General features: G+C 35.4%; 4 protein-coding genes and 1 long non-coding RNA gene across 7 annotated transcripts in view; 4 read left to right on the forward strand and 1 right to left on the reverse strand.

Moving 5' to 3' along the window:
- Window positions 1–3,122: 3,122 nt before the first annotated feature.
- LOC120073084 (receptor-like protein EIX1) lies at window positions 3,123–3,771 on the forward strand. Its single transcript, XM_039025693.2, has one exon. The coding sequence runs from the start codon at window positions 3,169–3,171 to the stop codon at window positions 3,769–3,771; it is 603 nt and encodes a 200-aa protein (XP_038881621.2). The 5' UTR covers window positions 3,123–3,168.
- A 32,309-nt stretch (window positions 3,772–36,080) lies between these two features.
- On the forward strand, window positions 36,081–46,776 carry LOC120073286 (Haloacid dehalogenase-like hydrolase (HAD) superfamily protein). 2 transcript variants are annotated; one of them, XR_005480714.2, is made up of 14 exons: window positions 36,081–36,531; window positions 38,167–38,216; window positions 38,307–38,370; window positions 39,439–39,487; window positions 39,602–39,670; window positions 40,665–40,726; window positions 41,468–41,548; window positions 41,767–41,921; window positions 42,022–42,106; window positions 43,376–43,519; window positions 44,046–44,149; window positions 45,154–45,429; window positions 45,499–45,559; window positions 46,274–46,776. XR_005480714.2 is itself a non-coding variant. In XM_039026034.2 (12 exons), the coding sequence occupies exons 1-11, from the start codon at window positions 36,269–36,271 to the stop codon at window positions 44,146–44,148; spliced, it is 1,125 nt and encodes a 374-aa protein (XP_038881962.1). In that variant the 5' UTR covers window positions 36,081–36,268; the 3' UTR covers window position 44,149; window positions 45,154–45,690. The 2 variants fall into 2 exon arrangements, 1 of the variants encoding a protein (XP_038881962.1); XM_039026034.2 differs by lacking the exon at window positions 46,274–46,776 and having other exon boundaries at window positions 45,154–45,690.
- Window positions 46,777–51,102: 4,326 nt separating this feature from the next.
- Window positions 51,103–54,001, forward strand: LOC120072727 (uncharacterized). Its single transcript, XR_005480570.2, has 4 exons — window positions 51,103–52,835; window positions 52,917–53,263; window positions 53,346–53,441; window positions 53,520–54,001. It is a non-coding gene; the product is annotated as an uncharacterized LOC120072727 (long non-coding RNA).
- Window positions 54,002–68,887: 14,886 nt separating this feature from the next.
- Window positions 68,888–70,474, forward strand: LOC120073082 (uncharacterized). Its single transcript, XM_090312387.1, has 3 exons — window positions 68,888–69,472; window positions 69,799–69,947; window positions 70,041–70,474. The coding sequence occupies exons 1-3, from the start codon at window positions 69,389–69,391 to the stop codon at window positions 70,237–70,239; spliced, it is 432 nt and encodes a 143-aa protein (XP_090168513.1). The 5' UTR covers window positions 68,888–69,388; the 3' UTR covers window positions 70,240–70,474.
- A 669-nt stretch (window positions 70,475–71,143) lies between these two features.
- LOC120074674 (GTP-binding family protein) overlaps window positions 71,144–72,089 on the reverse strand; it is a 5,662-nt gene continuing 4,716 nt past the window's right edge. Inside the window, exons 8-9 of one of the 2 annotated variants that reach the window (XR_005481039.1) lie at window positions 71,425–71,743; window positions 71,144–71,260 (exon numbers count right to left, since the gene is read on the reverse strand). Coding sequence is in view for 1 of the 2 variants with exons in the window: in XM_039027883.2 (XP_038883811.1) it covers window positions 71,659–71,743 (85 nt within the window). In the remaining variant the exon portion in view is untranslated. Of the gene's footprint in view, window positions 71,744–72,089 lie in introns of both variants that reach the window. The other variant, XM_039027883.2, reaches the window with a different exon arrangement.

A 72,089-nucleotide genomic window follows, 5' to 3' on the forward strand; every position in this document is an offset into this window, starting at 1 on the left:
TGAGCTACTTAGGTGATGGATAATGGAAAAATCTATTTTTCCATTTTGTGTTTTTGTTTTCCAATTTTTCAATTTTATCTAAAATTCAAAATTTGATTTTATAAATCTATTTTGATTTTAAAAATGAAAATTTAATTAATTTCATAAATTAATTATTAAATAAAACTTAATTAATTTAATATCAAATATTAAATTAATTTTAACACATATCCATCTTTATATATTTAAATCATATTTAAATATATAAATTCTCCTATTTCGTTTAATTCTAAAATGAAACATAATTATATCTTATATAATTACCAATTCCCTTAATTTTAATTTGAATGTTTCAAATTAACTTATCACGCTATTTTAGAGCTAGTCCGTTACGAGCTAGTAGGGGAACCTCACGAACCTATAGATCATTGGCTCTAACAATCCGAGATTAATTGGCTAAACTCATTAGATCAAATTAATTCTCATTCGTTAACTAATGGGTCACTCCACTAAAGCCTATAGTTGCACTCCCTTCACTGTAGATATATTATGTCCACATGATTTAACCATAATAAAAAAGTCGACCCTTCACAGGTTGTTCATAATAACGACTGAGTCAAATATCTGTTTAACCCTAAGATTACGTCTTATTCCTCAAGTCCCTATTAATTCTTTAATGAACAATTGGTTTGTGATCCAATCACCAAACCAAACTCTCTCAGCCCAGTGAGAGAGTGGGGCCCCTTGTTCAAGACCTGGATTCAGTACTTGAGATAACAACCTTTCTCCTATCCCTAAATCGGGTAGGCATGAACTCCGTCTTACACCCTATGTCCCCGGCTATATATCTGATTTTACCCCTGAAATTGGAGTCTTATTGAGCCGGCGCTGTTGAGCCATCCCTCAACTATACAAATCTAAGGGCAATCCCGAATAAACAGGATTTCAGAGTTAGCTCAGGATTAAGATCGAGTTACCTAGGTCATCTAGGTGAAATAGTCAGTTTTAAACACTAAACAACATTATAAAGTAAGAGTGACTTATTTCTTGGTCCTGAACTTATGCAAACTCATTGCATAGGACGCCCCCACTCCTCATGTCATAACATGTATGAATTAGGATCACATTGTATGTAGCACTTTACAACTCTTTGTAACAACTACAGAGTAGGCTGCATCCAATGGTGTTACAAGAATAAGGTACCCAACCTCATTCATGTACCATAGATCATTTTGACTATTTACTCGAACCTGATCCACTTATTGGATTTAGACTTTCATACAATTTATGAGATCAATAACAAGTATATTGATAATAGAAAAATTTTATCATTTTACAAACTGCGAGTTTTAGGACATAAAATCCAACACTAACAACGAGAGTAATTCTAGGATTTTCAACAAGTATGGGACTCAAACAATTATAGTGATCCATAGCCCTTTATCTGGGTGGTCTACTTCGATAGACTTGATGGTCCATAGCCCTTTATCTGGGTGGTCTACTGCAATAGACTTGATGGTCCATAACCCTTTATTTGAGTGGTACTAGTACGGACTTGATGGACATAATTAAAACCTTTAAAAATTCCATAGCCCTTTCTTTGGGTGGTCTTTGTTGGGATTGGTGTCCTCAATCTCTCTTGTATTCTCGTAGTTTGTAAACATTTTATAAACAAATTTTTATTAATACAATAATTATTATATTATGAGTATACACTCGCTCCAATAAATAAAGATCCTAGGTTATTTTATGTAATTTAAACATGTACGTAGAGACATATAAGTGGATCATGTTTAAATGATAACCTAAACGATGTGTAGTAGATTGATAAGGTTTGGTACCTTATCCTAGTGACACTATAGATGTGGCCTACTTTGTACATGTTACAAGTGTTGTAAAGTTCTACAAACGTTATGATGCTGATCACTCATGTGGAGACATGTGAGCGAGGGTATCCTATACAAAGAGTTTGTATAATACCTTAACACCAAATGAATAGCCTCATTATATAACAGTAGAGACTTACATTTCACCAGGATAACCATAGGAGACATGACCTAAATCCTGAGTGAGTTGTAGACTCCTGCCTATAAAGACGGTCATTTTATTTGTATGGGTAAGAGTGGCCAGATTGCCAACTTAATATGGTTAACATTTTTTGGATTTGTCTGATTGTAAATCTCGAAATGTTTGATTTTTCTAAGAATCCTCTTAGAAGTGTTATTACAGAAATTCACTTTGCTAATCTCTCACAGTTGAAGCAGGTATTTATGAATGGAAATCACCTTCTTTCTTTTGAAATAAAACATGATTGGGTACCTCCTTTCCAATTGGAGAATTTTTCTGTGAGATCAACTAAAGGTTTTGGATCAATTGGATTTCCTCGATGGTTGTCAACACAAAAAGGACCAGATTTATATTTAGATTTTTCGAACACCAGTATTTCAGGGCCTATACCAACATGGCTAACCTTTCCAAATTTCATTTATTTAGACATTTCTAACAATCAAATAAGTGGACCACTCCCAAAAAGCATTGGCGACCAAATTCCCAATATATATGCATTATATGCTTCCAACATGCATATCAATGGTTCTTTGCCACGATCTGTTTGTAGATGGAGGAATCTAATATATTTGGGACTTTCAAATAATGAATTATCAGGGACAATTCCTAGTTGTTTGTTGACACCAAACTTGGCACATTTTGTTTTATCGTTGAACAAGTTTTCAGGGGATTTTCCCAATTCATTGAAGAATCTTTCGAACTAATGCACTTGGCAAACAATAAGCTTGAGGGAGAGCTATTAATTGCCTTGAGAAGTTGCAAATCCTTACCTATTTTGAATCTGGAAGGAAACAAATTCTCTGGTAGTATTCCTTCACGGATGGGTACAAGCCTTCAAAGTTTACAAATTTTGAATTTGCAAGGAAATTGTTCAATGGCTTTATTCCTTCATCTTTGTTGCTACTACCTCAATTAAAACTTCTGATTCTTGCAGATAACAAACTAGAAGGAAAAATCCCACCAATTTGGGAAAATTTCAGTGAAATCATGAGTGACCAACTAACGAAGTCCGGTTTGGTATGTGACAATTTAGAGTATCGATATGCAATTTGTTACGTAAGCTATGTTAGACAAGTCACAAAATCAAGTAGTCGAAACTACTCGTATTTACAGTTATATTCAATGGTGAATGTAGACCTCTCAAATAACAACTTATATGGACGTATTCCAAGTGAAATAGCCACAATAGCAAACTTGTTCAACTTAAATTTGTCGCATAATCATCTGTCGGGGACAATTCCTATGGAGTTTGGAAGATCGCTAGCATTGGAATCTCTTGACCTCTCTTTCAATCAACTCTCTGGGTCAATTCCAAATAGCATGTCAAGCTTAAGTTCACTAGGCGTGTTGAAGTTGTCCAACAACAATTTCTCTAGATGCATTCTTCGAGAAGGTCATCTTTCAACCTTCAATGATCCATCCAGTTATGAAGGTAATCCATATCTTTGTGGAGATCCACTCTCTGTGGTATGCTCAAATACAAATTCCGACAAGCCTTCAATTGAAATCGACAATTTTAATAATGATAGTCATGAAGAAGATAAGTTGGAGAAAATGTGGTTTAGGATTATTGTGATGCTTGGATTTGCTTTGAGATTTTGGGGAGTTGTTGGACCTTTAATATTAAAGAGAAGTTGGAGGCGTGCTTATTTCCAATTTATGGATGAGACCAAAGACAAGATCTATGTTGCAATATTGGTCAATATGAAGAGGTTGAAAAAATGAATAGGAAGAAACAACATGTTGTAATTAATTTATGTTCATGTAATAATTTTGTTCTACTTTGATCCATTGAGTCCATCCATTGGATCAAAGAACTGTCTTTTTCCTTTTTACGACACGTTTTAATAATTTTGTGGTCAATTGAAATATGTTTTGCCTAATAGTTTATGCAAAACTCCTTCCCTTCCAATGTTGTAGTTTTGGAAAGTTCTTTTTTTTTTTTTTTTTTTTTTTTTTATCTATTTCTGTTCTCTATATTTTAGAAATGTTTTAAACATCGGAGTGAAAACTTTAAAAAAATGGTTTTAAAAAAATTTGTCTTTGTATTTGAAAACCTGCTAAGAACTCAAACACACATATGAAAAATTTGAAAACCTGCTAAGAACTCAAACACACATATGAAATAATAAATTATGAGAAAACAAACACTATTAAAATATCAAATAAGTACATCTCTTAAGGTCTATCAGCATACTACAGATTTTGGTTGTCTCGTTGACCTCAAATTACCAAGTTGACTACATATAAAGGCAAAAAATAAGTTTATCATAAACACAAGCTCAAATAAATAAAGTATCAAATAAGTATATCAGTGATAGACTTCTGTCACTATCTATTAGATCTATGATAGATATTAGATCTATGATAGATAGTAAGAGAAATATATCACTATTTATCATTAATCTCATAAGAAGGATAAAAATCTATCACTAAAATTGGAAACTTGAGGCCTTTGATATTTTTTGTGCATTCAATGAAATTTTTAGACATTTTCTACGGGCTAAAGGTAAATTTTGATATATTTGTCATTAGTTCTAAATTTTTTCTTTTTTGAAATATTTTAGCCTCATTTTGCAATATATGCAAGGAGCCTTATATTAAAAGAACAAATAAAATCTAGCTAAAATTTCAAATGTTTTTTCACTAGAAAAATAAAAATAATAGCAAATAAATTGTTTCCCTAGAACTCTAGCATCTATATTATTTTACCGTTTGCTTCTACTCCAAGTCTTTTAACACGTCTTTGTACTAAAATATGTAAATTCTTTTCCTTGTTGGAAGATATTGTTTAGTAAATGATCGATTCGTTGAAGTCAAGTTTCTCGATCTCAATAATCTCTAGAATTAGTTAACTTTGTTGTGAAGTTGAGAGCAAGACGGGAACACGATATGGAGAATATAATATAATCATAATAATTAATATAATATAATATAAAATTAAAAAATCTCAAATTATAAAATAATTAAAATTATAAAATTTGATAATAGAAAATTTAGTGGAATTTGATGTGGATTTCTTACAAATAGGTGTGTGATTTTAAGATCCACCAAATGCCACTGTTTATAGGCAAAGTGGCAAGTAGGATGTGGACTTACATGGACACCAAACATGAATAACTACAAGGCACAGGGACAGTATGAAAGGTGACACATGGATTTTGGGACACTAAGCAATGTGCATTTATTTATTATTATTATATTCATAATACTCCCCCTTATATGTCCATATATATATAAAATATGTCTCGTTAAAACCATATTATGAAAAAACTCAATGGGAAGAAACCCTTGTGAAGAAAAAAAAGTACATATTTCATATAATATATACTCCTAAAAGAATACGATATATTTACTCCCCTTATGAAAACATCACTTACGATCTCTGAATCGCTGCATTCCAATGTTGTGAACTAATTTTTCAAAAGTTGTGGTTGGTAATACCTTTGTAAATAAGTCTACCAGGTTATCCTTTGAACAAATTTGTTGTGCAGTGATGTCGTCATTTTCTTTATGATCACGAATGTAGAAAAGCTTCGGTGAAATATGTTTTGTTCTATTTTCTATAATATATCCTCTTTTGATTTAGGTTATGCAAGCTGTGTTGTCTTGGTATAATATTGTTGGAGGGTTTTTATTTGAAGACAACATGTTTCACGAATGTGTTGAGTCATTGATCTTAGGCATACACATTCTCAACTAGCCTCATGAATTGCAAGAATTTTAACATGATTTGAGGAAATGACCGTTATGGTCTGTTTCACCGCTCGCCATGATATAGTAGTTCTTCCACATGTGAACAAATAACCTGTTTGAGCCCTAACTTTATGTGAATCAGATAAATATCTAAAATCTGTATAACCAATTAGATCAAAATTTTATTTATTTGAATAAAACAAACTCATATTGATTATTCCTCGGAGGTAACATAGTATATGCTCAATTTCGTTCCAATGTTTTTTTTTATTGAAAAAGAACTATATCTTGCTAATAAATTTACTGAAAATGCAATATCTGGTCTTGTATTATTAGCAATATACATAAATGCCCCAATTGTACTAAGATATGATACTTCAAAACCAGAAGATCTTCATTATCTTCTTGAGGTCGAAATATATCTTTCTTTATATCCAATGAACGGACTTCCATTGGAATATTTAATGGATGTGCTTTGTCCATATAATTTTTTTTTCAAAATTTTTCCTGTATAAGTTGATTGATGAAAAAGTATTTCATCTGCTAAATTCTCAATTTGTAAACCAAGGTAAAATTTTGTTTTTTCGAGATCTTTCATCTCAAATTCTTTATTAAGATATTCTATTGCCTTTGAAAGCTCTTCAAGAATTTCATTTATATTCAAGACATCAACATATACAATTATAATAGCAAATCTTAATTGTGATTTCTTTATAAAAACACAAGAACATATTAGATTATTTTGATATGCTTCTTTCAATAAATATCTACTCAGGCGATCATACCACATCCATCCTGATTGTTTCAATCCGTATAGTGATCTCTATAACTTTATTGAATACCATTCCCAAGAATTTGATTTATATCTTTCAGATACCTTAAATCCTTCTGGAATTCTCATATAAATATCATTATCAAGAGAACCATATAAATATGTTGTGATTACATTCAGAAGATGCATATCCAGATTTTTATACATAGTGAAGCCAATTAAATATCTTAATGTAATATCATCTACCGCTGGAGAATACGTCTCCTCAGAATCAATACCAGGTCTTTGTGAAAAATCATGTGCAACTAGTATTGCTTTATATCTTGTGATCTCATTATTTTCATTTCTTTTCCACACAAATACCCATTTATCCCATAGGTTTAACTCCTTCTGGTGTTCAGGCTACTGGTCCAAAAACCTGACGTTTTGAAAGTGAGTTTAATTTTGCCTAAATTGCTTCTTTCCACTAAGCCAATCTTTACTATGTCGAATTCTTCAAGAGATTTTGGTTCAGGATCCTCATTTTCAGATATAATATCAAAAGCAACATTATACGAAAAAAATTTACAAATAATTGTTTTAGTTCGATACCATCTTTTTCCTATCATGACATAATTTATTGAAATCTCATTATTATCTTTAGGTATTTCACCTTTCTCCTTGTTCATGTCATGGACTTCTTTAAGGGTATTTACATCCTCAACCAAGTACTTTTCACTATTAATTATTTTTTATTTTTGAGGATTTTTATCTTTGGAACCTACTAGTTTACCATGCTTCTAGCATGTTTCAGACTCATTAGCGATAACTTGTTGTGTTAGGATATCAATTTTTTATAGAACATCTGCAGTTGGTATATATGACTTAGTTGAAGGAAATCAAGCATGAGGATTTCCATGAGCAGTGGAAGGATCATTCAAAATTTCACTCGAAATTGAACATATACAATTACAGTACAAGAAGGGAAACAAATAGATCATGCACAACAAGAAATTATAGCAAGCTTACAAACAATATCATGGGATAGAGTATGCGTACCTTTGAAGAAACATTTTTCAAACTCCCTCGATCAATCTCCAAGCATCCAAGAATAGCAATCCAGCTCTTGAACGCAACGACAAGTGCAAAGCCCAAACACAACGATCAACATGAATAGCCAAGAGTTCCTCGAACACAATCGAGTTGAGTGAGGACACCACCGCAATGGTTACCTTGTTATTCTCGGTGTGAGAATCCAAGAGTTGTGGGATTTATATGACCTTGGCTTGAGGAAGAGACAGGAGGACAACGATCATGTAGACGACAGTTTAAGTGGGAGATAGGAAGATGTTTGTCATATAGACGATATGCCCAATTGTGTAGTAAATGGCAACCTATCGAATAGACAAAACCACGCGATCGTTTAGCTACGATAAGTTGAATGACTATCATATAGTCAATGTTTCATGATTGTTTAGGCTCTCTATAGCTATCGCTAAGTGACACATTTTCACTTGATAGCTTTCACCGTGGGTAACTTTCCGAATCAAGTAACTCTCTAATTTTAAGAAAACATTTTTCCTCTCATGTCACGATTACTGTAAAACTACTAATAACCTCTCATTCAATTGGTTAATAGAGAAAAAGACTCAATTATCAAATAATAATTATTATTATAGATAAATATTATAACCAACTTACCATATTATATTTATAACCTATAGTTTTAATATTTCATCTCATGAAACGTACAAACTATAGTTCTTTTTCTATTTTATGGTGTGTAAATCATATTGATTGTTCCTCCAACGGTACATGAATAACTGACTAAATTGTTTAGTCACAAGATCCACCATCTGTTAACTACCGAGCACTCCACTAAAAATCGACAGCTGCACTCTCCTCACTACATATATATTTATGTGTCCATATCAACCAATCAACAGCGCGATAACCCTTCACAGATCACTCGTAAGTACAGCTAGGCTAATTTATCATTTTGCCTCTGTAGTTACATCTAACTCTTTAAGTACCATTGATTCCTCTAATGAACATAAGTCATAGTCCTACTATAACTCGGTCTTCTCTTCCAAAGAAAGAATGTAGCCACTATGTTCAAGACCCAGAATCAATCCTTAAGGGAGTAATCTATCTATTTACCCCTACTTCGGGGACGGAGTGAATTTCGTCTTGTGTAACTGAGTTTCTAGCTCCCTAATCAGACAAATCTAAAAAAAGGTAGGCTTATTGAGTTGGCAATCTGGCCACTCTCACCCATACTAATCAAAGGACCGCCTTCAAAGGCAGAAGTTCCCAAAACACTCAAGATTAATGTCATGTCACCTATGGTCGTTTAGGTGAGATGTAAGTCTTAATTATCAACGGCGTTCTATATAGAGACAAATCATCTCGTGGTTCGGTCTTATACAAACTCTTTGGGACACCCCCGCTCGCATGTCTCCACGTGAATGGTCAGGATTATACCATCTGTAGTAGTTCACAACACTTGTAAATCTCTACAAAGTGGGTCGCATCCATAGTGTCACCAGGATACGGTATTTCTCATTTATCCTTATACAATGACCTTTTAGGTTATTACTTAAGGCATGATCCACTTGTATATTTCATATATATGCTTAAGTTTACATACAATAACCACAAATTTTTCTTTATTGGATATGAGTAAATGCAAAATAAAATAACTCTTATTTTATTCATAACAATGTGTATAAAGTTTACAAACTACGAGTTTCCAGGAGAATTAGGACACCAATACCAACAATCTCTCATTTATCCTAATGCCTCGGAAGACTAATGTACAATACAAGAGAAAATAAGTACAATATACAATTAACTAGGGCGTACTCTATACCCCAATATCATTTCACACTTGCCCTGGACAAGATGCCTCATGTTCCATAGACCCAGACTCTCCAGATGACCCTCAAATACTTTAGCTGTGAGAGCCTTTATAAATGGATCAGCAACATTGTGTTCCGATGCGATCTTCGTGACTATCACATCACCGCGATGCACAATCTCCCTGATCAAATGATATTTCTGTTCTATATGCTTGCCTCTATGATGACTCCGAGGTTCCTTTGAATTTTCCACAACCCCGCTGTTATCACAATAAAAAGTGATCGGCAACGACATATTTGGAACAAATTCAAAATCTGTAAGGAATTTCCTCAGCGAAACAGCCTCCTTAGCTGCATCACAAATGGCTACATATTCGACTTCCATAGTGGAGCCCACGATGCATCCTTGCTTAATGCTTCTCCAAACTACAACCCCTCCATTCAGAGTGAACATTGACCCTGATGTCCATTTACGAGAATCTCTATCAGTCTGAAAGTAAGAGTCTGTATCCTGTAAGGATCAAATCTTTATCTCCACACACAAGCATGTAGTCCCTCGTTCTCCGAAGACACTTGAGGATTGTCTTGACTGGTGTTCAATGATCTAATCCTGGATTGGACTGATAGCAACTGACAATCCTTAACGCATAAGAAATGTCAGGTCCGGTACATAAGATTTCATACATTAAGCTTCCAACAGCCGAAGCATAGGGAATCCGTCTCATCTCCTCAACCTCTTGAGGTGACTTAGAACATTGATCCTTAGACAAAAAAATTCCATGCCTGAAGGGTAATAAACCCCTCTTTAAATCCTGCATCCTGTACCTGATCAACATTTGATCAATGTACAATGCTTGAGATAAGACTAACCTCTTGTTCTTACGATCCCAAATGATCTGGATCCCTAGAGCATACTGCACCTCTCCTAAATCTTTCATTTGGAATTGGGCGGCTAGCCACTTTTTAATGTCAATCAGAAAGCCTACATCATTCCCAATGAGTAGGATATCATCCATATACTGTTCCAGGAAAGCTACTGAGTTGTTGATAGTTTTCTTGTAAATATAAGGCTCATCAACGTTCTGATCAAAGCCAAACGATTTAATCGCACTGTCGAATTTAAATGGATCTATTAAGCTTGCAAACTTTTTGCTCTTGAACTTGAATTATGAACCCCTTTAGTTGAACCATGTAGATGGTCTCCTCAAGATTACCGTTAAGAAAGACAGTCTTGACGTCCATTTTCTATATCTCATAATCATAAAATGTGGTTATGGATAGAAGTATCCTGATAGACTTCAAGATGACAACAGGTGAGAAAGTTTCCTCATAGTCCGCTCCCTCGATCTGGGTATAACTCTTTGCCATGAGTCTATACTTAAAGGTTTGCACCTTTTCATCTACACCTCGTTTTCGCTTGTAGATCCACTTACACCCTATAGGGTTTACCCCATCAGGCTGATTCATGAGTTCCCAAACATTATTGAAATACATAGACTCTATTTTCTGGTTCATGGCTTTAATCCACTCATCTTTGTCAACATCTTCCATTGCTTGCTTAAAAAACAATGGATCCTCGACTCCATCATTAGAAATGATGTTCTGGGCTTCAGTCAAACCCATGTAGCATTCCGGTGGGTTGATAACCCTCCTACTACGTCGAGGAGGTCTCAACTCTTCAGATGGTTGACTAGATGAACTGATATCAATAACTCTTGTTGATCTATCAGCATGTTCACCAACTCTTGTTGAACCCTCAGTAGTCTCACTAGAAGTCTCACGTAAAACAAGCTTACTTTGTGATTTATGATCTCTGATGTGGTCTTCTTTCAAGAAGATAGCGTTTGTCGACACAAACACTTTGTTATCACTCGGATCATAGAAGTATCCACCCCTTGTTTCCTTGAGGTAGCCTACAAAGAAGCTAACTTTCGAACACGGTTCCAACTTCTTTGGGTTAGCCACTAGTACATGGGCCGGACATCCCCAAGTCTTGAAGTGGTGTAAACTACCTTTACGGCCTCTCTACAGCTCAAAAGGTGTTTCAGAAACACTTCTCGAGGGAACGTTGTTCAAAATGTAACATGCAGTCTGTCACACTCCGCCCCAGACCACCCTCTTAGCCTAGAGAAGGGCGTGACTGCAGTAGTTATTAACCCTTAACAGCTCGATACTGAAGGACGTTTGAGAAGGTATCTGAGCAGAAATACCTAAGGATACTGAAGGACAATGAGAAGGTATCCTAGTCAGGTATATAAGGTACGACGGTACCCAGTTATAACTATGTGCACGTAGGTAATACGACGTCGAGAGATTGAGCAAAAGAGTTCTCCCCGATTAAGGTTGAGATTGAGGGTTAGATTAAATAGTTCAATCTCAACTAGGGATAAAGGTAGTCATATTTCCTTCTAGGCTAGAAGGATAGTTTGAAGTTGATAATGCTTGTGAATGTTTATCAACGCTTAATATTTAATAATGTATGAGGTTTCCAAGTATGTTGTTCATGTCTAATGCATGTCAGTGGTTTCACAAGCTAGTTAAATATGTTTTAATTTAACTTATTTCATAAAATATGAAGCATGCGTTAGGGGTAAAGCTAAGGTTGAAGGAAGCTTGACGTACTATGTTTTAAATACCTAGACTTTCCAAGGTTCATGTGTTGGTATTTCTAAATTAATGAGTAGGGATACTGGTAAGGAAAGTATCTGAATAGATGTACCTAAGATGTTGTCGGTACATAGCAAACTCTATATGTATGTAGGCAGGTATGGATGCAAGACCGAGATATGGGTCTCTTGGCCGATAATAAACGTTGAGAGCTAGAGCGGTGTATGCTCGTTCTCAACTAAAATGTATCAAGTATTGACGTATAAGAGTTGTTATAAACGTTTATGTCTTAAGGATGTTGTTGACATGCCATCGGATTGTTTTAAGAAATCGATGTGGGGATCTCTTCTAGCCATAGTTTAATGTGAGCAGGTCAAGGTAGAGGTCGTATCTGGCCATGGCTTGACGTTAGAAATTAGAGCAGTGAGTGTTCATTCTCAATTATGATTCAGGTTCCAAATACGATGGTTTTATGTACACGTTTGCTTGGTATATTCTAGTTCAGTATTATGGTTTCAAGCTTATGGTTCTTAGACATGAGATTCTTATATGACCTTTAAATATTTTGATGAATATTTTGATATGACTAAAATACTTGAAATAGTTACTATAAAGCCTTAATAACATTTGTATGATACATCACATGGATGTAAAAAAGTCATTTACTCAAGTTGTTTGAGTTGAGTATATGAATATTTGTTAATATCCTTTGATACATATGTTTACACAAACTTATTTGAGCTGATTATGTGATTATTTGTTTGTATGTTAATGATATACTGATCTTTGGTACAAATATAGATGTAATTAACAATATTAAGTTATTTATGTCCTTACAATTTGAAATGAAAGATTTAGGTGAGGGTGATGTGATACTTGGTATTAAGATAAGAAAAACTAAAAATGGTTATTTCTTTATGACAATCAGATTTGATTGTTTTGATGATATTCCTGTAAGAACACCTTATGATGCTAGTATGAATCTTAAGAAAAATAAGGAAGATAGTGTTCACAATTTGAATATGCAAAGATTATAGAAAATGTTATGTTTTTAAGGCTAGTTGCATAAATAGAATTCAAGCCCAAAATAATAGAATATGTAGTACAAGGATAAAATAATTGCATATATAAATCAAAAAATGGTAAAAGACTAAAAAAACCCATGCCTAGTCACCATTTTGTTCGCTTATTCCCGATTTTCTCAAATTAAAAGCTATCGATGATAGTTGCTATCGCTTTCAATTTGAGAAAAATTAATACAATCTTGAAATATTAGCTTTTAATTTGCTATCAATTATTAGTAGCTATCATTGATTCACTTTCATCAATTGGAATCAACGTTGAAATATTACTACTTAAGGCTATCAGTAGCTATCAATGATAGATTTATAAATAGTGATCAACTTTGAAAGAAGACTAATAACTTTGATTACCATAGTAGTTATCACTAATAAATTTTTATCATGGTTATCACCGATAGCAGCTATCAGTCGTTATCACTGATAGACTTTCATCAATTAGAATCAAACTTGAAATAATAACACTTAAGGCTATCAATGATAGACTTCTATAACTGGTTATCACCTTTGAAAGAAACTTGATATATAGATATCACCTAAGTTTTATCACCGATATCGCTAACATTACTCATATTTTGGTTATCAGTGATAGCTTCTTTCACTAACAACATCACTAATAAGATGCTATCAATGATCTCACTGATATCATGCTATCAGTGATAGTTCTCTATCACCGATAACGTGCTATCAGTGGTAGCTTCTATCACCGATAACGTGCTATCGGATAGCTTCTATCATCAATAACATGTTATTAGTATTAGCTTCTATCATTGGTAAAATGTTATCAGTAGTAGCTTCTATTAATCATAGCTACCGAACACCTTTTTGCCCCTTTCTTGTCCTTCCCAAACATTTATAAGTCCCTTTTCTTTTCGATGATAGTTTCTATCACAAATAAACATGCTATTAGTGATAACTTCTAGGCATTCCACTTATATTTTAGTTCGAGATTCAATTTTATTAGTTAAATTCACTAAGTTGGATATCAATAATAGATTTCTATAAGTGGCTATTAACATGAAAATATAATCAAAGTTTAAGCTATCAATGATAGAAAATATTAGTGGCTATCACTCATAGACTTTCATTTGCTATATATATTTATTGTTTGTTATAATAATCAAACTTGATCATTAGCTTGTTGGTGTTAAGTCACTTATGACTTGAGTACTTTCAAGTCATGTGTATGGAACTCGACCTCATAATTCTTGTGAAAAAAAAAGGAAGAAGAAAAAATTCAAACAAAGGAAAGAAAAATTTTAAAAATAAGAGAAAGAGAGGAAGCAAAAACTGAAAAAAAAATTAAATAGAAAAAAAGAAGCAAAAACCGGAAAAATGAAAGAAAAACTAAAAAGAAAAAGAAAGGGAAGAAGCAAAAAATCAGAGAAAGAAAAGAAAACAAAATAATAAAAAAAGATAAGGGAAGAAGCAAAAATCGGAGAAAGGGAAGAAAATAAAAATAAGAAAAAGGAATAAGCAAGAATTGAAGAAATAAAATAAAAATAAAAAAAGGAATAAGCAAGAACCGAATAAATAAAAGAAAATTAAAAAAATTAAAAAAAAAAGGAAAGAAAAAGAAAGGGAAAAAGAAGAAAATTGAAGAAAATAAAAAAATAAAGGAAAGAAGCAAAAATCGGATAAAGGAAATAACAAAATAAAATAAAATAAAATAAAGAAGAAGAAGCAAAAACTGAGAAAGAAAATAAAATGAAAAAAGTGAGGAAAGAAGCAAAAATCGAAGAAAAGAAAGAAAATAAAAAGACTCAAAAAAAGGTGTACAACAAGATAAGACAAGGAGGACGTAATTGGAAATTTTTTTAAAAAAATCAAAGATTGACTAGTCAAATCATCCATATTTGCAAATATTTTAAAGATGTAATATATTTTTAGATTTTTCCTCTTATTCTATTGTGTATTACAAATATCCTATATATTTAGTAGATCTAACATGTTAATTTTTTAGTAGTTGTTGAATTCAATAATATTTACATATTGATGTTAGTAATTTTTTCTCTATATATTTTACTAATCTTATTTATATTATGTTAGACCTACCATGTTAATGGTTTTTTTTTTTCTGCATTTTAAATAATATTAAATTTTGTTAATATTAGTGTTATGCTTTTAGTATTAGTGCATTTTAAAAAATTTAGTAGTTGTTTTTGTTATTTAATAGAAAAAGTCTTTTTTTGTTATTTAAATTATATTTCTATAATATTCTAATGTTTTAGTATTAAAGTTTGTGGTTTAAAGTTTTTTTTATTAGTTTTAATATTTTTAATATTTTGTTTATATTTTTGTTTGTTTTTATTTGTGTTTAAGTATAGTTTATTATTATGTTTAAAAGGTTGATGTTTATAGTTTAATACAAATTTATTGTGAAATTTTAATATATTTCCAATGATATTTGATTTTTTTAGTATTAACTGTGAAAAATAGTTTTAAATACTTTTAAAAAGTTTAATTTATTGTTATGTTTAAAAAGTTAGATGTTTATTGTTTAAAAACTTTAGTATTTTTAGTTTAATACAAAATTGTTATGATTTTTTAAATATACTTCTTATGATATTTGATTTTTTTAGTATTAACTTTGAAAAAATAGTTTACAAAATTTGCCTTATTGTTATGTTTAAAAATTTGATGTTTATAGTTTAAAAACTTTGATATTTTTAGTTTAATACAAAATTTATTTGTGATTTCTTTAATATATTTTTTATGATATTTGATTTTTTTAGTATTAATTTTAAAAAATATTTTAAAAAAGTTTAGTTTATTGTTATGTTTAAAAAGTTGATGTTTATAGTTTAAAAACTTTAGTATTTTTAGTTTAATACAAAATTATTGTGATTTTTTAAAATATATTTCTTATGATATTTGACTTTTTTTAGTATTAACTTTGAAAAAATAGTTTTTAAAAGTTTACCTTATTGTTATGTTTAAGAAGTTGATGTTTATGATTTAAAAATAGTTTTTAAAAGTTTACCTTATTGTGATTTTTTTAATATATTTCTTATGATATTTGATTTTTTTGTAGGGCTAGTTGCATAAATAGAATTCAAGCCCAAAATAATATAATATATAGTACAAGGATAAAATAATTGCATATATAGATTAAAAAAATGGTAAAAGACTAAAAAAACCTATGTCTAGCCACCATTTTGTTCGCTTCTTCCTGGTTTTCTCAAATTAAAAGCTATCACTTATAGTAGCTATCAGTGATGACCACTGATAGCTACTATCAGTGATGACCACTGATAGTTGTTATCAGCTGCTATCGCTAATAGCTTCTATCAATTGCTATCGATGATAGTTACTATCAGCGATAGCTTTCAATTTTAGAAAAATTAATACAATCTTGAAATATTAACTTTTAATTTTCTATCAATTGTTATTAGCTATCATTGATTCACTTTCATCAATTGGAATCAACGTTGAAATATTACTACTTAAAGGCTATCAGTGGCTATCAATGATTGATTTATAAATAGTGATCAACTTTGAAACAAGACCAACAACTTTGATTACCATAGTAGTTATCACTAATAATCTTTTAACATGGCTATCACTGATAGCAGCTATCAGTCGTTATCACTGATAGACCTTCATCAATTAGAATCAACCTTGAAATATTAACACTTAAGGCTATCAATGATAGACTTCTATAACTGGTTATCACCTTTGAAAGAAACTCGATATATAGATATCACTTAAGTTTTATCACCGACATCACTAACATCACAAATATTGTGGTTATCAGTGATAGCTTCTTTCACTGATAACAACACTAATAAGATGTTATCAATGATCTCACTGATATCATGCTATCAGTGATAGTTCTCTATCACCGATAATGTGCTATCAGTGGTAGCTTCTATCACCGATAACGTGCTATCGAATAGCTTCTATCACCGATAACGTGCTATCGAATAGCTTCTATCATCGATAACATGTTATTAGTATTAGCTTCTATCACTGGTAACATGCTATCAGTAGTAGCTTCTATCAATCATAGCCATTGAACACCTTTTTGCCCATTTCTTGTCCTTCCCAAACATTTATAAGTCCCTTTTCTTTTTTATGATAGCTTCTACCACTGATAAACGTGCTATTAGTGATAACTTCTAGGCATTCCACTTACATTTTAGTTCGAGCTTCAACTTTATTAATTTAATTCACTAAATTGGCTATCAATGATAAATTTCTATATGTGGCTATTAACTACGAAAATATAATCAAAGATTAAGCTATCAATGATAGAAAATATTAGTAGTTATCACTGATAGACTTCCATTTGCTATTTATATTTATTATTTGTTATAATAATCAAACTTGATGATTGGCTTATTGGTGTTAAGTCACTTATGAATTGAGTACTTTCAAGTTTTACATACGGAACTCAGCCTCATAATTCTTTTGAAAAACGGGGAAGAAGAAAAAATTCAAATAAAGGAAAGAAAAAAAATTAAAAAAAAGAGAGAAAGAGAAGAAACAAAAACTGAAAAAAGGAAAGAAAAGTAAATAGAAAAAATGAAGCAAAAAACCAGACAAATGAAAGAAAAACTAAACAAAGAAAAAGAAAAGGAAGAAGCAAAAAATCGGAGAAAGAAAAGAAAATAAAATAATAAAAAAAGATAAGGGAAGAAGCAATCGGAGAAAGAGAAGAAAATAAAAACAAAAGAAGGAATAGCAAGAACTGAAAGAAAGAAAATAAAAAAAAAAAGGAATAAGCAAAAACCAAAGAAAGAAATGAAAGAAATGAAAGAAAATAAAAAGTAAAGGAAAGAAAAAAGAAAGAAAAAAGAAAGGAAAAAAGAAGAAAATGAAGAAAATAAAAAATAAAGGAAAGAATAAAATAAAAAAATGGGGAAGAAGCAAAAACTGAGAAAGAAAATAAAATGAAAAAATAAAAAAAAAGGGAGGGAAGAAACAAAAATTGATGAAAAGAAAGAAAATAAAAAGACAGAAAAAAAAGGTGTACAACAAGATAAGACAAAGGAGGGCGAAATTAGAAATTAAAAAAAAAAAAATCAAAGATTGACTAGTCAATTCATCCATATTTGCAAATATTTTAAAGGTGTAATATATTTTTAGATTTTTTCTCTTATTCTACTATGTATTACAAATATTCTTTTTTTATTGTGATTTTTTTAAATATATTTCTTATGATATTTGATTTTTTTTTTTTTATCGTTTTTTGTTTTTGTTTAAGTTTGATAATGAGTAAAACAATTAGTAATGTATTGTTTGTTTGTTTTTTTTTTTAATTTTAATTTTAGAAAATGGAGGACAAAGTTTGGGATTTATGTTGTTTACAAATGGTAATATGATTGACAGTATTGATGGAGTTGATTATGACCAACCACCATGCGAGGATTTTAGCATAAATGTGAACAGTGGAATTGTATTTGAACAATTCATTGAAATGGTTGGGATGTCACTTAGTGTAGATATGAGAACAAATCAGTTAGAAATAATATATAGACATCATAATCTAGAACCATCAGGACCAGTAAGGTTTATGTGATTCCCTATTCCGAATGAACAAGCTATGAACTTGATGTTCTCAATCACGATGCCACTCCTGAATTTAGTGAATTTGTATGTAAATGTAATTAGGATAGGGTTGGATATAAACTTGAATGCACCCTTTAGTCAGTTTGAAGATCAACTCCATGTATTGATCATGATCCAGAATCAGTTGCATCGCCATGTGATGATGAAGATATGGTGGCTAACAATTAGTACAGAGATTTTAAAACAGAAACAGACGATGAATTTGAAGAGTTGGATTTTGATGCTCTTGAACATGAGTTACCTTTAGATACATCAACGATTTAGATATCAATGTACTAGATAACATTCGAGAACAAGACCCAATTGTAACCCATGTGGATGTTGACAATACCCAATTGTAAAAATGGATGATTTTTCAAGACAAATAAATGCTACAACACGCGGTCAAATGTTTTGCTATTAAATGCCACACACCAAATGAGGTTGTGGAACTGACACCGACGATTTGGGCAATTCGATGTAAGAGGTGGGAAGAAGGTTGCAAATGGAGACTTCGTGCAATAAAAAAAATTGCATGGCTTGTTCGAGATCACTAAGTATGTTGAGCAACATACATGTTTTTATCCAAAACTGAGTCAAAGTCATGTGTAGTTCGATTCATCAATGATTGCATAGAGTTTTGTGATGCTGTAAGAGAAAAACTATCTATCAGCGTGGCACAACTGCAATCCGACATAAAATCAAAATTTGGATATCATGTTCCTTACCATAGGGTGTGGGAGGGCAAAAGAAAAGCATTGGCTAAAGTGTTCAGTGACTGGGATGAATCATACAAATTGTTATCTAGGTGGCTGTATATGGTTAAGCAGACCAATCCTGAAGCACGTGTAGAATGGAAAGTGAAAGAAACGCTTACTAAAGGCCATGCTATCCTAACTTCTGTATTTTAGGCATTCGGTCCTTGTATAGAAGTTTTTAATAAATGTAGATCGATAATTCAGATAGATGGTACCCACTTGTATGGAAAATATCGAGGAAATTTACTGATTGCTACGTCAGTCGATTCGAACGGGCATCTTCTTCCACTTGCGTTCACCATTGTAGATGAGGAGTTTGTAGCCTCATGGGGATGATTCCTGAAACACTTGAGAGAAATTGTAATACACGAAGAGGTATGTTTAATTTCAGATTGACATGCTGGCATCATCGCAACAGTGAACACTCCAGCAAATTATTGGATGGGACCAAAATGTCACCATCGTTTCTGCTTACGACATATCATCAGCAACTTCAATAAAAAAAATACAAAATTAATAAACTAAAAATTTATGTTTATCGTGTCGGGTGTCAATTTCAAATTCGAAAGTTTAACAAAGCCATTGAAGACATTGAAGGAATAAATCGGAGCAGTTTAAGTTTTTTTTTTTACAAGATTCGTATAGAGCAATGGACTCAAGCACGTGATGGAGGGTTCAGATGTGGGTGGATGACGACAAATCTATCAGAGTGGAAAAATGGTGTCCTTAAAAGAGATCGAATGTTACCGATAAATTCTCTTGCCTAAATAACATTCTTCAGTACGTAAATTATTTCGAAAAAATAAGAGAATAAATAAGAGTTGCTTTAGAGCATCAAGATAAATACACTCGGTAATATTATATATGTTATTAACAATTTTTTCAAGCATATTTATAATACTAAGTGGAGTAAACATTCAGATACGCACACGAAAGAGTTAATAAATAGACTGCAAGATCTAGTAAATATAAAGTACAACACCCTTCTTGTATGTAAGCAAATTGCTAACATCTCCCAGATGTTGCCCATTTGTTTCAACTCTTGGATTTTTTGTCGAGCTAAAATCTCGACATTCTCAGGAAAGAACTGTGAACGAAGTTATTGTTTCAATTTATCCCAGGTATCTATCGTACAATGCTCTTATTGTATGTTCGCAAATCATGATCTCCACCATAGCTTTGTATCTTTAGCTAGATGCATGGTCGCTAGTGTGACTTTCGACTCCTCTGTGATGGTGTTCGTCGCCTTGAAATATTGCTCAAGGTCGAAGATAAAGTTCTTTAAAGCCTTCGCTTCCCGCACCCCACAGAAGGGTTTTGGTTCTGAGATCTTTATCCTACTCACTTGAATTGCTCCCCCCAGATGGGACCTGGGTTCCTACAGCTCGAATGGTGAGATTCACCCTCGTATTCACATCTGCAATCTTGGCTCTAATGCCGTCAAGGGCTGATCGAAAATCTTCTGACAGATCAGTTACCATCCGAATTATTACTTCCTGTGAGGCGTCTAACTCTTCGACGCGCTCCTATATGTGGGCAACAGATTCGTTGAGCTATCCCTACGTTCAAAATTGTTGGATTGTGCAACCTTTATCTCTAGGGTCTCCACCCTCATCATCAGTTCTCTGACGGGTAACCCGTCTAGGCAGCCAACTACTGCATCAATTCCGTCGGCTTTCTCGACAACTTCTTGCAATCGAGTTTCCAAGAAACGAATACTATTAGAGACTTCCCTCAAATAGAGCATTTTCTCTTCCATCTTACCAGCCTGTCCAAATGGGACTTGTTCAAGTTCTTTGTCGCTGGCATATTTGCTGATTTTTCCCTCTGTGAACCGACTTAGCTCTAATACCAACTGTTACAATCGTACTTTTGGAAGCTTCTCTTAGAGATTGTGTGGCACTTGTTTCCACTCATGAAGAAGTCAACCAATCTGAATACGGAATGCCGATAGCACACCGAGTGCCTTTCGCAACCTCCACTGCCATTTTAGAGAAAACGATTTTAGAAAATGGGTTTGGAGAAAAAGGTTTTCGCAAGCATTTTTTATTGCATGAGTAGAGAAGAGAAATACTGTAGTAGGCTAGAAAGCAATGAGCAACAACAACGACTTTATAATTTACTACTTCGAATATGGGGAAGTGATGGTTAGTCTTATCCCCATATAGTGCATTCTGAATAAAAAGCCAACTGGCACCCTTGCATATGCAAAAGGGAGAGTGGCCACTTACAACAAAAAATACAAGGAAAGCAAACTAACTTAACTAATGCAATACATAACATGAAAACATGATAAAATGGGGTAGGATTGGGCATGCAATTATGGGCAACAGGCCTTGGACAAGCATGACCATGACACTTAGAACACCAACAGTCTTCTCCACGAACAAGCAGCCTTTTGGATACCACCACTTAGTGAACTTGGTTCTCGGAGTGAGAATCCCAGAGATGTGGGCTCTGTTGGATTTAGTAGAGGAAAGGAGAAAATAGCGATCGCATTGAATGACCAAGCAAGTGGGAGAGTAATGTGTATATTGTATAGACTTGTGCTTGATCGTTTAGAAAATATGCACGATCGTTTAGAGAAACTCGCTAGTCACGCGATCGTTTAGTAAAATGCTACGTGATCATTTAGATAATGGCACTGTTTAGTAAAATGCTAAGTGATCGTTTAGTAAAATAGCGATCGCATTGTTTAGTCAAACACATGAAGTTATCGTGTAGGCTCTTGTGAGCTAAACGATGGACAGTGTACTTGATATGAAGCGATTCAACGATTCTCATCCAAAATGAAAATACTTTTCATTTTATCCTTCAGTTATGAAAATTGAATACAACCTCCCACTTTCACGCACGGTTAAGGAGAAACCACCAACAATTATCTCATAATTGTTTTAATTATAAATAAATATAATAACTAACTTACCATATTATATTTGTAACCTATAGTTTGAAACCATAGTCCTTTTCTCCTTTACTTGATATAAATCGTATTTATATGATTTTTCTCCAATTAATGTATCTCATATATCATGTCAACTATATCATATATAATTGAACCAGTTTGATCATATCATATATAATCAAACTCCCTCTTGTCATTTTGAACACTTCAAACTGACCAAAAAACTGATTCTCAACTTGAATCCATTGAGCTACCAAGGGAAACTTCTGGACCTGTAGCTTGAAGCTCCAACGGTACGTGATAGCTAGCTAAACTCTTTAGCCATGAGATCCACCATCCGTTAACTGTCGGACACTCCACTAAAGGCCGATAGCTGCACTTTTCTCACCAAAGATATATTTCTGTGTCCATTGGATATACCCAGTCGATAGTACGATAATCCTTGACAAATGCTCATAAGTACAGCTGGGTGAATTTACCTTTTTTTCCCCTGTAGTTACATTTAACTCTTTAAGTACCACTAATCACTCCAATGAACAATACGTCATAGTCCTACTATGAGTGGACACCTCTCGGGCGATGAGAAGGTGTGTGACGCCACATTGTTCAAGCCCCAGAATCAACCCTTAAGGGAGAAATCTATCTACTTATCCCTACTTCAGGGAATGGGTGAATTCCATCTTGTGTAGTTGAGTTCCCAACTCCCCAATCAAACGAATCCCCAAAGTGGTAGGTTTAAGTTGGCGATCTCGCCACTTGCACCCATGCAAATCAAAGGACCACCCTCAAAGGCAAAAGTTCCCAACTCATTCAAAATTAAGGTCATGTTACTTATGGCCATCCTAGTGAAGTGAAGTCTGTGTCATGAACGGTGTTATATAACGAGACTATACACTTCGTGGTCTGGTCTTATACAAGCTCCTTTGTATAGGATGCCTCCGCTCGCATGTCTCCACATGAATGATCAGGATCAGACCATCTGTAGCACGTCACAACACTTGTAACAATCTACAAAGTGGGTCGCATCCGTAGTGTCACCAGGATAAGGTTTCCCTTCTATATCCATATACTACAGACCATTTTGGTTATCACTTAAGGCATAATTCACTTGTATGTCTCCACATACATGCTTAAGTTACAACGACAACCATGGATCTCAATTTATTGGTTTGTGGTAAAGCAAATAAAACATCTCATTTTTCACAGAAAACGGTGAATAAAATATCTCATATTATTACATCACAAGCGTTTGTTCAATACAAGTGTTTACAAACTATATGACCCAACGAGAGTTTAGGGCATCAACCTCAACAATCTCCCACTTGTTCTAAAGCGAGTAGGGTGTTCATAACAACAAGTACAAAACAATAAACTAGGGCACTAAGGCCTAGTATAAAAATCTCCCATTTGCCCTAGTATAGCTGTGGGCGGTCCCGTAGACCCATGCTTTGAAGGTGACCCTAAAAAATTGTAGCCATGAGAGCCTTTGTAAATGGGTCAGCAATGTTGTGCTCTGAAGCACTATCTCACGGATGAGATGATACTTCCGCTCTATATGTTTGTCGTGCTTGTGACTTCTAGGCTCCCTGGAGTTTGCCACAACACCACTATTATAAAAATAGAAGGTGATTGGCCTAGACATGGCTGGAACAACTTTCAGTTAGTCAGGAACTTCCTGAGCCAAACGACCTCCTTAGCAGCTTCATAAGCCGCTACATACTTGGCCTCCATCATGGAGTCGGCGATGCAACCTTACTTAGTGCTTCACCACACTACAACCCATCCGCTAAGAGTGAACATTGAGCCTGAAGTGGATTTCCAAGAATCCTTATCAGTCTGAAAGTCAGAGTCCGTGCATCCAGTAAAGATCAAATCTTTATATCTATACACGAGCATGTAGTCCTTCGTTCTCCAAAGATATTTAAGGATATTCTTGATGGCGGTTCAGTGACAATGTCCTAAATTAGACTAAGATCTACTGATAATCCCCACAGCATAACAAATGTCCAGTCTAGTGCACAACATTGCATACATCAAACTGCCAACGACAGATGCATACAAGACCCGTCTCATCTCCTCAACCTCTAGAGGTGTCTTAGGACACATTTCCTTAGACAATGTAACTCCATGCCTGAAAGGCAGTAGGCCCCTTTTGGAGTTCTGCATCGAGTACTTGAACAACATATTGTCAATGTACGATGCCTGTGACTGCGCTAACACTTTGTTCTTCCGATCCCAAAAGATCTGAATACCAAGAACAAATCGAGCCTCTCCCAAATCTTTCATTTGGAATTAGGTCACTAGCCAGTTCTTAACCGATGTTAGTAGGCCTACATCATTTTCAATGAGTAGGATATCATCTACATACTGAAGGAACTCTTAACAAAGAGTATCCATAAGCGCACTCGGATCTTTTCGATTTCATCATGACTGAAATATAACACATACATTCTAACGTATAGTTATGTAAATTAACACCAATTAACGACATGATTTGATAAATAAAGTACAAAGGAATGAATTCTCATACCAGTTGAAGACTCTCTTCAATCTCGAACTCAAATGCAGTGGATGAACTTCTACGATCTCTATCGCCCAGCAAATCAGTCGGCTTTGGCAGCACGATCGTCTACACGAATGGCAACAAACGAACAAACACGAACAAGTAAGCAGCGGGGACAACACCACCAGTTGGAGCCCTTAGTATTCTCGGAATGAGAATCCAAAGTGTAGTCTTTGGTGAATTTGGTAGAGGTAGGAGAAAAAGCTGATCGTGTAGACGATAAGCAAGTGAGAGAGATGAGGATAGCTATCGTATAGTAGGGATGCTTATCATTTAGACAAAGCTATACGATCATGTAGGTTTTACTAAGCGATCGTTTAGTAATAGGTATACGATCGTTTAGAAAATGCAGCAAGCTAAGCGATCGTTTAGGGAAAATGGGCAATCGTTTAGACAATGAGAATCTATTGTATAGGCTCTCAAGCTAGGCGATCATTTACGTTTCCACACCGATTGCAAATTTTCAAACTTTTGCAAAATGAAACAAATTTTTATTTTATTCTTTAGTTACCATAACCGAACATGGCTGCTCCCACTAACGCATAATTGAGGAGAATATGTCAACAAATTATCCCATAATTAACCAATTTAATAATAAATGAATATAATCATATTATATTCTTACTCTATAGTTTGATATCACATATCTACTATAGTACTTTCTCCTCCACTTGATATAAATCAGATTTATATCTAATTTCCTCCAAAATAATGTATCTCATACATTTAGTCAATTATATCATATATGATTAACTAGTTCAATTATATCATATATAATCGGACTCCCTCTTGTCAATTTGAACATTTCAAACTGACCCAAACACTGATTCTCGACTTTATCCAAGCTACCTAGGGGACCTAATGGATCTGTGGCTCGAAGCTCCAACGGTCCGTGAATAGCTAACTAAACTCTTTAGCCACGAGATCCACCATCCATTAACTGCCAGACATTCCACTAAAGACCAACAGCTGAACTCTTCTTACTACGGATATATTTCTGTGTCCATCGGATATAACCAATCATGAGTACGATGATCCTTTTCATATGCTCGTAAGTACAATTGGACCAATTAACCATTTTGCCTCTGTAATTACATCTCACTCCTTAAGTACCACTTATTCCTCTAATGAATAATACAACATAGTCCACCTATGTGTGAACACCTCTCGGGCCAAGAGAAGGTGTGTGGCGCCACATCGTTCAAGCCCTGGAATCAACCTTTAAGGGAGCTATCTATCTACTTGCCCCTGCCTCAGGGAATCAGTGAATTTCATCTTGTGTAGCTTAAATTAGACAAATCCTCAAAATGGTAGATTTGAATCAACGACCTGGCCACTCGCACCCATACAAAGCAAAGGACTGCCCTCAATGGCAGGAGTTCCCAACTCACTCAGGATTGAGGTCATGTTACCTATAGTCATCCTAGTGAAGTGAAGTCTCTGTCATGAACGGTGTTATATAATGTGACGTTAACACTTCGTGGTCAGGTCTTATACAAACTCTTTGTAGACACTCCCGCTCGCATATCCCCTACACGAATGATCAGGATCAGACCATCTGTGGGAAGTCCCAATACTTGTGTCCATTCCACAAAGCGGGCTATATCCGTAGTGTTTCCAGGATAAAGTTTCCCTCTTATATCCATATACTACAGTTCATTTTGGTTATCACTCAAGACATGATCCACTTGTATGTCACCACATACATGCTTAAGTTACATACAGATAACCAGGGATTTTATGTTTATTGGTTTGTGGTAAAGCAAATAAAACATACAACTGAGTAAAATCAATATGTGAAGTAAATATCCTATATTATACAACACAAGCGTTCGTACAAACTGTTTACAAACTACAGGACACGAGACTTTAGGGCATCAACCCCAACAATCTCCCACTTGTCCTAAAGCGAAGTGGGGTGTACATGAAACTAGTACAAAACAATAAACTAGGGTATAAAAGCCCAACACAAGAAAATCTCTCACTTGCTCTAGTCCAGCCGAGGGCGATCCTATAGACCCATGCTCTGAAGGTGACCCTCAAACACTGTACATGTGAGAGCCTTCTTAAACGCTTCAGCAACATTGTGCTCTGAAGCGATCTTTGTGACGATCATGTCCCCTTGATGCACTATCTCGCGGATCAGATGATACTTCGACTCTATGTATTTGTCACGCCTGTGACTCATTAGCTTCTTGGAGTTTTCCACTGCCCCACTATTATCATAATATAGGGTAATAGGCCTAGACATATCTGGAACAACTTCCAGTTCTATCAAGAACTTTCTGAGCCAAACGACCTCCTTAGCAGCTTCGCAAGCCGCTACGTACTCCGCCTCCATAGTGGAATCGATGATGCATAGCTGCTTAGTGCTTCGCCACACTACAGCTCCTCCGTTAAGAGTAAGGATTGACCCTGATGTGGACTTGCGAGAGTCCTTATCAGTCTGAAAGTCAGAATTGTGTATCCAGTAAGGATCAAATCCCTTGATCCATACATGAGCATGTAGTCCATCATTCTCCGAAGATACTTAAGGATGTTCTTCACTACGGTCTAGTGACTCTGGCCTAGGTTAGATTGATACCTACTGACTATGCCCACAACATAGCAGATATCTGGACGAGTACAAAACATCGCGTACATTAAACTGCCAACGACAGACGCATATAGGACCTGTGTCATCTCCTCAACCTATTAAGGCGTCTTAGAACACATGTCCCTAGGCAAAGTGACCCCATGCCAGAACGGCAGTAGGCCCCTCTTGGAGTCCTACATCGAGTACTTGAGCAACATCTTGTCAATGTACGATGCCTGAGACAATGCTAGCACTTTTTTCTTACGATCCCCAAAGATCTATATACCTAGAACAAACTGAGCCTCTCCCAAATCTTTCATTTGAAATTGGGTCGCTAGCTAGTTCTTAACTGCAGTCAATAGACCTACATCATTCCCATTGAGTAGTATATTGTCTACGTACAACACTAAGAAGACTACTGAAGCGTTGATGATCTTCTTGTAGACATAAGGTTCATCAACGTTCTGGTCAAAGCCATACGACTTGATCACTGTATCAAACCGTATGTTCCAAGATCAAGACGCCTGTTTCAGCCCATAATTGGACCAATTCGGCTTGCAAACCTTTTGCTCTTGACCTTGGGCTATGAATTCCTTGGATTGCACCATGTAAATGGTATATTTAAGATTGCCATTCAGAAAGGCCGTCTGACATCCATTTTCCAGATCATATAATTATAATAAGCTGCAATGGACAAGAGGATGCAGATCGACTTTAACATGGCAACAGGTGAGAAAGTCTCCTCATAGTCGACACCATCTACTTGGGTATAACCCTTTGCCACAAGTCGAGCCTTGAAGGTCTGTACCTTCCTATCAGCACCCCATTTGCGTTTGTAGATCCATTTACAACCTATAGGTCTTATCGCCTCAGGCTGATCTACAAGATCCCATACCGAGTTGAAGTACATCGACTCCATCTCGAGATCCATGACCTTGACCCATTCATCTCGTTCTACATCCCCCATTTTCTTTTGATAAGACAACGGATCCTCAACGTCACCATCTGCTACCATAGCAAGGATTTCTGTGAAACCTAGATAACGGACAGGCGGGTTCGCAACCCTCCTACTACGTTGAGGTTCCCTCAAATCTTGAGGTGGAACCGACCTACTAGATGAACTCCCATCAACAACTTTTGCTGATGAAACAGGCTCTTCAACAACTCTTGTTGAAGTTTCAGTAGTTTCATTGGAACGCTCACGCAACACGACTTTACTTCGTGGACTGTGCTCCCTTATATGATCCTTCTCCAGGAAAGTAGCATTCGTTAAAACAAACACCCTATTTTTCGTCGGATCATAAAACTAACCCCTTCGTGTACCTTTGGGGTAGCCTACAAAGAGGCATAACCTCGACCGTGGTTCCAACTTCTTAGGATTAACCTCAAAATAGTTTCCATGTACCCTAAGTGAAAAGACATCTATTTTACAATGATGCCCCAACGAGGCAAGATAAAAGTCACTGATGGGGTGATTAGATGCCTCTTCACTGGGATGAGACACTCTTAACCATTAGGGAAAAACAACTCTTGTAATTGACCCTAACATTCACCATTTTTTGGTCCATAACTGATAACCTTTAAAGATTTCGCATAAGTGTATCCCATCATTTTTTGCCCTAGAGTCCCGCCCTGATGCTTCTACCGTAGGGAAAAAGAAGATTAGGACAATAGACTAAAGCGACCTTATTCTATACAGGAGATTAGATAAAGATTCATGCAAAACTGCCATCCTATAGGGGGACACTCCCAGAGTGCCTTGAGGCAATACACAGAAACGTTATCCAACCTAATAAAAGAGACCGTGGGATATGCTATCGCACGTCCCACTCCCACTTACTATGAACATTCTTTCCATACACCTTGATATTGACCTACCCAAACACCATCCTTTAGGGGGATACTCACAGGGTGCCACGAGGCCGAGGATAGATCTCATGGTGTGAACATAAAGGGAAAAACGTGAAAAGGTTTAAGTGAAGTATCATATACCCCAAATGCCTCCCATTAAATGTTCTACCTAGGGGTTTATTAACTTAGACAATTCAGCTATTGATTTTATTTAAGTCAGTTTAATTTGCTAAAAAACAACTCTTGTCTTTGAAATTAAACAAGTTCAAGTCAAGTCCCATTAAACACTTTAATGGACTATCCTCAAATTTGCATGCATGCATCAAATCTATCTAATTCACCTTTCTAAGGTAGGTTCCCAGGTAGGGGTGTTCCGTTTCTGTCAGCTTACCCCAGCATAGACAGAACCTGCCTTAGACAAAAGGTCTCTTGTAGATAGATTTGCTACATATTTAATCTTCTATTAGTCAATTTAATCCTATTAAACTGATTAAAAGATTAAACTTTAGGTTGTAATCTCATTAAAACCGTGATCTTAGGTCTATCTCCACCAAGTTTTAAAACTCTTTTAAAACCATGATTCAAGCCTAAGTTCGCATATATGTCTCTCTTATAGATTTTAGTTCTAATTTCCCTTATAACACTTATAAAATAAACAACCAAAATCCATTCCCATTGCCATGCACAACTAAGTATTTATAACTCTTATAAATTCAACCTATGTGTCATGCTTCATGCAATGTCCATTCATTACTATATATAACTCTTATATACTTGGTAATGAACTAAGAAAACATGCTTCCATACACCCTTATACTATAACACTTATAATATAAAGATGATGCATGTCTATGCTTAATGCATGCATAAATATAACTATATTATATGATGCATGAGCATGCTCTTATATAATTTAAATCATGCAAACTACCATATTATAACACTTACAATAAGAGATGATACATGACCAATGTATAACCTAAGGTGGGATTTCAACTATATGGCATACCATATGACATATAATCAAACATACACCTTATGTACATTCATCACAGACTAATAGACTGGGATGATTTAGCCTTAAAAATCAAAAATTAAATTTTATCTATTACATTAATCCATCGAGCAAACCGGTTTACAGGCGAACCGAGTCTTAAACTGTCCAGGCGAAGCCTCCCTAATTGTTTAGTAAACTGGTCGAGTATCCACGATCGCTTAGCTACGATCAAGTACCATTTACATTGTGATAAAGCATGAGGCTACTTGATCGTTTAGCACACTAATATTAAACGCGCAAGTCTAAACAATCGTTTAGATGACGACGTTGCTGTGAAGCACGATTGTCTAAACGATCATAAAGCAAGCACTTAAGTAACGTTTACTACGCGATCGTGTAGTCAGTGACTAAGCGATGACGCTTGCTAAACTACACAATCGTTTAGTGCACGCACATTCACCTTGCTGTCGAGTATCCCATACTCAACGATCGCTTACCCCATCGTTTAACAATCTGGCCAACGATTGGTCTTCTTCTTCCTCGAAGTAACATGCAACTCCTTGCCTTGAAGCTTCATCATGAACGACTCACATTAACTTAAACACTTTGAATTACAAACTCAATAGCAAGTTAATATGCCCAAAAAACACAAAGGCCTTTACAATTAGCTTTGAATGTAAAAGAATTCAACAACCAAAGGCAACCATCCCAGAAAACTCCATTAATCCACATCCACAAACATATTTAACACTCAAACAGAATGTAGACATGCTTCATCCACCAAGAATGTAAATGTTATTCTATACACCAATCGAAGGAACTCTTATCAAAGAGAAACTATGAGTGGAAACAAGATCGTTCCAAATTCATTGTGACAGAATTACAAGCATTAACAATCATATGAACAAGTTATGCATTTCATAACAAATTACGACATGCTATGATAAATTAAATACAAAGGAATGACAGACATACCTTTGAAGAATGTTTCTTCTGTTTTTCTCTCGCTCTCGTGAAAAACTGAGACCAGCAACCTCTCGTTGTCACTGCAAACATCTTCCCAAATCTCTCGCTGTCGCTTAGCACACAAGCAGTCTTCTCCATGAACAAGCAACCTCTCGGACACCACCACTTAGTGACCTTGGTATTATTAGAGTGAGAATCCAGGAGGTGTGGGCTCTGTTGGATTTGGTAGAGGGAAGGAGGAAACAGCGATCGCACTCAAAGAATTAAGCAAGTGGAAGAGTAATGTGTCTATCGTATAGACTTGTGTTTGATCATTTAGTAAAACAGGTCTGATCGTTTAGAGAAACTCGCTAGCCACACGATCGTTTAGTAAAATGCTACATGATCGTTTAGATAATGGCGCGTGTACACGATCGTTTAGACAAACACTTGAAGTTGTCGTGTAGGCTCTTGTGAGCTTAACGATAGGCAGTATACTTGATATGAAGCGATTCAATGATTCTCATCCAAAATGAAAACATCATTTTATTTTTCAGTTATGAAAACTGAATAAAATCTTCCACTTTCACGCATGGTTAAAGAGAAACCACAAATAATTATCTCATAATTGTTTTAATTATAAATAAATATAATAACTAACTTATCATATTATATTTATAACCTATAGTTTGAAACCATAGCCCTTTTCTCCTTTATTTAATATAAATCGTATTTATATCATTTTTTCCTCCAATTAATGTGTTTCATACATCATGTCAACTATATCATATATAATCGAACCAGTTTAATCATATCATATATAATCAAATTCCCTCTTGTCAATTTGAACACTTCAAACTGACCCAAAACCTGATTCCTAACTTGAATACATTGAGCTACCAAGGGGACCTTCTGAACCTCTAGCTTGAACCTTCAACAGTACGTGAATAGCTGGCTAAACTCTTTAGCCACGAGATCCACCATCCGTAACTGTCGGGCACTCCGTTAAAGACCGACAACTGCACTCTTCTCATCACAGATATAATTTTTTGCCCATCGAATATAACTAGTCAATAGTACGATAACCCTTCACAGATGCTTGTAAGTACAGTTGGGCCAATTTACCGTTTTTCCCCTATAGTTACATTCAACTCCTTACCTGATCCCTCTAATGAACAATACATCATAGTTCTACTATGAGTGGAACCTCACGAGCCATGAGAAGGTATGTGGCACCACATCGTTCAAACCCCAAAATTAGCCCTTAAGGGAGCAATCTATCTACTTACCCTTGCTTTGGGGAATGAGTGAATTTCATCTTGTATAGCTGAGTTTCCAGCTCCCCAATCAGATGAATCCCCAAAGTGGTAGGTTTGATCCACGGATCTGGCCACTCGCACCCATGCAAATCAAATGACCACCCTCAAAGGTAGAAGTTCCCAACTCACTCAGGATTAAGGTCATGTTACCTATGCTCATCCTAGTGAAGTGAAGTCCCTATCATGAACGACGTTATATAACGAGACTATACACTTTATGGTTTGATCTTATACAAACTCCTTTGTATAAGACGCCCCCGCTTGCATGTCTCCACATGAATGATCAGGATCAAACCATCTGTAGCACGTCACAATACTTGTAACAATCTACAAAACGGGCCACATCCGTAGTGTCACCAAGATAAGGTTTCCTTCCTATATCCATATACCACAGACCATTTTGGTTATCACTTAAGGCATGATCCATTTGTATGTCTCCACATACATGCTTAAGTTACAATGACAACCATGGATCTTAGTTTATGGTTTGTGGTAAAGCAAATAAAATATCATATTTTTCATAGATAATGGTGAATATATTATTACATCACAAGCGTTTGTTCAATACAAGTGTTTACAAACTACAGGACCCAACGAGAGTTTAGGGCATCAACCCCAACAAAAGGTGTGTTTCATGTGAAGATCGGACGCCACAGCCTCGATGCTAAATGAGAAAATGTTGAAATATTTAGGCTAAACGGGTCCGAGCGATACCGTACATGTAACAAGTGGCAAGCGTTTGGCATTCCATGCTCGCATTTTATGGTTGTTTGCTCACATTTTAACATGAACTACAAATATTTTTTTAATGACTATTATAAATTGTCAACGTATGTTGGATGTTACTCTCCTCAATTTCAACATGTACCGCATGAAGATTACTGGATCACGCACCCTAATATACCCATCTTACATGTTCACTCATCGTCGTTGAGAAAACCTGGTAGACAAGAGTTCACGTTACCATAACGAGATGGATTGGTCAAAACCAAGGACTTAACTACGATGTGGGTTTTGTAATCAGTTAGGTCATAATCAAAGGAAGTGTCCTTCATTACTAAGATAGGCTCGAGATAGTTAGAGATTTATTATTAATATTTTTTATCTTGTAAAACTATTTCAACTGTGTAGATGATACTTTTATTGTATATTTAATTTTGTTATTATAATTTATAAAGTTGTACATTGTTCTTTTAATTAAGTTGTACATTATTTAATTGAGAAATAAATATATATTTTTTAATTTTAGATCATGGCTTTAAATTCAGGACCTATTGATCCTGATGTTTTGTATGACCAATCCATTCATCAATCAACTGTCTTATGGCAAGATCGTAACACTGGCGAAATATCTTGCAGACATGGAGAGGCAGTTGTTCAGCAACTATCCCACTCCACCCTCGAATACTACTACTACTTCGTACATTTGAATTTTATAAAGTTGCCAGATTAGGATTCATTCAATTAGATTGACATCTCATCACAACATTGGTCGAGAGATGGAGGCCTAAGACACATACATTTCATATGTCCATTGCATAGTGCACTATCACTCTACAGGACATAGAAGTGTTGCTCGGGTTACCTATTGACAGTGGACCAGTCTCTAGAGTGATGTATGATGACTGGTTACAAATCTGTCAATTGTACCTCGATGTGACCCCACCTGCCGATAAAATTAAAGGATCAAGGTTAAGTTTCATATGGTTAGGGGTACAATTCTGTGAGCTCTTCGATGATGCAGACGAGGAAATCGTCATGCGCATATATACTGCAAATGATGGGTGGAAGTCTGTTTTCCGACAAATCAAGTCATTTTGTTCACTTGATGTTCCTGCCATTGTTAGCTAACCTCAATGACGCGAGACAGTATTCTTGGGATGGAGCATGTTTGACATGGTTGTATAGACAATTGTGCAAAGCAACTAAACCTGAAGTTCACAAGATAGCTAGGCCTCTAATACTTTTTTAACTATGGACTTGGGAGCGATTTCCAACAATGGCTCCACAAGTACAACATGTAAATGATACTTAGTTAGCTGGACGAGCCTATGGTTCTCGGTATGTTATTTTTAATTCAATTTAATTTTTATATGGCTGATCTAGTTAATTCAGAATCTAAATTATCAATTTAAAAATTTAGATGGAGAGACAAATTTCGTGTGACTAGGACAACCACACATGTAATCAGCCAGTATATATATATGTTTAATCTGCTTCAACCTGATCAAGTACATTAATACTGAACCAAATTGATTATTTTATACAAATTTTTATTGTATTTGTCTTTAATGTTCTTCAATATAATATTTTGTGTTTTAGATTATTTAGGAGTCTTACAAACTTGTTATGCACACTTTGCCTAATTTTCTGTACAAATGGTCAAAACATATGGCAGACGATAAGTCCTCATATATTTTCACATTGGTGAGTGACATTTTCTTGATAGGGTGGTGAGACAATTCGATTTTCAGTAGGATGTCCCATCGCCTTGTAATACTGAACCCCTACTGTATGACATTGTCTTAAGAACTAGAGATTGGTTTGAAACAGTTACACATTTGGTAGTACAATGGCACTATCGTGCAAGATTTATTGCAGTAAGGGTTTATATTGAGCATTTTGACAGGGATGTCACTTAAAACTACATCAACTGATATAATAATATCACAAAGCGCTACGTTATTCGTCCGGGAGCAGTTGTGGGTCATTTGGTAAATAAATGAATATTATTTAATTATTTTTAATTTGAATCTATTTTAAATATTATCTAACTGTTTTATATTATCTAATAGTAGACTTCGTGATGTTGCGAATGATCTGAACCAGGTTCTTGTTATATGCAGTGACAACCAGAGCTATATGGAGGAGATACATTATATGTACGATATACCTATTGTTCCTCCACCAGCTCCTAGACGTAGAGGACCCGTTCGAGAAGAAGAAGATGAGTTCGATGAGGTTGCCCACAATGTAGAAGAATTTCCCCTATGATGCAGACGCAGAGCCAAACTGATTATGCTAGTCCAATGACGATGATGCCAGCATTTGGTTCAGGATATTAGGATTAAGAAGCTGGTCCATCGTCTTCATACGTGCATGGACATGGTCGCGGTCGTGGAGAGCATAATAAATATTTATATTATGAAGCACCTACAGAGGTACCAGAGCAACATCAAGAGGAACCAAAGCAACCCAAAGTTCAAAGTCGACGACGACAACCAGCTCGAAATCGACGACATTCGCCTTGTGGGACATGTTGATTTTTATATAAATGAGATAATAGTTGTATTAATATGAATATTTTAATTTACACTTTATTATTTTTAAATTATGGAAGAAAACGTGAACGAGATATTATTTTATATGATATTTCTTAGAGTTAAATTAAGAAGATGATAAAAAATAATAACAAAATGAGTGAGGTGGAATATAATAAATAATAAAATAAAAAAGGAAGGTGTAATGGATGGAAGTCGAATTTTGAAAGTTCGACATCCTTACTGGATACACTAAATTAAAAAAACTCACACGATATTATTCTAATTTTACCTAACCATTTCTTAAATTATTGTTTTCAGATAACAAACACAAATTGGTCAATTAATTTGACTGATCCACGGTAAACGACAGGAGTCGAAGTGTTTATTTCCCAGAATCTGAGTGTGGACGGATCGCAAAGGGGAAATAAAAATACTAAAATAGTAGTGAAAACGGCACGAAGGGCATCGGAGCTGCGCTCTAAAACCTTCAACAACTGCCATGGAACTAACCTCCTCCTCCATACTCCATACTCATCCTATCAAAAGAACCACAACTTGCAATTGCTCATACTCCAATGTCATTCCTAAACAGCCACCAAGCAGATTCTATCCGTCTTCTTCTCCGCGTCTTTCTGTTTTCTCGAAAAACTACAATTTCACCGGAAAGAGTTTACGAATTACAAGATTAACAGCATTCAGCAGTTCCAGCCGTTCTAACAATGACTCGACCCAAGAACTCGCGGTTCTTCTTGAAGTTGAAGGGTGATTTTCCCTCAATTGTTCTTTTTAATCCATTCATTCAATCTTTTTACTCATTCTTCGTGGTTTGAATTATTCGGTTTATCTGAGTCTGCTTCTTTTCTTTATGGATAAGTACTAGACAAATACCTAGCCAGTGTTTAATTGCAAAGACGTTCGCCCGTGTCTTCAAACTTCTAAATCAGTGTGTTTACTGCTTGCAGTTTAAATTCTGTACGCTCTTTAGTTTTAGCACGTTCCTGACCATACGCGTCTTTTTATCTTGTTGGCATGTTAAATCAAAGAAACATTTAGGCCATTATTGGACACCATCTGAAATTCGGTAGACAGGATTAAATTATTGGACCTACGATCTTTCGAACGGCCCAAGTATGGAAACTGGAAGATTGGTTGTCTTCCCTCATTTGTAGATCTGAACGAAAAAAAAAATGGTAGAAGTCAATCCAAAGACAAGCACTTTCATCAATAGAGACAACGTTATCCGCCATAAACGGTACATGAACTTTAAAGAATCAGAAAGTGGGAAAGTTCTCTGATTTATTTTTTTTCCTTTTAATAATAATAATTGTTTTTAGGAGAGGGAAGATATCTGATTCAGACTTGAAAAATGATTAGATTTCCTTAGGAATAAACCGTTTTAACTACACATCCCTGCTTCACATGAGGGAAATAACTAGGGTATTTTAAAAAATAGAAAAATAAGGAAAACTATATACACAAAATAACAAAATTTAATATTCTATGATAGAAATTGATAGAAGTTTATAAGTGTCTGTCGGTGATAGAAACTGATAGAATTTCATCAGATAGAAACTGATACAAGTCCATCACTGATAGACGTTGATAGAAGTCTATAATTGTCTATCAGTGATAGAAACTAATAGAAGTCCATCATTGATGGAGGTTGATAGAAGTCTAATAAGTGTCTATCAGTGATAGAAATTGATAGAAGTCTATCAATGATACTATAGTGATAGAAACTTATATAAGTCTATTACTGATAGACGTTGATAGTAGTCTAAAAGTGTCATCAATGTTTTTTTTGCTATTTCTATAAATAGTTTGACATTTTTTCTACCTGTGAAAATTTTCCAAATAACTAAATATACAAGATAAACAATTAGTTCTAATAAGCCTTCACCAAGAAGAACCTATCAAGTACTGGATCACTCATCTTAGGCTGTGGCCATGTGCCTTTCACTCTACCAATCACTTAAAACGGGCCCTTGTCTGTGTCCAACTGTTAAAGTAGACCAAGAAGGTATTTATTTTTCTAAACATACATTTGGATGACTAAACCTTTCCTTTTACAAAATCTTGATCGGATATGTATGAAGTTCCTTTTTAGTTTTGATGATTGTGTTGCCCATAAAAGCTTCTGCAGATAAACCAAGAGAAAGAAAGAAAAATATTGATAATAAAAGTTAAAAAAGAAAAAGCAAAGTGTGAACATGATGTTGGCAGGGAGAAGATAGGCTCAAGGCTGCATTGATTTGAGTTTGGGTTGTTGGACAATATTGTTTAGGTGATTTGACATAATAAACAATTAATGTTTTTATGCTCTCTAAGTTTGTAATGTTTCATGAGCCAAGTAAGGTTAGAGTTTCTTCCCTTAACTTGTTTCTTCCTTCCTTCCAGAGTTCTTGTGGATGCATATCGCTCAACTAATCGCCAAGCTTTCAATGAAGGTGTACAAGTTTTCATACCTATCTGAATCCTGTTAATTTGACTGGGATTTATGTGTTTTGGATTATCATTATCTAACTTTGTGCTGACAGCATTTCGCAAGCTTGGACTTGACTGTGCAAATTGGACTGAGCCTGTATATTCAGACCTCGTCAGGTGTAACTCTTGTTGATACTATCTATATTTTGAAAGCATGTCATTGTGGTTTCATATTTGTTTTGTTTACTAATCGAATATATGATAAATTTGGCATCTTAAAGATTATATTCACTTTTTTCCCTCAAACTTATCAAACTTTGAATCATTGCAACAATATTTCAATAATGAGCATTTACGTTGAACTTATAACTTTATATTTCTAATTTCTTCGATGAAATTTGTTTCTCATAGAAAAAACTTGTAACTTTGCTCTCTCTCTCTCTCCCTCTCTCTCTCTCTCCCCCCAACTCAAGTTTGATTTTTTCAATTTAACAAAATTTAGTTGTCTTTGTTTTTCTGACTACATATTGTTGAAGTTGGTGGATTTTAAATTACCTATCTGATAGGAGCGGGAAAACCTCCATCCATTTTACATAATTTAGTAAGAAGTCTTGTGTGTTGATTTGTAGGTTGGTTATGTAAGGCATAAATTGTTAGTTGTCAGAGCAAAGGGTGCATGTGAAAGCGAGTTATTTTGTATGGGACAGGGATTGTGTGTGAGTGACTTGGGATCCCTTGTAATACCTACCCGTAATGTAGACCTCTCGGATGTTTGTGTGTGTGTGTGTGTGGAATAAGATATTTATAAATCAATGAAATATACAAGCGAAAAGGGAGGAAAGGTGACGCCTAAACCACGGGAGGTTACATGAAAGCCCTCCAATTAGTCAAAATATAATTTAGAGAATCATTACAAAAGGCTCTACGAAGCCTACATCAAGAAGCTGCAACAAAGAGGGTGCCCATAAAAGATTCAAAATCTACACAAACAATTTGAGGTTTCTATCTGACCATGTGCACCGCAGAAAACTTTTGATAAAGTCGAGCCAGAGAAATTTTGTCTCTTCTTCTAACAGATGATTATGGAAAATAGAGAAGAGGTTATCAGCCAATTTGTAATAAAAAACAAAAGATCATTGAAGAGAATAAATGTACATGTTCCAGAACTCTAATTGGTACAGCGGCACAGCATATTCTAATAAAGGCTCTATCACTATTGTGAGTTAAGATTAATTTCTTTCACAGGAAGAATGCTGCTAATGAGGAACGGATGCTGATTATGTATTTTAACCGTGTAAGTTTCTTTTCTTGTTTTGGAGTTATGAACTATTATTTTTGGTCATTGTTTTTTTCCCCTTGGTTATGTAACACTTTTTTAAGTCGGTAAAAGCATTTCTCTTCGTTATAGATTGGTTGGCCGACTTCACTACCAACGAATGAGAAGGAATCATTTATTAAAAGTGTTCTGCGAGAAAAGGTACTTCTATAGACCATATATGAATGAAATATCTGGCAATTGTTGCTCAGGCGCTTGATTGTAGGTTCCCTTAGGCAGGTAATTCAAAGAGAAGTTCATAATCATTCTTTTTCTCGAAGATATTTGCTTATATTAAGAAATTTCCAGTTCTGTAAAATTTACCTATATATCTTTAAGTTTCCTCCTCTCCTCACAAGAAGAGGGTTTAACCATTAGGTTAATCTCGTCTCCCTTCTCTGTCATGTCTTTTCTAAATAGCATATATTGTATTGAAATGTACTTGGTAAAAAAGCTTGTGATGAGGATTTGCCATCCTTTCAATTCCTGACATCCATGAATTTCTTGACAAAGGTTTTTAATTGGATGAATGATAAAAGAAAAATTGGATAATTAAAGAACTTTATTGTAAGAAACAAACATCTAGCCTTGATAATCCCAACTCACTCCCATATGTATAGGACCCTGTATCCCTTTCCTAAAAGTATCTTTTATGATCCCTTTCTATACTACCTGATGGCATTTTTCCTCGTGAAGAGAGGACCTGCCAGTGAATTAGTGATCTAAAACACGAATTTATGATCTAGTTGATATTGGATTCGAATATAAATGCTTATAAAGTGGAGCCTTTCTTTCTCGGTCGTCTGTCTTTCTCGTTGTGGATTCCCATTTATGCAGTCTGTTTCCTCATTATCTGTCTTTCCCCCCCGGATTAGCCAGTCGCATCTAGGTCTTATTTTTCGTTGATCTCTTCTGGTGCATAAGTTGGTTTGCATGTCCCTATTCTCCCCTCTCCATCTGTAACTCTTTTTTTAGAATAGAAATATTTTGTTATACGTTATATTTATTTGTTATGGCATTCCTCTTGTGAGTAATACTGTTATCAATACACATTTATGCTAGCAACACTTTCTCTCTCTCGCTCTCTCTTAATTTTTATTTTAATTTATTTTATTTTAAAATATGAAGAAACATTTTTTTGATCCATTGTTGGCAGAAAAAGGCATCAGATGAATTGATGGTCTCACAAAGTTTGCCACTCCGGCCTGGAGTTGAAGAGTAAGTCTCTGAACTGCATCCTGTTTGAATGGTACATGGTTAATTAATCCTTCTATTTTTAATTTGAAGGCCTCTATTTCTTATTCGAGTGGAAATATATGGTTTTCCAATGATGCTTGGATGGAGTGTTGGAAAATTGATAATCCACTTATTGCTAATGAAATCATTGAGGAGTGAATCTCTAATGCTCATTTAGTTCAAATGACCATGACCTGCAAGAGTGGGATCTTTCCCGAAGAAGTCCTAGTTAGCTTATCAATCTTCTTGGCTGCAGCATCAGGAGATAGAGAGATGAAATAGGCAGACATATTAGCAAGTTTAGCTTAAGCTAAATCAAAATCCTCGTTAAATGAAATTGGCTTATGAAATTCCACGAAATGTAAGGATTTTACCCTTGATATGTTATGAAAATTGGGGAAATTAACTATTCTTAGAAACTCATTTGTCATTTATCAATCTATAAATGTTAGGAGCTTTGTAAGGGAAGATACAATTTTAGGCACAGTTTCAGATATTGCTCAATATAATGTTATGCATATACGGTTTAACTCACATCTAACATTTCAGATATTGCTCAATATCATGTTATGCATGGTCGCTAGTCACTTTCTACTCTTCACTTCGAATGAGATTACACGTACAATAGTAGTTGATATCAAAAGTTGTCAATTATCAAATTGTGTCTACAAATCACTCTTGATTGTTTCTTTTATTAAATGGAGCTACATTTCATTTCTGCAGTTTCATTGACAATGCTTATAACGAGGGAATACCTGTGATTATTCTCACAGCCTACAGCAAGAGTGGAGAAGAAATTGCTAGGTATATTCCTGTTACCATTAAAGTAATACCACAGTCGAAAACTTGGATCAAAAGTCTGTTTCACACAATTTATAGAATGTTTGTCACATTGTTCTTGTTTGCTTGATCGTTTGTTTGTTTGTTTGTTTGTTTTGTTTTGTTTTTGTTTTTTTGAATAAATAATTTTACAATCTCAATTTTAAAGCTAAGATTTCCAAAATGCGTTGCTTAATTGTTAGATCTATCATCACTAAGCTTGGACCTGAGAGAATATCCAAAGTAAAGATTGTTGGGAATGAGGAGACAAGACAGAGTTTATATAGTGAATTTGTGCGTGGTCAAGCAAAGCAGTCAGGTTTGGAAGAGGAACTAGCTAAGGAAGCAATGAAGGCAGGTAGTCCTTTTTCAATGTTGGTTGACATGCTTTCTGTTTTTCCAAATTTAAATATTGAAGGTTGGATACTGAAGGGCTGTATTCTTGCTTGACGGGCTAGCTTCTGCTGAGAAACAAAGGATAGCCAAGAAGGTTGCATCGGCACTGAAGTTGAGTGTCGAGATAAATACTACCTCATCTGAAAGGTCCGTCTGTTTTTTAAATGAAGTTAGTGAATGTAGATAATGATATGCTTTTACTCCTGTGTTGTAATTGTTTTTGTTTTTGTTTTTGTTTTTGTTTCTTTTGTTGTTATTATTATTGTTATTGTTATTATAATTTTCTTGTTAATGGCCAACTGACTATGATGACATGTAGGGCCTGCAATCATTCGATACTTCAAGTCTTCTAGGCATTGAGGCACCATCTAACACTGAATTGATTGGCATGCATTTTTTGAAAAGGAACATGACAAAAAGGAAGTGGATAAATTGAGGTCCAATCCTACTCACATAACATAACACATATTTCTGAGGACTTGAAACTTTGGAAGAAATTCTTGTTTTGTTAACCTTAATTTCTTGGAGAGGTTCATTTGTGGTTTAGCTTGATTGGTCAATTTTCGAGAAGTCGTGTAGAGTTTAAAAAGAGAAAAGCTCCTGGATTTTTACAACTTACCAGTCCTGGTATCTGATCTCATGGGATGGAGAGGAAGCTACCAAGTGAGAGAGAGATAGCACTAACTTTTCATCCTCTCCTCTTGAACTTAGTTTCACAGCTGCTTTCACCTTCTGTCGTACAAAATGCCCACCGATGAAAATTAACGAGTGTTAGAAGACAATGCAAACAATGGAAGTGCAATAGAAGTAACCAATATGGACCAATGGTTCGATTGACTTATGGTTATAGAAAAAAGATATGTTGCGGTTCTTGAAACCCTTCTACTTTACCTCTGCACAAAAATACGTGTTGTGCATGCTTTTCAATCTTATTAACTTACACATACATGCACATGTATCTTGGTAGTCAACTTTGTAGTATTCATGGGACATTTTTAGTAGCTTCATTATGTGGTCTAAGAATTGTATGGTTCTCAGACGGCAAGAATCTTGGAATAGTCTATTGTTCATTAAATGTTATCTCATGGTCGATTTTTATTTGATTGTGATTGTCACTAATTTTTTGTTTTCTTTCTTTGTTTTCACTTCTTTGGAGAGTTGGTATTCCTTGAACATTTATTCCTTGACATTATATCAATGAGAAGTTGTTTCTTATAAGGGGGAAATCCAATTAAACATTGCTGTCCTATGGTTGCACTTTGCAGCTGTCATGATATGTGCACAAATCTTAGAAATTTATTTTGAATAATTGAATTGCTGGTTTATTTGACAGCAATGTTTAACATGATATATTTTGGTTACAAAAAGCATTATCGTGTGCATTATCTAATATGACTTCATTTTTTTAAAAAAAAGTTTGGACAAGATCATATGTGCATTGCGTGCTGGAGCAGAACTTGCGGACACACCTGTTTCCAATTGCATCCTTATTGCAGGAACCCAGTCTGGGATTGATGGAGCTGAGCGAATAGGAATGCCGCGTATTGTGCTCCGTAGCAGGTAATCCCCAATGTAGTTGGTTTGAGCTAGGTTAGAACCAATGACTCTTGAATACAACTGTTGGAATGCCATCTTCATTTCTCTTTCCTCTTCCTCTTCCGTGATAGCATGAAACTAAGAATCTATCTGTGTCAATATATCATCAAGGATCTGGATTGAATATTGAACTGACTCATAGTTGACATATTCAATCACTCTTGTCTTTTCTGGGTTAAAGTGACCTAATCACTTTCGTGCTTCATACGAGAAGTTGTGCTTTCGATCTGGTACCTCTGGCGAGGCTCTTTACTTTTCAAAGTGGTTCCATCACTACGGTATATCAAGAAAGTAGCATTACATTTCTCTAAGAGGCTAGACTCCTTGATTATATAACTTGTCAACTTTGTTTCTGATTGAGGAAAAGTTTTGCTTGAGTTGAGTGGGACTTGGATAAAAAGAAAAACTGTTGTCCATATCGTTTTTAGCAATTAACTTAATCTGCAATTTCTATTTGTAATGTAACAACTTCATGCTTGCTTCTTTGTAGTTTGACATCGAGAGCTGAGTTCCCTTCAGCAAACGCTATAATGGATGGCTTTGGTGTCGGTGGCTTAACGATTACCAGATTACGGCAAAAGACATGGTCTTGAGGTCCATTGTTACTCGCTGCCTCTTCATTACCGTTAAATCACATTGTTAAGATGATGTCTTGTACTGTTACACGACTATTTTCATGATTCCATTCTTAAACGTATGGCTATGGCTTAAATTCTTGGAATTTTGAATCCTCAAATTGAAGAATGAGGTGAGAAGAATATAAAAGAAAGGGTTTTATTTTGGAAGAATAATACGAAGAAATAAAATACATTATGGAAAGAAAAAAAGAAAAATCTCTTGAATCTTTATTTGCGTAATTGGCCTCGCGTAAACTCAAAGCCCCTCTTTTATTATATTACATCTATAAAAGGCAGCTGAATTAATGTGACGACTCGAAAATCATTTTATATCTTTGCCCTTTTAAACTTGTTTTTTCTGATTGGGATATTGAATTTTCATCAATAATTTTCACATTTTCAGCCTAACATTTCCAATATATCCTAAAAAAAAAAGAAGTCAAACATAAAATATGAAAAATAAAATGTCACAAAAATATAAATAATAAGCATTTTAGTTTGTGTAAAAATATAAAACGTTTGTTCGAAACAAATTGATTTTCGGTTGGACTAGTTTGATCGTAAGTACAAGGATACGGTTACTCCCTTCTAACTCTCATTATCATATACTTTTTGAAGTTATCCTGCATAATTTTTCTATATTATATTTCTTCCATTCTCCTTGAGTAATACATGGAATACACTTACCTCCAAGCATCTATTTTAATTACAAAGAGAAGAAATTAAAATATATATATATATTTGCATGCATCTAGTTTGTTCGAAATCCTACCTAAATGATTTAAGCTATCATGTGATAAATTTTACATTATTTAATTTTTTTCTTATTTGTGATTGAAGTGAATGCATAAAAGGCCCAACCCACACCCAAATATTTTTCATTGTTCTTCTCAAATTCCTTTTATTTTTCATTAAATGGTTTAATAATTTGTTAAGAGTTCTTAATTTTTTAAAAACATTCCAACTTTTGTGTGTAACTAGGACACGGTCGAGTGGCACCCATCCCATCGGCAAATTACTTTCTGCTCCTTCCCTTCCCTCCCTGCGGTGTCCGCCGCGTCTCCGCCTCTTGCTGCACACTGAGACCAACCCCTCCGCCACGCCATATTTGATTTGTCTCTTGTCCCTCTGTGCTGCTGCTTCGTCGGTTGTCGGTACGCCTCCACTGCCAATTTTTTTCTCTTCTTATATGTCTCTCTACGTCGCCCTGCCGCAGCCTCTCCACCTTGCCTCTTCATCAAAACGCTCTGGAATCAGGTATGCCGTTAGTCGTTTACTTTGCGAACAATTTAGTTAAACTCGAACTTAGGGTTGTTTCGATTTCAGGAGTTTGATTCAAATCATCAGTAAGCTTGTGCGCTGTAATTATGGCCAAACCATTCTCACGGTAGTATCATCCTTTCTTACGTGCAGCTTCTTATTTCTTTTTCGTCAATCCTAATTTTTCTTGTCGGTCATTGATGAAGGTCCCATACGAAATAACAAAAATTTGAAAAGAAGGTGCAGTTTTATGAGAGTGAGTTTCGAACACTGACACGAACATGATAAATAACAAAAAAACGAGATTTTCACATAACAAGCCTTGACCATATATTTTCATAAATATCTTTAAATTTATTATTATTTTTTTAAAAGTCTATTATTTTTTAAGAGTTTTATCCTTTTTATATATATATATATATATATTCAAAGTTACTCAATGATGAAGGAAGAAAAGAAAATGTATTTAATATAAATTTTCTCATTTGTCAATTAGAGAGAGAAAAAACATTTATTTTATTTTATTTTTTTATTTTCCAATTTGAAAAGAATACATTTATTGAAATTTTATTTTTTATTTACGTTGGTTTTCACATATCAATTTATTTTTTTACCGATTAATGGTTATTTTAAATATACCTTAAAATATTTTGACGGATTCATAATTATTTTAAATATACCTTAGAATTTTTTGTTAGGTATTTGAAAATATTTTAACCAATATATGAAATATACTACAATTTATAAATTAGAGATTGACTCAATGCTTGACATAAACCAGAGTATAAACTAATATATGAAATATATCTTCATTTATGTCAAATAAACGATCGTCGACCAGATTTGTTCGCCCCACGGTGATGTCGACCGAATCTGCTCAACCCGTCACCGTTGATTCGTCTAACGTCGTCCACGCCATCGATTCGTCCTAAGTCATTCATGTCATCTTGTGTCGAGTCATCAATTCGTCTCATGTCATCGTCTATCGTCTGCAACTCACACCGCCGGAATGAGAAAAGAGAAGGAGGAGGAAGGAGAAAAGAGTGTGAATTATGGGGGAGAGAATATATAAAATATATTATTGGGGAGAGAGTATGCATGAAGGAGAGAGAAATTATATATATATATAGATGTGTATGTATATAGATGTGTATGTATATACATGTATATACATGTGTATGTATATATATAACGTAGTTAAGGGCTAAATTGTAAATAGCTACTGATATTAGTGAAAATAGAAATGCCAATAGGTCTTTTTTTTTTTTTTTTTTTTTGTAAAAAATGAAATGTTCAAGACATTAATGTAGTATGTGCCTATTCTTTAGGTATTTTATGTAGAAATCCCTAACAAAAGTTACAGAAAATTATTCATACTAGGGAAATTTGGGCCAATGATCAAATATCTTGGTCCATAATGCCAAATGACCCGGTTTTTTTTTTTTTTTTAAATATCAGTTGACATTTTGTTGACGTCATCACGGTATGAGATTATAAGAATTACTCTTGATAATTGTCTCGCTCTCGCTACATAGATCTCACTCTCGCTATCTGTCTATCTTCCATCATGATGTGATTGTTTGTCACTATACGATTGATTTCACAACTTTCACGAAATCATTCGTCTACAACTTAAAATCGTTAACACACAGCAAACATGTAATGGTGAATTCTTTAAAATCTAAACTTCATTTGAACTGTCATTTTGTTGAACGAAGATTTATTGAACGAGGTTTTCCAGAACGGAGTTTTTTGGGACCAAATAGAGTTTTCTGGTTTTTCAGAACGAGACAGACTTTTCTTGAACGTGGTTTTATTGGTGTTTGTTGGAATGTGGTCCCAAAAAAGGTATGTAAATAACATAACGAAAAGGGTGTGAGAAAGAGCGACAACGAGAAAGGTGGAGAGAGAGAGCAACAACGAGAAAGGTGGAAAGAGAGAGCGACAGTAAGACCAAGAAGGAGAGAGATAGAGTGACAGCGAGAGCAAGAGGGAGGGAGAGCGACAGCGAGAGGTAATGACAATGAGAGTCACAAAAGCGAGAGCAATTTAGAGCGACGACGAGAGAAATCCATGTGCATTAGACGATATTCATCTGCTTAATAAAAAATGTTCTCTTGCTTTGTAGGATGACAGAAAAGTGTCTACTAATTAGATACGGAGGTGATTGGGATGAGAACCAAAATTTGTATGTTGGAGGCTAGCTAATAGGAATCATTTTGCCTATTCCATTGAAGCATGAATAACTTAAAGCTCACATTTATAGGGTTGCAAATGTAAGTTGCTCAGAGTTTGATGTTGTTATGAGAGTTAAATATAAGCTTGACTATGAAGCCCCTCCACAGTACATATAGAATGACAGTGATGTTCGCTTCCTTCTTTTCCGGGAAGATCTTTGTAGAGTTCAACTATATGTAACGCTAAAATTGAACCATGACGGAAATGTGAATATGAGTTATGATGGTATAAGGGTAGACAGACATACGAGGGTATGAGCTTAATCGAGAAGAGGTGATATTTCATTGTCTATGAACACTCAACCATTAACATTACCAATTGACAATGACAACATTCATGCATGGGACTTGGAAAGAGAAACTCAATGTAACGGACCTGTGCTTGGTAATGAGAGATCGGGAGGACTTACTTCAATGGATTGTGGTCCTTCAAAAGAGCGTGATCCTTTTGTGGTTGGTAATGAGAGATCATCAGGGTTGAATTTTATGGATTGTGGTCCTTCAGAAGAGCGTGATCCTTTCGTGGTTGATAATGAAAGATTAGCAGGATTGAATTCTAGGGACTGTGGTCCTTCAGAGGTGTGTAGACCTACAGTGACTATTAATGAGAGATTAGCAGGATTGAATTCCATGTCTTCATGTCGTAGAGGGGAATTTATTATGGGAAAATTTGTACGGATGACCCATTTTTTGGGCCCAAAATGTCAAATGACCCATTTTTCTAAAAATAATGTCAATTGACCCTCTACTGACATCATCGTCATACCAGATTACATAAATGCCCTCACCTCTTTGTCTTCTCACCCTTATACTCATGTCGATTGTGTCTTAAACTGATCAGTAATGGGGATAGGGTGGATCGTTTTGGGGTTTAGAAATATTGTGAACCTATGGTTTTTTTTTTGTTTGTTTTTTTTGTTTTCGATGTGTTCTGAGGTTGAAAACCAGTAGCAAGAGAGAATATGAGTGAGATAAGTGAGAGTGAAATCAGTGAGGGCGACATCAGAAAGAGCGACACCAGAGAGAGTGACACTAAAGAGAGCGAGACTTGTGAGAGCGATACCAGAGAAAGCGAGACTAGCGAGACAATGTCTAAAGAAAATCTTTCTCTTCGAAAGGGACAGAGAGCGAAAGAGAGAGAAAGAGAAAGAGAGAGAGAGAGCGAGAAAGATTTTCTTTCCCTTTCTCGCTCTCTCTCATAAAAATATCTAAATTTAGCCTTTGTAACACTCAATAAAGCTTAAAAGTTTATTATCAAAATTTCAAATCAAACTCTAATTTCTGTTCACTTTCTCCTTCTATAAAATTACAAACATATTCATATTATGTCTTTTTTTTTTTTTTTGCATGTATGAATTATTATTACTATTTAACCAATTTTGATAAAACTCGATTGATTTTAAAATTTATTGAAAATACATAAACTAACTTGAGTGATTCAAAATATAACCCTCGCAACAATATTTCATTCAAATTTTTTCTCCATGAAAGAACCTTTTCAATTTTGAACCAAAAAAATTTTAAAATACAAAATTCAAAATGATATTTTATTTTTTTTTATTTTTTAAAAAATGTCGTATTTATATCTAGTTCAAGAAAGTTCACATGAAGTTTTTACATTTTTAATTATTATTATTTTTAGCAGACACATAGACTGCTTAATTACCTCATAGAAAATGTTGACACCTTCACACATCTTGAAATTTTATTATTCAAAAAATAATTATTTACTAAATTTGGGGGAAAAGGTCGGGTCTTGTCTAGCGAGAAAGGGAAAGAAAATCTTTCTCGTTCTCTCTCCCTTTCTGTCTCTCGCTCCCTGTTCCTTTCGAAGAGAAAGATTTTCTTTAGACATTGTCTTGCTAGTCTCACTCTCTCTGGTATTGCTCTCGCTCTCTCTAGTGTCGCTCTCGCCGATTTCGCTCTCACTTATCTCACTCACATTCTCTCCTTCTACTTGTCTTCAACCTAAGAACACATCAAAAAAAAAAAAAAAAAAAAACCATAGGTTCACAATATTTCTAAACCCTAGAACGACCCACCCTATCCCCATTATCGATCAGTTTAAAACACAATTGACACGAGTAGAAGGGTAAGAAGACAAAGAGGTGAGGGCATTTACGTAATCTGGTATGACGATGATGTCAGCAGAGGGCCAATTGACATTATTTTTAAAAAATGGGTCATTTGACATTTTGGGTCCAAAAAATGGGTCATCCATACAAAATTCCCTTTATTATGCCTGCTACCTTTTCATCTGAGACAGATGTTGAAGTTGGTCAACTTTTTTTGAGTAACAGTGACTTAAAACTGAGATTATCTATTCTGTCCATAAACAATAATTTTGAATATAAGATAAGAAGATTAACTAAGTCTTTGTTTACTGTCAAATGTATCGAGGATAATTGTAAGTGGAGCCTTCGTGCAGTGAAAATCTCAGGGTGTGATATATTTAAGATCACGAAGTATATGCGGTCACGTTCTATTGGAATTTTAAATCATGATCATAGACAAGCAACGACTGCGGTAGTTGGTGAACTAATCAAAGACAAGTTTACAAGCATATGACGTGTTTATAAATCTCGTCACATCGTTAAGGAATGAGGAAAGAGTACGGCGTAAACATAAGTTACGATAAGGTGCAGCGTGTAAGAGAAACTACTTATCTTTTGCTAGGGGTACTCTAGAAGAATTGTACGCTGTTTTACATGCATATGGTGAAGCGTTTAAAATGGAGAATCCAAGTGCAAGGTTTGAAATCGAACTTGAAAATGATGTGCATTTCAAGTACATGTTTATGACATTAGGGCTTTGTATTAAAGGTTTTGCAAGTTGTCAGCATATGATAATTGTTGATGGATCACATTTGAAAAGAAAATACAAAGGGACCATGTTGGTCGTTGGTGTTTCCATGGACGATAACAACCAAGTATATCCACTAGCATATGTCATAGTGGATAATGAAACTGATTGAACTTGGAAGTGGTTTATGTAGAATTTGAAGTGTGCCATTAGATAACCCCCTAACTTGGTGTTTGTGTTCGATCGACGGTATCTCTTGGCAATACCATTCGTGAAATTTTTCCTATGACATTTCATGGATTGTGCATAAACCACATAGAAAATAATATTTTTTCCAACTTTAAGGAAGTACGATTGTTGGGATGTTCAAGGATGAAGCCAGAGCATTTCGCATGTTAGAGCTCCAATCACACTAGGACCAACTACGTACTTTTTGAAATAGTGCTATATCAAAATATTTGGAGGATATTGGTCTTGGAAGGTGGGCGCAAGTTTACCAAACAGAACGAAGATACGATAATATGATGTCCAATAGTGCAGAGTGTTTCAATTCATTGACCAAAGAATATCGGCAGATGCCCATAATGTGCTCATTGTAACATGTTCGAGGCTTCATCCAATCATAGTTTTATGAACGGAGAAATTATTGGACATCTCGAACTATCGTGAAAACTGATTAGCGAGTGAGTGTGACAAAGGCAGACAATATCGAGTTAAGTCGATTGATTGTTACAGGATCCATGTGCAGGACAATCGAGTGGACGGTATTGTGAACCTCTATACAAAGGAATGCACGTGCAAGGAATTTGACTCACTCAGTATCCCATGTTCGTATGCAATTGTGGCTGCGTGAGAATGAAACATCCCCATCTGAGGTCTATGTAGTCCATTTTATAGTGTTGAAAACCTCATGGCTGCTTATGCAGAGCCTGTAAATCCATTCAGTCACATATCTAAATGGTAGAGAGCGAGACGGGCAAGAGCGAGATAAGCGAGATTAGTGAAAGCGAGACTTTAACATTATGTATTGTTAGTGATTTTTTAGTACAAATCTATTAACTGATAAATTGAATGTTCATACAATGCAGGAGTAATTTAAGATGTCAAAAGCTTTGAAAATACATGAATCTGATAGGTTTCCCGAAAAAGTAACGAGCCTGGCCCACGTTGCGAATGCCAACAAGATTGTGAAAGAGAAGCTTAGTAGAAGGCAATTAGAGATGTTCAAAAGAACTGTTTTTGGGCGATTTGTAGACATTGAACTTGTATTCAACAACCCACTTATCCACCATATGTTATTGAGGGAAGTGAAGAAGCAGAGAGTGGACTTGATTAGTTTCTTTGTCAAAGGAAAGGTTCATCACATTTTCAAAGGACAATTTTTTTATTGATCATTGGTTTGTGGTGGTCCCCTACGCGAGTTTTACGGAGTGAGAAGTCCTCACAAGAACTTACGACGAGGTACTTTGGTAATCGGTCAACCTCAGACGCATTCCACTTGAATTTATTGGAAGAAGAATACAAGAATTTGGTATTTGAAAACAACGATGATGCTGTTAAAATCACTCTAGTATATTACACAAAGATTGCAATGATGGATAAGAACAAGCAAAAGAGTGTTGTCGATCGTACTCTATTTGAAGATATTAAAGACATAGATTATTACAACAATCTTAATTGGGGTACAATTATTTGGCAAAGGATACTCGACGCTCTCAAGACTGCACTGAATGATAAGGTTGATTTATACAAGGAGAAGGTGGGGGGAAATAAAATTTATGTTATGAAGTACTCGCCCCATGGATTTCCCTAAGCATTTCAGGTAGATGTTCCTTAACTTAATTTTACCTTTGGTTTAACATTAACATAGTTATAAATACGAGTTGTTTCATATTTAGGTGTGGACGTATGAGATCCTATCGTTTATAGCAGGGAACGTTGCCATTCGAAAGAGCAAGGTAGTTGTGCCTCGTATATTACGGTGGTCATGCTTCCACTCGGTGTCATTCAAAGTACTCGAGAGAGACATTTTTTAGTCTCAAAATGTAACTGTAATCTAGCCACAGTATGTTTATTCGGTTGTTAAATGTACACTAACCATCTTTACAGCCCGACACTATACATCTCGATTCATCTATACAGCCTGATATCACAACCTTTCCTATCACTCTTCAACCACCCATAAAGCCTGATATCACATCATCGTCTATTTCTCACCCTATTACCTCAACCGCTGTCTTGCCCACTATCTTTCCACCTCCAGATACGAGTAGAGAGGAGTATAAGGTTCCACCTTCTGAGAAATAATACATGTTGGAGCCACCACCTATTACACACTCTGACACTATACATCTCGATTCACAGGTATGATCATTATGTGATTCGAAAATCTCTTTCTTCATATTTTTTATTCGACATGTTCACCATTTTGTTATATTTCTGTAGGTTATGGTCGAGAGTCGAAAAACAACTCGTAAGAGAAAGGCTGTTGATAAATACACACCCCCGGACGAACCAAAGAAGAAAATAACAAAACTGAAGGAAATTAAGGTTCAACTTCCTTTGAACGTCCGGATATTAAGTACCCTCTCCCTAGGGTACCTACGACACGGTTTAAAGCAATGATCCAGTACTTCTTGGAGCATGAGGTTCCACCTGCTGTACTCACGTAAATGATGAACTGGATTGCCGATAAGAACACAGACAACGAGGTTTGAGAAAATGCATTTCAGCCATTATCCAAGGCCTTTTTCCAGGAGTTGACTGAACCAAGTTCATGGGTTGAGTGTGATGTAAGTTTACGATCCTTGTCCTTTTTACCAAGTACATACAGTAAACTCTGCTCTCCTAATATATATCTTGTTCTGGATGTAGACCCTAAATATCCTATTTCAGTTCGTAAAAGATAATTTTTATAGACGACCAGAAATGTATATGAACAGCTTCACCATCCTGCCAATTGGAGTAACGGTAACCATTTACTACTCTTCTGAATAGAACTACGTTGGTTGACTATTATGTGTTTTTAATGTTCATTTCGCTGTGTAGAGTCACCTTAATGCTCGAAATGGGGTCTACAAACATATTAAGAACAAGTCGACTTTTCATGCTGCCGTAGTATGGGAGGAAGAGACGTATCTGGATTATGTCATGGGTAAATTCGACATCAAGTGGTCAGATGTGGACTTCGTGTATACGACAACAAACATCAATCAACATTGGATGTTGATTGCATTCGATCTAAATGGAGGTCAGTTGTTTGTATTTGATTCACTACCGTCCATGACATCGAAGAAAGAGCTGGAGTCTTGCCTTGAACCATTGACTTACACCCTACAATCGCTTCTTCACTATTGTGACTTCAAACGTTAGAAGTCGAACATAGAAGCGTCTCGCTGGAAATATTTCGACCTACTGCTACGCACACACAGTACGAGTCGCTAGATTGTGGAATATTTGTAGTAAAATTCTTAGAGCATTTGGTGACGAGTAGTTTCCTTTCTGTAATCACTCAGGAGAAGATGAGTGACTATAGGATGCAGTTGGCATGTCAGTTGTCGACGAACACTCCATATTATTGATGTACATGTATATTATGCATATTATTGATGTAATTTTACCAACATGTTATTTAAATTATCAGTGTAGAACTACATGAATAGACAAACATTTGAGTAATATGAATAAACAAACTTGATTAAATTCCAGAAAGGTTCATGAATAGACAACCACTTGATTAAATTTATATAAGGGAGAGCGAGATTAGCGAGAGCGAGACATTTCCAGAGATTCATGAATAGACAAACTTGAGTAAAGTTGTGTAAGTGATAGAGAGAATAGCGAAAGCGAGATCTAGAGAGAGCGAGACATTTCCAGAAAGATTCGTGAATGTATAAAGAGAAAAAGATATACATTTGAAATTGATATGTCCGACTATGTACATTGAGGATTACAAGTGGCACATAGAAAATCACACTCGACCGACATTTGAATCATTTGGATTTAATTTAGTAGGTCGCCTGGACGTGAGTGGTTCACTGCAGTTTTGTCGATTATGCCCATAGTTCCCACACCTACCACATTTTATTTGTCTATTTTGTTCTCCTCTTGATGGTATTCTTCATACTCTTTGTCACTCGACCTGTACCACTCTTCTAGGAGGTGCAATATGCTTTTCCATATATCCTGGAGGTCTCTTCCATTCAGATATGTGACCGAGTGGACTTACGGGCTCTACATAAGTAGCCATGAAGGAGTCAACGCTATAAAATGGGCTGCACAGACCTCGGATGGGGATGTTTCGTTCTCGCGCAGTGATGCGTTCGTAACATGCGATAAAATGAGTAATATCTATGAGATTATAACGCTTTGTTTTATCTGGTGGAACCCAAGTGCAAATTTAACCAGAGTCCTAGTAAGTCCAAGGTCGAACTCAGGGATTGTTTGTAAATGTGTGGTGAAACTAAAAATACGATCTTAATGCATATTGAAATGTTCAAACAAAGGGTTGATTGGAGGTGTTATTCTAATTTTAAAATCTATGCGATGAAAATTATGCCCAAGTGAAACAATGTGGATTATGGTTGTTGGTGATAGATATGCGATGATAGGGTTGAGAAGAATTTTCATTAACACTTCCTAAGCAACTAAATGGATTATGCGTTCAAGCGATGCACTCAATGTTACAATCATCACTTCTTAGTGTATCCGACCACATTATCTTATCTCTAAGATGCATGCGATGAGTGCAATGTGCATAAGATATATTTATTTCTAAGGAACATCTCTTCTTGTTTTATGAGTTCCAAATCTAAATTCTTTCAGACTCGGAATGAATTTACTTAGAACAATCTTTCAATTCATTCAAGTAACAGACATGAGCATACATAAAACAAGTTGATTGCATATTTCTTTTGTTGCTTAGTAGTGTTAGCTACATACTTCTCAACCCATTGGACAATTTAGCTACACATGATGGTAATGGATAAAATAAACAAAGGATAGAATGAATATGTATTCATATTGTAACATTTGAATTTGTCAAAGTCAAAATCACAATGCAAATACACATTAAAAGAAAGAAAGGGTTAGAGAATCAAGCCGTGGTGTGTAATGTCTTACTTCTCCGGCTTTATTGGTGACTACTTCACTCGGATTATCGAAAAATGGTATCCCTCTTTTTCTTCCATAGGAATCCTAAGTTCTTGCTAAGGTATTTCTATGGATGAATAGGAAGGTTTTAAGTAGAGTTTTCTTCTCAGAATTTCTCTCGTCTTTCTGTATATCCTACATGGCAATTGCATAGGTATTTATAAACGTCTGAGGATGCTTTTCTTTTCTCTTAGTCATGATTGTGCTGATGGGGGGCATTAAATTCCATACCCTGACACGCCGCCTGCAATACATCAGAAGTTCATTGAATATTCAACGAAGCTTTCTTGTTAGCCACCAACTCAATCTGTGATTTGACTCTCACCGGCCATGTCATGCTTCATCACCATAGCTGGTTATATGACTGTATGTTTGTATCTGATAGCTTTTGCTTGATCGCATTAGTGAGTGCTTGGTTCATGCAATCATGTGTTCGTTTGGTCGCGATAGCGAGTTTTCTGCATACATATAGCAATATCAGCCCGTAATTCAAATATATCAGATGTTGATATTGTATGATCGCATACTTTGATTTTTATATGAATTCTTTGGTACAAGTATCATAATTTCATACCTTTTCCTATTCTTTTAAATAAAAGAGATACAATAACTTGTATTTCTACAAGTTATCACACAACCACAATTGCATGTGAACATGAGATATCGAGTGAGTCAAATTCTTTACACGTGCATTCCTTCGTATGGAGATTCACAATACCGTCCAATCCATTGTCCCGCACATGGATCCTATAACAATCAATCGAATCAACTTGATATCGTCTACCCTTGTCACATCCACTTGCTAATAGGTTTTCACAATAGTCTGAATGTGACGTCGTTCGAGATACCCAATAATTTCTCCGTTCATAAAACCATGACTAGATGAGGCCTTTAACATGTTCCAATAAGCACATTATGGGCAGCTGTCGATATTCTTTGGTCAATGAATTGAAACAATCTACATTTTTAGACGTTATGTTATCGTAGCTTCATTCTGTTTGGTAAACACGCACCCACCTTCAAGACTAATATCCTCCAAATATTTCGATACAACACCATTTTGAAAAGTACGTAGTTGGTTTCAGTGTGATTGGAACTTTGACATGAGAAATGCCCTGGCTGCATCCTTGAACATCCTAACAATCGTACTGTTCTTAAAGTTGGAAAGAATATTATTTCTATGTAGTATGTGCACAATCCATGAAATGTCATAGGAAAAACTGCATGAATGGCATTGCCAATAGATACCCCTCGATCGGACACAAACACCAAGTTAAGGGGTTCTCCAATGGCACACTTCAAATTCGACATAAATCACTTTCAAGCTTGATTAGTTTCATTGTCCACTATGGCATATGCTAGTGGATATACTTGGTTATTACCATCCATGGAAACGCCGACCAACATGGTCCCTTTGTATTTTCCTTTCAAATGCGATCCATTAACAATTATCATAGGCCGACAGCTTACAAAACCTTTAATACAAGGCCCTAATGCCATAAACATGGACTTGAAATACACATCATTTTCAAGTTTGATTTCAAACCTTGTACATGGATTCTCCATTTTTAACGCTTCACCATATGCATGTAAAATAATGTACGACTCTTCTAGAGTACCCCTAACGAGAGCATAAGTGTTTCCCTTGCATGCCACGCCTCATCGTAACTTATGTTTACGCCGTACTCTTTCCTCATATCTGATGCGTGGAAAATGAAGTGAATAAATATGCATTTATTGTGCGTTCTCCATGCGTCGATGGTCATGCGTCAGATATGCAAGATGCGTCTAATAATGTATGCAATGACCATGCGTTCCTGCCACAAGTTTTCTTGCTCTCTCGCCTAGTATAACGAGATCGCAAGTTTCTCGGGTGATTCGAGGTTAAACTCAGGGACTTGTAGCTAAATGTCATGAAGTAATGTGTTTGCGGCGAAGAATAAAAGAATTTGAGGTTGAAGAGTTATGTGCTACTCCTACTCCTAACTAACAGATTAAGCAGTGGAAGTATGACTATGAGTGATAGAGACACAGCAACTATTAACACGTAATAAAATGCATGAAAAAATAGATAAAATGGTGGGGATGACTTCACCTCAATACTAAGCTTGATCGTAAAGGTAACCTCAGCCAACGCAAGCTATGCGATTATGTTACACACATTTGGCAAAGACGCATGTGATATATATGTGATGGTGTCAAGAGGCCCTATTTCTAAGTCTCTATTCCTACTCACGTTCTCTCACACATAAACAAGATGATCGTGTACCACCATATCCTACTTCTGGATGCATGCGATGTGACCGCATACTTTTATATCCTATCTATAGGGTGCATACGCTGTGTAATAGCAAACAGAACTTATCTCTAAGTTTCTATTCTTGCTTATGCAATCCAATTCGACTCTCTCAAGCCTAGATTTGGTTTTTAGACTACTCTCTCAAGTATACCTAAATGATGAATGATGCGCTCATAAGACAAGGTAATCACATAAAACATGGTTGACATAAGATTATTCCTATCTCTAGAAACACTGCTTACTTTGTTTAATGCGTTCCACCACTTACCCTCCTGGGCAGTTAGCTACCGCTGATCAACTCATAGACAAGCATTGCTATAGCATCGCACTAATCAAATACGATTTTCTCATAACACTCGCGCAACGCACACCTCTCAGTGGTTTGCTACATGCTTCATATGTCTATGCCGCATGATTAAGTATGTGATACTCTAGCAATCTTACTTAGTTGTGCAATGAAAGTAAGGAATGATAAGAAGAGATAAATGAAGATGGCATCGAAGGAAATAGAGAAATGCATTGATCACAAAATATATTAATCTCTTAAGCCATAATGTAATACAATACAGAGACAAAAGAGTGATGGAGAGTCAGATGTAAGCAATGTCTTGCGTCCATCAGATGTGTGTCAAGGCTGTCGGTGGTGCCATGGATGGGCAGTGGAGTAGTCTCTCTCGAGATCTAACCCCGACGGAGCTCTGGTCGTCACTCGGAATGGTTGAAGGAATGAAGAACTCTCAAGACTATCTTTTCACGCTTTGGTCTGGATCACAAGGATCTGCCTAAAGGCAGAAGCTCAAATATTTGAAGTTGTGTTCCAAGGCTTTTATTTGTAGAGTTTGATCACCGACAGCATTAATGGTCCTTCTCTAAAATCTGCAGCTAACGACAGGATGGACCTGCTCTGAATCTCTACTGCTAACAGCGTGGTAGGTGAAATGTCAACATCACCTTTTGATACTCCCGAGGTATGCATTCATGTTTGGTTTCCGAAGTATCAACGCATTCCACCACCCTTACGTTCATCCCTCTATTATGTTTATTACTCTATAACCGCAACTTCTATGCGATGGATGCATGCGGTTAATGGCCGCAACATCCATGCGGCGAACGTATGTGTCCGCCTCTGCGATGGAGAGATTCCCTACATGCGATCGACTCCTACGTTGGCTACAAAAATAGACAATTAGACGTAAAATAACGCATAATGGTGGGTTAGTCGAGATTCTTAATGCCGATCGACGCAAGCTCATTTTCTTATGAATTCTTAGTATAATCGCCGCATATTCTACTTAACAACCCTCATAATTCTAAATAAAAGACTTATAATAACGTACATTTCTGCCTGTCATCAATATCTTCAACAATGTGATGGGGTTTATAAACACATCCTATGCCTATAAACTTATCTTTGATTAGTTCACCAACTACTGCAGTCGTTGCTTGTCTATAGTCATGATTTAAAGTTCCAATAGAACATATGTGTGACTGCATATACTTCGTGATCTTAAATATGTCACACCCTGAGATTTTCACTGCATGAAGGATGTACTTACAATTATCCTCTATACGTTTAACAGTAAACAATTACTTAGTTGACTTCCTTATCTTATATTCAAAATTATTGTTTATGGACATAATAGACAATCTCATTTTTAAGTCACTCTTACTAAAAAAAAAAAGTTGATAAACTTCAACATCTATCTTAGACAAAGAGGTACCAGGCATAATCAATTCCCTCTATGATATAAAGAAATGGAATTCAATCCTACTGATCTCTCATTAACAGCCAATGCAGGTCTACGCACCTCTGAAAGACCACAGTCCCTAGAATTCAATCATGCTAATCTCTCATTATCAACCATGAAACGATCACACTCTTCTAAAGGACCACAATCCATAAAATTTAATTCTGCTGATCTCTCATTACCAACCATGAAAGGATCACGCTCTTCTGAAAAACCACAATTCTTTGAAATAAGTCTTCTTAATCTCTCATTACCAAACATAGGTTCGTTACATTGAGTTTCTCTTTCCAAGTCCCATGCATGAATGTTGTCATTGTCTATTGATAATGTTGATGGTTGAGTATTCATAGAAAATGGAATATCACCCTCTTCTTGATTAAGCTCATATGATACCTCGTATTGTCTGTCTACCTCTGTACCATCATAACTCATATTCACATTTATGTCATGGTTCGATTTTAGTGTTACATATAGCTGAACTCTACAAAGATCTTCCTGGAAAAGAAGGAAGCGAACATCACCGTCATTCAATATACTGTGGAAGGGCTTCATAGTCAAGCTTATATTTAACTCTCATAACAACATCAAACTCTGAGCAACTTACATTTGCAACCCTATAAATGTGAGCTTTAAGTTCTTCATACTTCAATGTAATAGGCACAATAATTCCTATTAGCTCGCCTCCAACATACAAATTTTGGTTCTCATCCCAACACCTCCGTATCAAATTAGTAGACACTTTTCTGTCATCCTACAAAGTAAGAGCACATTTTTTATTAAGCAGATGAATATCATCTAATACACATGGATTTCTCTCGCTGTCGCTCTCAATTGCTCTCGCTCTTGTGATTCTCGTTGTCGTTACCTCTCGTTGTCGCTATCTTTCGCTCGCGTACTTTCACGTTGTCGCTCTCTCTCCACCTCATTGTCGCTCTATCTCTCTCCCTCTCGTCTTGTTGTCGCTCTATCTCGCTCTTTCTCTACCTTTCTCGCTGTTGCTCTGTACTGAATGTCATTACAGTCTTGGTGGGTTTTAAGTATTCTGCAATGCGTTTAAGTGTTAAGTGTGTTTGTGGATGTTGTTGATGTATGTTTACGGGATGATTGCCTCTATTTAAAGCTTTCTTTACTTTTACAAAAGTTAATTTGTAAGGGCTTTTGATTTTTGGGCATTATTAACTTGCTATCGAGTTTGTATTCAGGTTTTTGTTTGTTTAAGTCGTTCATGATGAAGCTTCAGATGCAAGGAGTTGTTGTTTGCTTCGAGGAAGAAGACGAATCATTGGTCGCATCGTGTGGCTTAAGCTAAATGATTGTTTAGATTTGGCTATGCAATCATGTAGAAATGTTCTACTCGATCGTGTAGTATTTACTAAACGATCACATAGCTAATGCTACGCGATTGAGTAAAGAGTTTACTCGATCGTGTTGTGTTGGCTACTCGATCGTGTAGACACTCTGGGTAAACAATCACAGAGTATATGATACTCAATGCATGACGTGCGCACTAAACGATCATGCAGGCTAGCATGCTCAATGCATAGTCACTAGCTACACGGTCACTCGGTATACGATACTCGACGCTTGCTACTCACCGTGTAGACAATCGTGCTCATCGCATTGTCGTTGGCTGCACAATCGCATGGCATGCGTTACTCGATATGTGTTACATGATCGTGTGGACTTTCATGCTCATTGCATAGTCCTTAGCCACGTGATCAACGCTACACGATCTTTTATACTTGATAAGCGTTACTCGACGATCTGAAGGAGATGCTACATGATCAAGTGACGAGGCTTCGAACGGGCAGTTCAAGACCTAGTTCACCTATTTGAATCAGTTGACTCGATTTTTTTTGTAACAGTTAGCTTTTAAATTTCGATTTTGAGGCTAATTATCCTGATCCATCAAATTTTATTTAATGTACATGTGATGTATGTTTACTTATATGTCATAATGTATGTCATATAGTTTTAAAACCCACCATAAGTTATGTATTTATTCATGCATCATCTTTATATTATAAGTGTTAGAATATAATAGTTTGCATGATTAAATTACATTAAAGCATATTCATGCATCATCTTTATTATAAATGTTATAATATAAGGATGTATGTTAGCATGTATACTTAGTTCATTACTTATTATATAAAAGTTATATATTAGTAATAAATGAACATTGCATGAAGCATGACACTTAGGTTTATTTATAAAAGTTATAAATACCTTGCAAATGTCTAGCTTAGCAATGTGAATGGTTTTAATTGTTTCATTCTTTATAAGTGTTATAGTTAATGAAATTAGAATTATAATCAATAAGAAAGAGTTGCATGCAAACTTAGGCTTCAATCATGTTTTAAAAGAGTTCTAAAATTTGATTGAGATAGACCTAAGATCACGGTTCTAATGAGATTAGAAACCTAAGTTTGATCTTTTGATTCGGTTTAATAGGATTAAATTGACTAATAAAAGATTAAATATGTACCAAATCTACCTATAAGGGACCTTTTGGCTAAGTCTGGTTCTGGCTAGGCTGGGGTACTTAAGTCGATGGAAATGTCGCACCCCTACCTGGGAACCTACCTAGAAAGGTGAATTAAATATATTTGTTGCATACATGCAAATTTGATGATAGTCTGTTAAAGTGTTTAATAAGACTTGAATCAAACTTGTTTAATCATCAAAAGCAAATGTTGTTTTTTAGCAAATTAAACAACCACTTAGTTAAAATCAGTAGCCGGATTTCTAAGTTAATAAATTCCTAGGAAGAACATTCAGTGGGAGGTAATTGGGGTATATGATACTTCGCTTTACCTCTACACATTTCTCCCTAAAAAGTTCACACCATGAGATCTATCATCGGCCTTGAGGCACCCTAGGAGTGTCTCCCTAAAGGATAGCGTTTAGGTAGGTCAATACCAAGGTGAATGGAGAGAACGTTCATAGTAAATGGGAGTGGGACGTGTAACAACATATCCCTCAGTCTCTCTCATTAGGTTGGATAAAGTTTTCATGCATCGCCTCGAGGCACCCTGGGAGTGTCCCCCCTAAAGGATGGTTGTATTTGCACAACTTTTTATCTGATCTCCAAAAATGGATAGGGTTGCTTTAGTCTCTTGTCCTAATCTGCTTTTTCCCTACGGTGGGCGCATTAGGGCAGGACTTTAGGGCCTAAAATGAGGGGTTACACTTACACTGAATTGTTAAGGATGTTAACAAATTCTAGACTGAACAATGGTAATTGTTAGATTCAGTTACAAGAAGTTGTTTTTGTCTAATGGTTGAGATTGTCTCATTCTAGTGAAAGGGTACTTGATCACCCTACGACGACTTTTGTCCTGCATCATTGGAGCATCATTGCAAAATAGATGTCACTTAGGGTATAATACAACTGTTTTGCCCAAACTTAATTGGTGTTAAAAGTGGTAATGCAAGTAGACTCATTAAGTTTTTTCTTTTTTTAGCAACTTTATTATAATGGCAACTGTTACTTTATCGCTTTTAGCTGCCAATAAAATGAATGGTGAGAACTACGCTAGTTAGAAGAATACCGTAAACATGATACTAATCATCGATGACTTAAGGTTCGTCCTTGTGGAGGATTTTCCTCCTATTCCACCTCCCAATGCTGCTCGAAATGTTTGAGAAGCATACGAGCACTGGACACGGGCGAATGAGAAGGCCCTAGCATATATCTTGGCTAGCTTTAACGACGTTTTGGCCAAGAAGCATGAGTCCATGATCATTGCATGCGAGATCATGGAGTCCCCGAGGGGAATGTTTGGACAACCGTCCGCGCAGCTCGGGACGATGCGCTTAAGTTCATCTTCAACTCCAAGATGAAGGAGGGTACATCTGTTCGTGAACATGTTCTAAACATTATGGTCCACTTCAATGTGGCGGAGATGAACAAGTCGAGTATCAATGAGGTCAGCCAGGTTAGCATTATTCTAAAGTCGTTACCAGAAAGCTTCCTTCACTTTGTAATCAATGCTGTTCTGAACAGAGTTGACTACAACCTTACAACTCTACCGAATGAGTTGCAGACATTCCAATCCTTGCTGAAAAGCAAGGAGAAGAAGGTTGGTGAGGCAAATGTTGCTTCATCATCCAGAAAGTTCCATAAAGGTTCAACCTCAGGAACTAAATTTGCACCTTCTTCTTCCAGCACCAGCAAGTGGAAGAAGAAGAATGGTCGTCAAGGGAAGACGCCTGCTAACCCACAATTTGGCTCTGATACCAATTGAATGAACTCTAAATATAGAGGACTTGTGAGAAGAAGTGGATCGTTCCAAACTCCATTATGAAAGAACTCAAACATTTACAATCATATGGAAAAGATTATGCATTAAAGATAAATTGCAGCATGCTTCTTATAAAAAACAAAGGATAGAGTGACAATACCTTTGAAGAACTCTTTCTTCACGTATGTCCCTGTTGGATCTATACCAGCATGCAGTGGAAGAAATCAGGATCCATAAGCATTCTAATTCATTAATTTTGGTTGAAAAGAAACATGCTAAAAACAAAGTTTAATGGGTTTCATAAACATACCGTGGCTGAACCAACGAAATCTCCATTTCCAGTTGCAAAATCCTCCAAATCTTTGTGTAGACCACCACAAGATCTTCCCTACTATTCTCTTGGTGCTCTAGATTGAGTTGTGGGACTCAAAATAATCTAGAATCGAAGGGAATATGGAGAAAACTCACTAAACAGAACCCATTGAAAAAAACCTTCTTCATTCGAATTTTTCAGCAAAAATTCAGTCGGTTCTCCTACCTTTCTTCACTCTAATCTCTTCAATATATTGCAGACTATCATGCAAAGAGATGTGTTACATGGGATGCAGCTCATGCTTAGAGTAAAGCAAAGGAGTAGGTGGTGGATTCTTTGTGAGCAAGTTGAAAAAGACTTGAAAACCCATTTTTCAAGTTTTGTGTAATTTTCAATTTCCAAAAATCCATTTTGATTTAAAATCATATTTTATTTCTAAAATAAAATTTATTAATTTTACAAATTAATTTCATAAATTAATTTTCTAATAAAATTTATTAATTTTACAAATTAATTTCATAAATTAATTTTCTAATAAAATTAATAAATAATTATTTAAACAATTCAAATAATTCTAATTAATTTAATATCTAATATTAAATTAATTTTTACACAAATTCATCTTCATATATTTAAATCATATTTAAATATATTTTCTCCAATTCCGTTTCATTCTAATTTGAACGTTTCAAATTAACTTATCACACTACTCTAGAGCTAATCCATTTCTGAGCTAGTAAGGAGACCTCATGGACCTACAGATCATGGGCGCCAATGATCCGAGATTAATCGGCTAAACTCATTAGACCGATCTAACCTCCATTCGTTAACTAATGGGTCACTCCACTAAAGCACATAGTTGAACTCCCCTCACTGTAGATATATTATGTCCACTTGATATAACCATGATTAGTAAGTTAACCCTTCACAGGTTGTTTGCAATAGCGGCTGGGTCAGATATTTGTTTTACCCCCGAAATTACCTTTTGTTCTTTAAATCCCCACTGATCCCCTAGTGAACAATTGTTTTATGATCCAATCACAAAACTAAGTCCCTCTCATGCCAAATGAGAGGGAGGGATCCCTTGTTCAAGCCCCATAATTAGCACTTAAGGGAACAAACTCTCTACTATCCCTAAAGTGAGTAGGAGTGAATTTCCTCTTATACCCTATGTCCCCAGCTATCTATCCAGTCTTACCCCTAAAATGGCAGTCATATTGGGCCGGCGCTGTTGAGCCAACCTTCACCTATGCAAATCTAAGGGCAATCCCAGATAAACAAGAGTTCATAGTTAGCTCAGAATTAAGGTCAAGTTACCTAGGTCATCACTTTGAAATAGTCAGTCTTAAACAGTAAACAACGTTATAAAGTAAGAGTGACTCATTCCGTGGTCCGATCTTGTACAAACTATTTTGCATAAGGACATCCCCACTTCTCATATCCAATATGAACGAATTAGGATCACTTCGTTTGTAGCACTTTACACTCCTTGTAACAACTACAGAGTAGGTCGTATCCAATAGTGTTACCAAAATAAGATACCCAACCCTATCCATGTACTATAGATCATTTTGACTATTTACTCGAACCTGATCCACCTTTATGTCTCCACATAAAGTTCAAGTACTCATCCAATAGTCAAGGGACTTTTAGGTTTATTGGATTTCTATTCAAGCAATAGATCTATTCAATAACACCTTTATTGAATTTTCAGAATAAGCTCCATTGTTTACATAACATGAGTTTTAGGACATACAACCAACAATCCCTCGATCAAACTCGGACGCAACAAGCAATGGAACTTCCTCGAACACCAGCGAGTAAAACTCTCCTCGAACAGAACTAGACACCACCACAAGATTACCTTGGTATTCTCGATGTGAGAATCTAGGAGTTGTGGGCCTTAACTGATTTTGGATAAAGGGATGGATTAGAGTAGACGATCGAGTATGTGATCACACAACTGTGTAATAGATGAAGTCTATCGTATAGACTCGATGCTCGATCGTTTAGGCTCTGTAAAGCTATCGTGTAGTAAAACTCCTTTTACTCGATAGTTAATCCGACAACTCGTTTTCGTGGAATGTGATTCGAAAAACTATTTTTTATCTTTATCCCACTTAGCCATAAAATCGTACAACCACCCACTAAGGTAGTTATTAGAGAAAAAGAAATATCAATTATCATATAATTAATAAATTATAAATAAATACAATAACTAACTTATCATATTATATTTATAACCTACAGCTTTAATATTGCATCATATGCAATATATAAATCATAGTTCTTTTTCTATTTTTCTGACATTTAATATAAATCATATTTATATTAATTCCTCCAATCAAATAATAATGTATCAAATACATTATATCAATTATATCATATATAATTTAATTAATTTAATTATATCATATATAATTAAATTTCTTCTTGTTAATTTGAACATTTCAAGCTAACCCAAACACTGATTCTCAACTTGAATCCATTGAGCTACCAAGGAGACCTTATGAACCTGTAGCTTGAAGCTCCAACGGTACGTGAATAACTGACTAAACTCTTTAATCACGATATCTACCATCCATTAACTGTCGGCCACTCTACTAAAGATCGACAATTGCACTCTTCGCACTATAGATATATTTTTGTATCCATTGGATATATAACCAATTAACAGTACAATGACCCATTAACTGTCAGGCACTCCACTAAAGACTGACAGCTGCACTCTTCACACTATAGATATATTTTTGTATCCATTGGATATATAACCAATTAACAGTATAATGACCCTTCATAAATCACTTGTAAGTACAGCTGGACCAAATTATCGTTTTACCCCTGTAGTTACATTTAACTCCTTAAGTAACACTGATTCATCTAACGAACAATACATCATAGTCCTACTATGACTAAACTCTTCTCGGGCCAAGAGAAGGTGTGGTGCCACATTGTTCAAGCCCCATAATCAGCCCTTAAAGGAGCAATTTATCTATTTACCCCTGCTTTGGGGAAGGAGTGAATTCCATCTTGTGTAGCTGAATTCCTAACTCTCCAATCAGACGAATCCCCGAAATGGTAGGCTTGTTGAGTCGGCGATTTGGTCACTCTCACCCATGCAAATCAAAGGATCACTCTCATAGGCAGAAGTTCACAACTCACTCAGGATTAAGTTCATGTTACCTATAGTCATCCTAGTGAAATGAAAGTCTCAATTATGAACGACGTTATATAACGAGACTAAACATTTTGTGGTCTGATATTATACAAACTCCTTTGTATAGAATATCCCCGCTCGCATATCTAATACGAATGATTAGGATCAGATCATTTGTAGCACTTTACAACATTTATAACACCTACAAAGCAGGTCACACTCATAGTGGCATCAGGATAAGGTATCCCTCCTTTATCCATATACTACAAACCATTTAGGTTATCACTTAAAGCATGATCCACTTGTATGTCTCCACATACATGCTTAAGTTACAACAATAACCATGGATCTTAGTTTATATGTTTGTGGTTAATGCAATTAAAATATCTCATATTTCATAGACTGAAGTGAATAAAATATCATATATTATAAATCACAAAGTATTTGTTCATATAAGTGTTTACAAACTATAAGACCCTACGAGATTTAGGGCATCAATCCCCACTCTCCACCTTTCTCGTTGTCGCTCTCTCTCTCTCCACCTTTCTTATTGTCGCTCTCTTTCTCTACCTTTCTCGTTGTTGCTCTTTCTCACACCTCTTTCGTTATGCTATTTACGTACCTTTTTTGAGACCACGTTCTTACAAACACAAATGAAACCACGTTTCAGAAAAGCCCGTTCTTTTCTGAAAACTCCGTTTGGTTCCAAAAAACTTCGTTCTGGAAAACCTTGTTCAATAAATCTTCGTTCAACGAAATGACAATTCAAATGAAGTTTAGATTTTAAAGAATTCACCATTACAGGTTTGCTGTGTGTTAACAATTTTAAGTTGTAGACAGATGATTTCGTGAAAATTGTCAAATCAATCATACAGTGACAAATCACATCATGATGGAAGATAGACAGACAGCGAGAGCAAGATCTATATAGCGAGAGCATGACAATTATCATGGAAAATTCTTGTAATCTCAATTGACAGCTTTTTAAAAAACCAGGTCATTCGGCATTATGGGCCCAGATATTATGTCATTGGCCCAAATTTTCCCTTTTATAAAGGGAGAGAATTTGTGGTGACATATTAAATAAAAACAGACAAGCAAAATTGAAAAAACATAGAGGTTCGGAGTAGGTTTGCCAACACTTCAAATAGTTTGATAGCATATTCTGCTAATATTTGGTTTTTGACTTCCGTGCAAATGAAAGATCAATTTTTGGAATAGAAATCGAGTTTTATTTCAATAACATTTCATCGTTTAGGATTTTCAATTTAAATCTTGGGTGTTTCTTTCTTTTTGGAGTGTTGTGTTGTTTGTGATATCATAAAACAATTGAACTTTGAAATCTGACTACATGCAGGAGTTGGAGAAACTATTGCTACCTTGAATGCTCAAATTCAAAGGACTATTACTAAGGTGATTTATCCATAGCGTCAAGTGATATTTCTTCATTAGTTATGGATATTCAGTTTTGTTTTGTTTGTTTTTTTTGGGGTACTGTTAAAATACCCTTGAATTTTCCCCTACAAAAAAAAAAAAGGAAAATTTGCATAGTGCAATTCTTTCCTTCTACCGTATGTACTTTTGAATTTTTAACATCTGAAAATACTTGTTTTAGTTACTTCAAATTTGAACTATTTTTATTTTATGAGAAATAAGTAACCTTCATCCTCGTCTTCCTCTGCCATTGGAATTTCCTCCGGAACTCGTAGGTGTCAATCAAAATGCCCCAAAGGGCTGCCATTCTCTGATACATGGACTCCATCTTCCAAGAAAAAGCGTCGCCCATTCTTCCTTCCTGATTCAGTTTACTTTTCTCACCAAATCCATCGTTCTTCGGCAGTTCCCTCTGTTTCATGATTCATCGTTTATATTTATTGAGGTGGATCTGTTTTTTTTCTGGACTGCACATGTGGCAGATTCTTTCAACAATTCCCCAACAGGGCATTCATCAATACCTAAGGTTATTAATTGGATGTGGAAACATTCTGATGATCCGTAAACTATGTCAAACTACAAGAGAAATGCTTGCAGATGCCCAGACCAATTTTCACTCTGTACCTCTCGTAATCTGCCCTTTAACGCAGTGGTATGTTTGTGAGGAGTTGTCAGGGATTTGGAACAAAAGGATACAAATAATTAGTGAAGCAACTAAAGATCAGCATTGTATTTGTCATGTTTGTTACTTGATGCACTCGTCGAAGGAAGAGCTAGTAACCAATCATTCGCTTCTCATGTTTGGTATTTGATTGATTCAATGTTCCTATTCTTTCTGTGAAGTATTGATCTTGTACATGTTTTATGACCCCACCACCACCACAAGAGAGAAGAAAGAATAATTGAAGCTTTATATTTTTTTTGTCCATGCTTTCATCTTCTTCTTTTTGTATTCTGCTAAGATTGATTGTGCTACAGAGGAAAAAACTTCGTGGACGTAAGAGGGACTTGAAGGCTTTCGATCTCTCTGCTCTATCAGAGTCTCTTCCTGGATTGGAGGCTTCTGAACAAAAATCTTCTGCAGCCAAGTTGTTGAAAGTAGATTGCAAGTCTAGGCTGAAGTTTATGTATGTTTCTTGCTTGTTACCATTGTTTGACATGTTTAATAGTTTATCTTTATTCTTATGTTTTGTAATTATGGGTTCGTTTTATTATATCAGATTGCAGGAATCAAAGCAAATAGTTAGAGTTCTTAGTCATCCGAAATTCCTGGCAGACCCCTTGGGATCTATTCAACCACATTTAGAGACCATACAACCAATTGAGGAACTGAAGAAAAAGAGGAATATAAATGGTAGCAAGAAAAGGAAAGAGGAGAAGTCGAAAGCCTCTGCAAGACCTTCGACTATGGAGATGTGACTGATCTCTCACCACCCTCCTCAGTTGAAGCTTGGTAAATACATTTATGGGTATTTTAGTTGGTAGAACAGTTCAGTTCCCTTGAGCTCCCTCCTTCCTTTGGTAGCTGTAGGAGGAATCTCTCTTGATTCCAGTAGAGGATTATTGTTTATGAAACAATTGTTCAACTAGTCATTTTCCATAAGATTATACCTTTCCAGACTATTTTACATATTATAACTAATCCTCAGTTGATTTCATAAGCATTTTGATTTTACTAGCACAGTTATCTGACTCCATTGAAAAGGAAAGGAAAAAGAATGTAACTTTGAATGATACCATCAGGAAAAACTAATTAAAATAATACTTAATAATCTAGCTTTAATTTTTATTTTTTAACATGTTACCTTATTTACATCAAGATGACAGCTCCTTTGGAGACGCTGCCATTTATTTTAAACAGTTATCTTTAGCTGAAATAATGGTCTTAAAAACTAAAAATAATCAAACTCAGAGATTGGTATATTAAAATTTTGTGGCAGACATAATCTTGTACGAGTTAATTTGATCAAAACTTAATCCTACACACTTCAAACAATGCACAACATTACAATACATATGTTGTGGCTTGACATATTTGATTCTATCATTTTATTGTGTTAAACTAATTACCAGACCTTGACATTGTAACGATGGTGGCGATTTTATCTATTGTCTTTTCATAGTTTTACGGTCGTCATTTAAATATTAAAGGATAATATTTCAAAATATACACACATTTTATTTAAAATTCGTGTCTCACCACATCCACATCATATTTGGGTCGCATGTAATGTATGTGCTTCTTAGGCTACAGACTCTGATATCAATACGAGCCACTATCATCAATCAGATTTGAGCCCATTATTAAAGAAGGAAATCAGGCTACCAAATAACAACCCCCTCCTTGAATTGCAAAAAATCTGAGTATGTTCTAAAACAATATTCTGTCATACCAAAAATTTCTTGATTCCCAGTTTGTTGGATACCAACGCCAAGATGCCTATTGTCACAGAAATTGAAACACCTCGCATTATGCTTACAGTTACAACAATGTAATAAAGACCAAAAAATAATCTTTTTCCGGTAAAATCATGGGAAAAAAAAAAACTAGAATTGTAGATCAAAATCTATAATCTTCCACAAGCCAGTTCTTAATCTCACTACCTCATTTCTCACCGGCTTCATGACCAATGTCGATTCTTCTCTTCTTCATCAAAATGCATTTCCATTCTTTAAAAACAATAAACTGATTAACGTCTCTGAAGACTCCATCTTCCCGTCCATCATAAATTAAGTGGAAGATATCTGCAAATCTGTGATAATCGACAACAATTTTGTATATGTACAAAGGGGAACTATAGCCTTTTTCCGTTCAATTGGTTGAAGCAGGCAGATGCATCATTTAAGTCTAACTTGGAGGATGAGATGCACTTGTTTCTTGAAGATAGACCTTAGTTCTTCATTTGCTTCAATACCTATTCTCCTGAAATTGGGAACAAGGCAATCTGGTGATTAGGACGACTAAAATTAGCATGGTTGGTATTCAATAATTGTATGGAACTCTCTGTATCCCCAGATGGATATGAAAACTAGGGGAATGTTGGAAACTAAAGATTAATACTTCGATTTTATGGAAAACCAAAAACTTAATTAAAAAATTAAGTCTCCGTTTGGTACCATTTTGTTTTTTGTTTTTTGTTTTTGTTTTTTAAAATTAAACCTATGAACACTACTTCCACTTCCACTTCCACTTCCAAATTTCTTCTACTTTAAAATATTATTTTTGTTTTTGGAATTTGATTGAGAATTTAACCATTGTACTTAAGAAA

The sequence above is a fragment of the Benincasa hispida genome, chromosome 3, assembly GCF_027475165.1.
Source record: "Benincasa hispida cultivar pf3 chromosome 3, pf3_genome.v1.1, whole genome shotgun sequence".
NCBI lineage: Eukaryota > Viridiplantae > Streptophyta > Magnoliopsida > Cucurbitales > Cucurbitaceae > Benincasa > Benincasa hispida.

Coding starts and splice junctions, on each gene's coding strand:
- LOC120073084 (XM_039025693.2), top strand. CDS start 3,169: ATGGTGAATGTAGACCTCTCAAATAACAACTTATATGGACGTATTCCA.
- LOC120073286 (XM_039026034.2), top strand. CDS start 36,269: ATGGAACTAACCTCCTCCTCCATACTCCATACTCATCCTATCAAAAGA. Junction 38,217..38,306: donor TCGCCAAGCTTTCAATGAAG/GTGTACAAGTTT, acceptor TTGTGCTGACAG/CATTTCGCAAGCTTGGACTT. Junction 40,727..41,467: donor CTCCGGCCTGGAGTTGAAGA/GTAAGTCTCTGA, acceptor TCATTTCTGCAG/TTTCATTGACAATGCTTATA.
- LOC120073082 (XM_090312387.1), top strand. CDS start 69,389: ATGTCAAACTACAAGAGAAATGCTTGCAGATGCCCAGACCAATTTTCA. Junction 69,473..69,798: donor ATCTGCCCTTTAACGCAGTG/GTATGTTTGTGA, acceptor ATTGTGCTACAG/AGGAAAAAACTTCGTGGACG. Junction 69,948..70,040: donor AAGTCTAGGCTGAAGTTTAT/GTATGTTTCTTG, acceptor TTATTATATCAG/ATTGCAGGAATCAAAGCAAA.